The 63,838-nt window shown below is 41.2% G+C and overlaps 3 protein-coding genes across 6 annotated transcripts; all 3 read left to right on the top strand.

Annotated features, from left to right (window-relative positions):
* Window positions 1-27,306: 27,306 nt before the first annotated feature.
* LOC124114666 lies at window positions 27,307-35,507 on the top strand. The gene is made up of 5 exons (XM_046475347.2): window positions 27,307-27,443; window positions 27,761-27,991; window positions 28,718-28,930; window positions 29,673-29,831; window positions 33,675-35,507. Exons 2-5 carry the CDS (start codon window positions 27,784-27,786, stop codon window positions 34,052-34,054), a joined length of 960 nt encoding a protein of 319 aa, XP_046331303.2. The 5' UTR covers window positions 27,307-27,443; window positions 27,761-27,783; the 3' UTR covers window positions 34,055-35,507.
* Window positions 35,508-37,508: 2,001 nt separating this feature from the next.
* Window positions 37,509-43,449, top strand: LOC124114665. 3 transcript variants are annotated; one of them, XM_048388028.1, is made up of 6 exons: window positions 37,509-37,594; window positions 38,444-38,659; window positions 38,884-39,096; window positions 40,275-40,418; window positions 41,075-41,318; window positions 41,742-43,449. In XM_048388028.1, the coding sequence occupies exons 2-5, from the start codon at window positions 38,449-38,451 to the stop codon at window positions 41,290-41,292; spliced, it is 786 nt and encodes a 261-aa protein (XP_048243985.1). In that variant the 5' UTR covers window positions 37,509-37,594; window positions 38,444-38,448; the 3' UTR covers window positions 41,293-41,318; window positions 41,742-43,449. The 3 variants fall into 3 exon arrangements, with proteins under 3 accessions (XP_048243985.1, XP_048243986.1, XP_046331302.2); XM_048388029.1 differs by having other exon boundaries at window positions 41,075-41,182; window positions 41,485-43,448; XM_046475346.2 differs by having other exon boundaries at window positions 41,075-43,447.
* Window positions 43,450-46,366: 2,917 nt separating this feature from the next.
* On the top strand, window positions 46,367-50,821 carry LOC124114664. 2 transcript variants are annotated; one of them, XM_046475344.2, is made up of 5 exons: window positions 46,367-46,796; window positions 48,034-48,249; window positions 48,898-49,110; window positions 49,823-49,981; window positions 50,385-50,821. In XM_046475344.2, exons 2-5 carry the CDS (start codon window positions 48,039-48,041, stop codon window positions 50,783-50,785), a joined length of 984 nt encoding a protein of 327 aa, XP_046331300.2. In that variant the 5' UTR covers window positions 46,367-46,796; window positions 48,034-48,038; the 3' UTR covers window positions 50,786-50,821. The 2 variants fall into 2 exon arrangements, with proteins under 2 accessions (XP_046331300.2, XP_046331297.2); XM_046475341.2 differs by lacking the exon at window positions 46,367-46,796 and adding an exon at window positions 46,830-47,341.
* The last annotated feature ends 13,017 nt before the right edge of the window (window positions 50,822-63,838 follow it).

Below are 63,838 nucleotides of genomic sequence, written 5' to 3'. Positions count from 1 at the left end.
TTAATGGCCAAACTCTTCCTTAGGGCAGGGATAGAAGTTGGCAACAGGTCATACACTTACTTTTTATCCCCCGGCATATAATACGGGGGATATAGTGATCAGCCTGTCTGTCCGTCTGTCCGTCCGTAATCATTTCCTTTTCCGGGGCAGGATTCCCAAACCATTCAGTGTATTTGATCGAAACTTGGCAACTCTTATCAGGCACATACTGAAGTGGTGCCTTTTGATATTTTGGGATTTTTCTAATTTTTATTTTTTAAAATTTTTATGGAATGAAGTTGGACATAGACTCAATTGGGGATTGGATTCGTTTCCGGGGCAGAATTCGAAAACCATTCAGTGTATTTGATCGAAACTTGGCAAAGCTATCATGCACATACTGAAGTGGTGCCTTTCAAATTTTGGGATTTTTCTAATTTTTATTTTTTATTTTTTTTTAATGGAATCAAGTTGGACATAGACTCAATTGGGGATGAGGTTCATTTCTGGGGCAGAATTCGAAAAACATTCAATGTATTTGATCGAAACTTGGCATTCATATGGATGCGACCATGGTGGATCTTTTGTGGGTAAACAATGTATGCTTCTTAAAGAACATTCAACTGTTGACTCATTACATACAGAAATGCACTAGTGGTTACTTTACAGACAGCTGCCGGGGGGATATGTCATCTTTCTGATGACTCTTGTTCTCTAATGTGCCTTTTCCCGCAGAAGTCTAAATAACTCTTATACACATAGTTGTATATCATTGTCATATGTTTGTCAATATTACACTGAATGAAGCACTTTACAATTGTTTTTGAAATAGTCGCAACTGATATTGAAGGTCAAATTAGCTTTCAATGTCTTTCAGTAAAAATGTTCACAGTAACTGAGGAACAGCTCTCTGTAGTGTGATGAAATCTGGTACATGTCACCCTCAGAGTGAGGCATATTGTGTTTCAAACTTAAATGAAGCTGGTATGCTCATAACAAGTACTTGTACCTTTACAAATAATCATATTATCATCTCACTAGGACCAAAGGCCCAAGTGAGCACACAGTCGATGAGTTTATACTTTCACTCAGAATAATCTGGAAGTCTGAACATGAAATTTAAGGATATCATCATACATGTATTAGAACTGATGTTTGTTCATTAAACAGCTTACCATCTACAAAGAATTATAGATGAAATTGAAAAAAATTGTCTTCTCCAAAAGTACATGCCCATAGATCTCAACTTTAAGGGGATATTTACAACTAAAATGACACAGAATATTACTACAGCTATCTGATATGCCCAGGCTAACATTATTTACCAGAAATAAGACATCTCGAAAAATTGCATCCGGATACCTGCCGGATACCTGCCGGATACCTTCAGCAATGTTCAATTTTCATGGTTAGTTTCCAATATATATTTAGGTGTTTCACACTTAATTGAACAAAATGCACCCCCAAATTGTGACATGTTTTTGGAAACTCAGGATGAGGTATCCGGTGCCGGATTCTTGGTATCCGGTGCGGATCCTCGGACACCCAGATTGAGGTATCCGGTGAGGTATCCGGTGCCGGATACCCGGATTCCAGGTGGCATACTTTCAGGTGAGGTGTCCATGCCGGATACCACGGATCTGGTATCCGGCAAGGTATCTGCCACCGGATACCCGGACGCGTTTTGGGTAAGTGTCCGGTGGTATCCGGCAGGTATCCGGATACCGGAAACTGCATTTTTTTTGCTGTGAGGGCGATCAGCGGTGGTAACCGTTTGCTATAGACGCGTCTGTAAATCATAAACAGTCCGTCGACTACAACCCATCGTCCTTGCGACTTCAGCTACGGACATTCCCGTCTGCAACATGCCGATGGCACGTTAACGTTGCACATTTGAAAGGCGTTGCATGACAAATGGCCGTAAAGACTTTTGTTTTCTTGTGTTTTTCTTTTTTTATTAACGACTGCTAACACGTATGGCTGAAAACACGTGCGATATTCTGGCCACGTGACCAGTTGCACTTGAAAAAAACACTTTTGCCACTATAGTGCTGTTCACATGATTTTGATCGATTCACCTGCACAAAAACGGGTGTTATCTGAAGACAATACGTGGCCATTACTGTTTAAATACACAATAAGGGCCCACAATATTAATGATAACTGGTCAAAATGTTAAAATTTAGGATTGTGAAGTTTTGAATTTGGTTCAGTATATTTGTAAATACGAAAAAAACAACATGATTTAGTCTGAAATCCTTCCGGATTGAAATCGAGATGAGATAGTAACAACATGTGCCATTATAAGCTTAATTCGTTGACTGATGCTCACGTTTCTTGGAAATAGACTCGTGAAAATTGATTAGAATTGGTCTTCAGCAACCCATGCCTGCCATGAGAGGCGACTATTGAGATCGGGTGGTCAGGTTCGACGACTTGGTTGATGCATGTCATCGTATCCCAATTGAGTAGATCGATCCTTATGACCTCAATCACTGGATTGTCTGGTCCAGACTCGGTTGTTTCCAGACCACCGTCAGCTGGAATACTGCTGAGTTCAACAAACAAACGAACAAACAAACAAACAAACAAAACTGTCAGCAAATATATCTCCAACATAGTGCGCAATTCACTACTCACAAGAATTATAAGCATGACTTACTGTAAAACAAAATGTTCACATGAAAGTATGAACAATCAAACAAACAAACAAACAAACAAACAAACAATTCCATTATCTGTATTGATACCGTGACATCTATTTTAAGATTTGGCTATGGCGTTCGACAGCACGACTATGAATGAATTCTGCGCTTTGAACTCTGAGGGAAATTTGATGACCAGGAAAGTCAGAGATCCGAAGACAATTCGACCTCGCATAAAATTAAAGCCATCGGAGCAATGACAACCAAGCCAATACCGAAAAGGAATCAAACCGTTCTATTGGCATATCGTTTTAATTTTCACAAACACAAACCAGTGGAAAATGTTGGACTGGTTTTGTGCGAGAGGAAAAGTATAGCATACATTAAACTAACTATACTAGTGAGCAAATACTGCATTGGGTTTGAAATTCGGAAAAAAAATATATAAGAAGGTTCCAGTATGGATTAACAAGTGTGAAACGTTCTAACGATTGGTATAAGGTAATGTCAGCGGGGATTGTAGAAGTTTCTATTTTGGTTGATATAAAGGGAAATGTACGCATCTGTGAACAAAACAGTCACATTGAAATCGCTGTATTTCCAGGATTGGAATTTAGACAGTTATGGCCAATTGTGATTCTTCGCAAGCCCCGATATTATCAATACGTGAGAGTTGTCCCAAAGATGCTGTCAAAGACAAATGCGGTGGACCTCGCTGAAAATACGTTATGCACGAAACGCTCATCATAATCAGTCCTGTGTCGTGTTTAGTGTCATGTTGCCAAGAATTGTACAACTGACAGTTAAACATAGGACGTCAGACCTTTTCTCAAGCTTGGAGAAAGAACTGCCTGGCAAGCAATGTGCAAATGATGATGACGTCATTTCTACTGTGGAGGACGTTTATCACCACCAGGAGGAAGCCTTCAACATCAGTTGGATCCAAACACTCCAGCATCGGCGAATTATGTTGAAAACTAAATTGTAACTATCTAAACTCTGGCTTAATAAAGTTTAAATTTAAAAATGTAATCCCCATTACGGCCATGTTTATAATCTGACTGGTGTTCCCTGAAAAGTTTTAGAGAACCGGTTGCGCAGATTTGCCAAACATTTATGTGTCGCGAGTCTCAAAATTTCTATATCCCCCGTCCCTGTGTCAGAATTTATGACATAATTAAATCGAAACAAACCCTAATATTTTTTAACCGAGGTGGACCTTGTCATGGAAATTGTAAAAAAAGGAGAGTGTGGAACCTAAGTCCATCTTGTTGTCATGGAAAAGGCACCAGTTCAGCATGTACTTGGCAGACCTGCAAAGTTTCATGAAAAAATATTGAACGGTTTATGAGTTTTGCTCCGGAACGAAACGTGACGGACGGACGGACGGACGGACGGATGGAGCCCGTTTCTATATCCCCCGCCAACTTTGTTGGGCGGGGGATAATTAGCGACTTTAACATCTAGATTGAGTGATGTCTTTTTGCTATGAAAGGTTTAAATTGAATGAATTGTTGCAGTTTCAAGATACAGGGAAAATAAAATTTGCATTAATTACTAATTAAGCTAATCATCGTTTGAACAACTGGGTCTAGAAGATTCTTATACAGTTCAAATGATTACAATATCAAGGAATGTTTTTGATACGGATACTGTTAATGGAAAATTGCAAAATCTGTAACGCATTTCTAGCTGCCTTTATATCATCACAGGGGCGGTCGGGTAGCCTAGTGGTTAAAGTGTTCGCTCGTCACGCAGAAGACCCGGGTTCGATTCCCGACATGGGTACAATGTGTGAAGCCCATTTCTGGTGTCCCCCGCCGTGATATTGCTGGAATATTGCTAAAAGCGGCGTAAAACCATATTCACTCACCCACTCACTTATATCATCACAGATGACATATCATTGCAATCCCATCTAATTCAAGTCAAAACTCGACCGAATAGTATTCAGTTATAGGTTTTGTTATTAGAAGATATGGAAACCATATCAGTACGCTATGGAAGAACAACCAATATTCATGGTAAAGCTTAATATGTATTATATATCTACTTATGTATCAATACACCTTCAGTTTCTTGAAATTACTTCGCCTCTATATCACCATATATCCCTAAGTAACATCCCTAAGTGCACATAAACTAACAAAATACATGTTCTGCATCTTTATTTACTCTTATCCACAGCTTATCGGGATCCACAACTTATCAACAGTGAGTAACGAACAGATGGAATTCAAATAACAATTAAATATCAACGATTGTACCCCTTGAATATAAAGAAAACAAAATCGAAACATTTTACTTTAATTAAATCTCTACATAACACACTTCGCATGGTGGTTCACCCCTACACTTTTTTTAGAATACATGTATGTTTTTTTTTTTAGCATAGTTATTTCGCGCATGCGTGTACGGCTTTCTGGTAGGAAGCGATGAGGTTTGCTGCCTCCCGTCTGTCTGCGGCGCTGCAATTAGCTGTGCAGAGTTTCGTCCCTTGAACACCTTGTGATGGCGATCTTGCCTTCTCAGGGTTTTAGCGTACATTAAAAAAAGGCAGCGTGTTTCACTGCATGTCGGTAATCGTAAATATACTCACTCCGAGCCGCTGTAGTCATCTTCCCGAGGCAAGAGCGTTAACTGACTTTAAAAGTCCAGTTCCCACCCTTGCCGAACTAGGCTGGAATTCCTGGGCTCGATCGTAGCGCCACCAGTGGCTATTACCAGTTACGTCCCTTCTGTGCCTTTCCTATGGACCAATCCGATACCAATACGATTTCACCTCTCCTATCACTTGCATTTGCTTCAAACAAAACGGTTGCGCCCAGTCAAGACGATCTGATCGATAATCAAGATCTATATTGTGATAAAACGGATCTTACACAGCGAAGTGTATCAAATCACAGGAGCACCTTTTTTAAAAAAATGAAAAGATTTGGAATATATATATGTTGACACCGAGTTGGCGGTGCACATGCCTTGCAAATCTCGACCTAAATCTGCATGACAGTTTACGGGCCGGATTTCGATTCATTGCGCGATTTTAATTGGACTATGCATAGACTCGTTAGTCCAGCCCAAATCTAACTCCATAATACCAGCCTAGTTCGGCAAGGGTGGAAACTGAACTTTCATGGTCAGTTAACTCTCTTGCCTCGGGAAAATGGCTGTAGTGAACAAAACGAAAACGTGACAGACAGACACTAACATACACATATTTTAGTCTCTGATATTGACACAAAATCACAAGATACAGCGGACCTATTTAAGAGAGTGAAACAGTCCTTATTACTTTAAGATCATTCTCCAATATACTGTGAACGCCATGTTGACTGAGTAAACACAATTACTAATTATTACATTCAACAAGCTGTTCATGTCATCTTAGTGAATGAGTATGGTTTTACGCCGCTTTTAGCAATTTCCAGGAATATCACGGCGGGGGACACTAGAAATGGGCTTCACACATTGTACACATGTCGGGAATCGAACCCGGGTCTTCGGCGTGACGCGCGAACGCTTTAACCACTAGGCTACCCGACCCCCCTCATGATCATGTCATCTCAACACACGGGATGTGCCTGCCTAGACTTCATCCAGTCTCTGCTTGATTCCAAAGTAACCAATACAATATCATTAAGATAGAAATAGAGTGAGTGAGTGAGTGAGTGAGTTAGTATGGTTTTACGCCGCTTTTAGCAATATTCCAGCAATATCACGGCGGGGGGCACAAGAAATGGGCTTCACACATTGTACCCATGTCGGGAATCGAACCCGGGTCTTCTGCGTGACGAGCGAGCGCTTTAACCACTAGGCTACCCGACCGCCCCAGATAGAAATAGACCTCAATCAAAGAGATTTGATGTATACAGAAATAAAATTTAGTGAGGAAGATAATTTATGGACGTCAACTTCTTTATTATGAGGAACACATATTATTCTCTTCATAAAAATGAAGTGGAAATCCATAAATTCTCTTCCTTAAGTGTATCACTTCTAAATGCCTGTCAAAGACTTCATACAATTTAGTGTTTTTCAATGAACATGAAGAATTACCGCCACTTCAAACAAGCTTTGATACATATTTACTTTTTACTTGTTCAAGTCTTGTCCTGCTTCTACAAATATAAGAACAACGTATGATCGATGACGACCATGTCATATACACATGCACAAAAGTTAAGCGCCACCACATTCATAGTCTCTTAACTTCACGTGTGGGAATCAGAAATACGATGTATGATGATGTATGACTGAATAAGGCTTCCATAGTTTCATGAACCAAAATTTGTCCAGATACCACAAGGAAAGCGTGCTTTGCGTGTTGCTGCAGTTCCCCTACCCTAAAAATAGTGAAATTCAAGTTTCAGACACGTGGTTGCATTTTGCTCCTGTGTGAGATTCCCCTTCCAATAGAGGTTGAAAATTATCCATGGTGAGGAGAAAGTTAACGAACGCTGAAAGATGGCAAGTGATAGGCATGAAAAAATGCTGGCATGTCATCACAGTGTTATCACTCGTTTGATTGTCAAACATGGTCAAACCAATGATGTCAATGACAGGCATAGGTCTGGAAGGCCAAAAAGACCTCTAACAGAGAGGATAGACGTCTTTTCAGGATAGTCAGACGAACTCCATTTGCCACTTTAACAGATTTAAGACTGCAGTGGATTACCCATCAGAGTGAGTGAGTGAGTATGGTTTTACGCCGCTTTTAGCAATATTCCAGCAATATCACGGCGGGGGACACCAGAAATAGGCTTCACACATTGTACCCATGTCGGGAATCGAACCCGGGTCTTCGGCGTGACGAGCGAACGCTTTAACCACTAGGCTACCCGACCGCCCCTTACCCATCAGAGACTCTCGACGATGACCGTAAGGCGTCGCCTCAGAGCGGCTGGTTATAACGCCAGAAGACCAGTAAAACGTCCTCAACTGACTGAGAGGCACATGCGGAATCGTCTGATATGGTGTCGTGCCCGTAGTCGATGGAACTTGGCAAACTGGAGAAGGATCCATTGGTCTGACTAGTGTCGAATGCTGCTACGAACTGTTGATGGTCGAATACGTGTTTGGAGGCAACGTAACCCTCGTTTTGCACCAAGGAACATCCAGAAGACCTTAGCATGTGGCGGGGGGTCTGTCATGATATGGGGTTGTGTTTCCTTCGGCTGCAAACTTCCGCTGGTGACAATTCGTGGAAACCTGAATGGCCAACAATACCAAGATGCCGTTCTTCGTCCAGTGGTAGTCCCTCATTTTTACACCCATCCTCTTCAGACAAGGCCTGTTTACATGGACGACAATGCTAGACCACATAGATCTCGAGCAGTTTTAGCTTATTTGCGTCAAGAAGCTATTGCCACTCCTCCTTGGCCGGCCTGTAGTCCGGATCTTAATCCGATTGACCATCCCTGGGACATTCTTGGCCGGAAATTCAGACATCGTGATCCCCCAGTTCAAAATCTCGCTGGACTTGAAGCCGCACTTCATGAAGAATGGATTCGTTTGCCCCAGAGAAGCATGCGACGACTTGTAATGAGTATGAGGCGTAGGGTTGAAGCTGTGGTCAATGTCCGTGGATCATACACACGTTACTGACGTTTCTGTCTTGCAATAGACTCTGCACTCCCTAGGGTGTCTATGTGACACCTGATATCGTCTGCTGATATCATGACAGTTACATGACAAAAAAAAGTTTTTCAATGTTTTCTAATCCTTCAATTTCTGGTCTTCGGTAAAATTCCTTTCTGCTCATATTCTTTTGGAACACAAGATAAACTTGCTTTGGGACAACCTTTGCATCACATGAGGTTTACATTTACGGCTTATAACAATCGTACATCTCGTTATAATAGACTCATTAAGTGCCAAAAGTAACAGCTTACAAACATGGTGGGTGGCGCTTAACTTTTGTGCATGTGTATATTTCAGTCCTATACACAAAAGGTTTTAGCCAGAAGACGCCTTTACAAGGTATAGTCTGGAGAGGAAGAGACATGGAGAGTAATAACTGCATCGTCATCACAAATGGCGGCGATGGAGTAGCCTTGTGGTTCTCTCGTCATGCCCAAGACCCGGGTTCGATTCCCCGTATGGGTACAACAAAGCCCCCTGCCGTGATACTGATGGCATATTGCTAAAAGAGGCGTAAAACCATAGGCACTCATTCACTCATCACAAACGAATACGCAAGGTTTATAAAAAGACTCAATGGGAAACCCGAGCTTCTATAAATAGGCTAGACTAACATTTAGTCTCTGAAATCTTATATTACACAATATCCTTCTTGACTCTAAAATAAAAAAAATTCCCTTTGCTGGTGGAATAGAGCTAGCTTGAGCTGGCTAGACTTGCTTTTTGCTTTTTCTAGATTATTATTTTTTCATAAAATAAATATATTCCACGGTCATGGTGCAGGACTATAAATAGGCATGTAGTGTCAGTACACTATCATGAGGCCACAATTAATTATTATAATTATTATATGTCATCCAACTTTTCAAAAATGTGAAGCGGGGACATTTTAGTTTATATATTCTCTTTAAACAAACGGGGTGCACGGGTGGCCCAGTCGTCTAAGGCGCCGCGATTGCGTCCCTTGGGCACGCCAGAAACCTATGATTTGGGGTTCGAATCCCGGTTCGCCCCGATTATGTTTCTAGGTTTGTCAGCACTATACCCGTGCTCGTGGGTTTCATGAGTGGTAAACGACTGAGACCTGCATCACTTCGGACTTTCCTCGCACATTAAGCTGACACGCCACGATATAACTGTAATACTGTTAAAAGCGGCGTTAAACCCAACTCAATGTGTGTTTGCTTGTACTAACAGGTTGTACTAATGCCAACTGAGATATGAAGCCGCAGTTTAACATGATCGAATATCCCACTCAGACGAAGTAGACCAGTCCTTGTTTTAGCCCCTTAATGCCGAGAGTCAGGCAGGGTGAGAAAAGTGCCACCATTTACCGATCTTCCGCCCTCAAGGCAGATGTTCTATCCACTAGACCCCGGAGGCGGTATAATGTAAGGACTGAACCACATGTACACTGATTTTCTATGTCTGTTTGTAATTGAGGACATTAAATAGCCGAGTGTTTGGTAATGAGTCGGGTGGGGATGAAAACTTAATACGGTCTTCGTGAGATTTGGTTTGGTTTGTTGTTTTACGCCGCACTCAGCAATAATCGAGTCAGGACCAGACAATCCAGTGATCGATCGATGACAAGCATCCATCCACGCCTGACCGCCCGATCCCTTGTTGCCTCTTACGATTCGCATGCCATCCAGCTTCTCAACTCCCTGGGAAGTCTACAACGCAAGCTGCCTACGGGCGCTAGAGGGTTATTACATCCACCTCACATATCGGGTACCCATTTAGTGCTTGGCGAACAGAGGCAGAGTTGAACTAGGTCACTTGCCCACGGCGACACAACACGTTTTGACACATAGTAAAACATTATATGAGCAATTGGGATCCGATGGCATGTCATGACATGCATCAACCAAGTCAGCGAGCCTGAGCAACCGACACCATCAATTGCCTCTTTCTTACATCGTCACTTCTTATGAGAAACAAGGGTTGTTGATGACCTATTCTAACCCGGAATTTCACGACTCTTTTGTAATGGCTACAACTGGAATGTACATGGAATTCAGCATTATTCCAGCTCAACATTCAGTCAATATATATTCGATTTTGGTCCAAACAAACGAGTCGTTGAGAAAATGAGCAACGTCCATCATACGTAAGATTAAATGCCGCCATCTTGATTCACTCATGGTACCTCACCAGTAAGTAAAGTCTGAATAAGATCAACCTTAGCGTAAGGTTATTTCGTGAAAGACGTTGCAAACCTTAACCAAGATTTAAGGTTAAAGCTATATTGCTAACGATACATTTGTGATGAGGTTGTTTATGAAATGGACCTTTTTCAATGGGGAAATAACCCGTTAAATAATGAAATTCTGGGAAGTAGGTATTTTGGATATTGATTCGATTATTAAAATACATGCACTAATTGATTACCTTAGGTAAGAAGAAATGCTGAAGAATGATTTATTATTATGTAAATGATAAACATAAAACATGCACATTTATTTCCTAGATATTCATTTAAATAGATAAATCAGTCAAGTAGTTTATTGTATTTTAGGCCACCGATCCACATACAGTAAACTACGTTTAACACGAACTCAAAGGGGCGGCTAATTTTAGTTCGTTCTTACCGTACTTCGTTATAAGCATACATACAGAATATGTACAGCAAATGGCCGGGACAAAAAAAAAATCGTTATATCCGTCAGTTCGTTATAAGCGTGTTCGTTATAAGCATACATACAGAATATGTACAGCAAATGGCCGGGACCAAAACAAATATTCGTTATATCCGTTCGTTATAAGTTCGTTATAAGCGTGTTCGTTATAACCGTAGTTTACTTTACATGAGTGTCAAATATGTACAACATGACATTTAGCTTGCGCATACTGTTACAGTGCGCGTCCGGTAGGCATGGTGCACATACAAACGTAAGTGCAGAAGAAGAGCTTCATATTTTGCGTTGAACAGAGAGCAAAATAGTTGAAAAGAACGCCAAACAAACATACAGATAGAATGTATTGTTTTCGTAAGTCAAAACACAAGGGACAAATTAAGACAAAATACCTATATTTCCTGTTTACAGAGAGCAAAATAGTTGAATAGAACGCCAAACCAACATACAGATGGAATGTATTATTTTCGTAAGTCATTATACAAGGGACAAATTAATATTGAGAAAAAATATTCATATTCAAATCCATTGTTACATAATGGAAATATACGTAATACATAATCAACTGCACTCCTTCATTAACGTTCTGCTTCAACAGACTCAAAGAACTGATAACGGTATTTCTGTTCATCGAATATTGTATATAATTCCAAGAACGTCAATCAAACTGCAGCGTTATCTATATATGAACAAGGAAGTGTGTCGTGAAATTGATCAGGGTAACGCTTATATTAAGCTCATATGTAATCATGACTATTTTTATTCTAACGCTGAGTTCACACACCCAGCGTGCATATACGTGATTTGATTGCAACGAGGCCAGTAGAGCGGTATGTAATATATTTTTATTAGTACTTAATCAGGGTGCAAGAACACGTGTATGTAGGCAATGTGTCCTTTGAGGTCACGACGTTAATGATATGTTAAACATAAAATGATTTTCATATTCACTCAATATGATGGGATAATGTGAATTATCAATTTATATGATATTTCATCTGTATGCATACGTTGATCAAAATGAAACTGGAATATCCGCCATTCAGTTGATAACTGTTTGAATTGTATAGGAGACATTACTTACTACAGTAAACTACGGTTATAACGAACTCAAAGGGACCACTTATTTTAGTTCGTTATAAGCATATATACAGCATATATACATCAAATGGCCGGGACTAAAAAATAAGTTCGTTATATCGGTCAGTTCGTTATAAGCGTGTTCGTTATAACCGTAGTTTACTGTATTTCAGATTGGTCGGTCCAAAAATTGAGGGGCGCGCGTGGTAGAATATCCTAGATATAAAACGTTGACATAAGGTGAGAAGCCAATTTTAGGAGTCCCCCGTCGTGATATAGCTGGAATATCGCAAAAATGGCGTAAACTCATACTCACCGATTAATTCAATTTTGAATCGCTGGGAACGGTACGGTCCGGTTATCTGCGTTTCAATGAGTGAGTGAGTGAGTGAGTGAGTGAGTGAGTGAGTGAGTGAGTGAGTGAGTGAGTGAGTGAGTGAGTGAGTGAGTGAGTGAGTGAGTGAGTGAGTGAGTGAGTGAGTGAGTGAGTGAGTGAGTGAGTATGGTTTTACGCCGCTTTAGCAATATTCCAGCAATATCACGGCGGGGGACACCAGAAATGGGCTTCTCACATTGTTCCCATGTCGGGAACCGAACGCGGGTCCTCGGCGTGACGAGCGAACGCTTTAACCACTAAGCTACCCGACGTCCCCGCGTTTCAATGAGGGGTCCTTCCTTTGAATATTTGCTGACAAGTAAATATTCACATTGAGTGTTGATAGTTCTCTCGTTATTCAACATATGTTCACTCCTTAGGTCCAATCTATTGAGTGTGTCATACCAGTGACTAAAGCTTTGTTGTATATATTTGAACCTAAAATACTTTTTCAGGTGACTGGTTTCTATCTGTTGATGTTCTGCCCTAAATGTGTCACATGTCCCACAACAGCGATAGGCATGTCTACGTAACAATAAGCCCGACGTAGCGCCCACCTGTATTGTTATCCCTTATACATTTCAAACAGTTAGTTGACTGCAGGGAAGTTCATGCATGTGACGACTTCTTTTGATCAGTGAATAAGTAACGTAGGCTCGTTATTCTCGTCGTTGACGTTTTCTGTTTTGGTATGCGTACCCAATAATTTGGTAATGGTGATTTATCGTGCGTATTTTACTCAAATACGCAGCTTATGTGGAGCTCTGTGAATATTCTTTAAAATATTACATGTCTATTGACCTAAGTGTTACAGTTTTACTTGTTTAGCCTGCGCTGACGACATTGAGAAACTATGCCTCCAAAGTCACCCGCTAAAACATCTCCTCCAAGGAGCCCTCCCAAGAGGAAGAAGGAGCCGTCTCCCGGGCGAGATGCTAAAAGGAGCCGTCGGGGTTGCCAGGGATCGGAAGTTGATGCAGAGGTATCCCCTCTTTCTTCTGATGGGGCGGGCAAACAAGGTAGATCGAATTACATATCTATGTTATCCCGTGACGTTGCGAAATTAATAGTCATTGATAGAGGTCACATTCTATTGTGAGTACGCGTAAGCGATATATATATACACATATATAGCAGGGATAAGTGAGCAGTCCGGTTAACAGTTATTGAGTGGGTAAATAAAATAACGTTTGAGTAGCAATTCAATATCGATTTCATATGAAGTCTCGATAAAGGATCATTTTGGTGTTAAAACAACGCTGTCGTGATAACGAACCACATACGCGGATCTAGGGTGAAGGGGGTGGCTTTGGGTGTGGGTGTGGGTGTGGGTGTGGGTGTTGGTGTGGGTGTGGGTGTGGGTGTGGGTGTGGGTGTAGGTGGGTGGGTGGGTGGGTGTGTTGGTGTTGGTGTGGATCCTTTAGGAAGTGTTCTAATGACGTTGACGTATAGAACTATAACTATAGCGTTTGTTGTCAACAAAAATGACAAATATTGATAAGTCTGTGTAGCGAATTGTTTCCTGAATTATTGCCACTTTTTGTTAAATTAACTGCATCACACCCCACCTCTGTGCACACCCACACGTTTCCAAACAGATGTATCCGCGATCGAACCACCTTTCTAGACGGGGTTCATACATTGTACCAAAGCTTTTTTAAACACAACATTCAGGACTAATCCAGCTATATTTCGGCGGTCTGTAAATATTCGAGTCCGGGCCATGGCCAGTGAGTGACAGTATGAGCAACAGCCAACGCCACAGGGTCACCATGACGTGCAGCCAATCATCGAGAACTGCCATCCCATCCCTTTTAGATCACCTTGCAACAACCATCAGATTGATGGAGACCTAACTAGAGTCCAGGGGTCTATTCTAACCCATGTCCTCACGTTGTACCTATTTTGGAAGTCGATCTTGGGCCCCTGGCGTAACGAGCCAATTATACAACCAAAAAACCTAAACCAACCAAAGCTACTTCTAAACATGATTAAGAGACCTATGTTCTTTTGTCAATTGACTTGCACTTGCATGTGTTTGTGACGGGTGAAAAACAACCTCGGCATTGCTGTTACAGGACAGTAAATACACAACATATAAATCAACACAACAACAGACCCGTGATGATCCGGTGTAGAATAGATTTTTAGTAATCCATGCTTGCCGCGAGGCGAATATGCTTGCCGTAAGAAGCGGCTAACGGGATCGGGTGGTCAGGCTCGCTGACTTGGTTGATGCATATTGTCGTAACTGCTTCCCGGTTCTCCCCAATTATGTTTCTAGGTTTGTCAGCACCATACCCGTGCTCGTGGGTTTCACCGAAGTGGTAAACGTCTGAGACCTGCATCACTTCGGGCTTTCCTCCCACATTAAGCTGACACGCCATGATAAAACTGGAATACTGTTATAAGCGGCGTTAAACCCACCTCACTCACTCAGCTTAACTCCGTACGTCAGTCCGTCGATACCAAAATACGTGGAAATATCGTACTTGTTGTTACTTCCCTTAGTGATCTATCATCTCTGCATGCAATGTCGTTCAAGAAAGCCAGCGATGTTCCGAGTTTTCAATATTTGTTAGTGACACTTGTTCCCGCAGTACATAAGCACGCGCTGTGGTATTACACAATGTGTAATACAGCTGTATGTTTATTCAACGGGTGAACTCTTCACGGGCGAGCAATAAAATCACACATCAATGAGGGGCTCTATTGGCTAAAGCTGTTGTATTATACTAATACTCCGTAACAATGAGCCGATAGACAAGGAAGTACAGTTATATAATTGATTAAAGCGAAAACGAACAAAGTACAATATACGAGGGGCGTTCAATAGATTTTGTAACTTCCAAATAAGACCAAGTCGTAGAATATCTTTTGCACTTTATTTTTTCAATATAATCTCCATTTACCTCAATACACTTATTCCATTTGTCCTTCAAGCCTTAATACCACTTTTATGGAAATCCGCAGATTGGCCCTCTAACTACGCCTCTGTGGCAGCCTTTGTCCTCGTCATCCTGGAAGCGTCTTCCACGTAGGGCAGATTTCATTTGCCGTAACAGGAAATAGTCACTTGGGGCTAAGACTGGGCTGTAGGGTGGGTGATTTAACTGTTCGAATCCACATTCAAATAATTCACATATGGATTTCTTTTGCTTTGCATCCCTCCTTGGTAAGGAACTTTATTACAGCGCGTTGTTCATGTTTGAGAGAATCCATGATTGTGACCACCCTTAGGTGAATGAAGCCATCACCTCTGACTTATTGTTGTGTCTGTAACTTGTAATGACACGTGTCAACCTGATGCTATGACTAGTGTCACACATGCCACTAGTTGACATTGTCAGTGTAAACACAAATGCCCAAGTTGCAAAACTTATTGAACGCCCCTCGTACAATACAAATGAACCCAGGAAAAATATGAACAAAATGGCGCAAGTGTCACACTGTGAAACAGACAAACACATATCCTATGACATGGTGGCATGGTCTTTGAGATAACATTAGCATGTTACGATACACAATACTTGTATTTTAATGATTATGATCATGGTAACCACAAGGAATCAGTTTCCTCTTGTGTAACAATGCTAATATAGTTTTGTTATCTCCAGGAAGCCCCAAACAGGATATACCTCTGACCAGAGCTCGGGCCCACAAGGTCAAGCAGCCGGATTCCTTGACCAACAGTCAAGAGCGTAGTGAGAAACTGGCCAAGTAGGAACCTGTTCCAATGGACCACCTTAAGGAATACCGATGTCCATTTCAGCTCTTAATTCTTTGACAATCTAAACTTTCTACCATTTATGTGAACATATTAGAGTAAATTTCACTGACTAATTCTAACAATAAAATAACCTGCCTGGCAAAAGAAAGTACATGTGTACATTTAAAAAAATAATAAGACATTATTATTATATTATATATTATATATTATAAATATATATTATAAATTTCGAACTTTATCAAGATGTTACTAGGCTGAAAACAGTCGCCTTAACACTGCAAACTGAAGCTCGAAAACTATGATACCCGTATCAAAAGATCATCATTGAACAACCATTTCTTGTTTGTTTAAGTTTTAGCCACCATCAAACATGGCTGTATATTTCTTCTTCCAGGCAGTGTTATTAGATTTTTAACAACATTAACTTACATTTTGTAATTCATATTTAGTATTTTATTAAAAAAGTTAATGTGTTTTGAATAGTGGTTGTTTTTTATGTTATTTTTGAGTTTCGATAAAACATAAGCAAGAAGTACGCAATATCTTCATTCCATAACCTTCATGGCTTATTATGTGTACAATCAGTGTAATGTATAGAGTAATACCTGCCTGTGTTAGGATACAGCGTTGGTCAGCAGACCTCCTTTGAAAATGATGCTGCGGGCTACTGGCTACTGGCTACTACTACTACTACTACTACTACTACTACTACTACTACTACTACTACTGCTACTGGGGGCATGGGTGGCCCAGTCGTCTATTCGCTGAGCAGAGTTCCGTCCCTTGGACACCCTAGAAACCTATGATTGTGGGTTCGAATCCCGGTTCGCCCCGATTATGTTTCTAGGTTTGTCAGCACCATACCCGTGCTCGTGGGTTTCACCGAAGTGGTAAACGTCTAGATCTGAGACCTGCATCACTTCGGGCTTTCCTCCCACATTAAGCTGACATGCCGTGATATAACTGGAATACTGTTAAAAGCGGCGTTAAAACCAAACTCACTCACTCACTCACTACTACTCCTACTACTACCGACAATAACAATAAAGAACTCCGCTACTACTACTACTACTACTACTACTACTACTACTACTGCTACTACTACTACTACTGCTACAAAAATAAATGTCCGCTTAGTGCTCACCTCAGCTCAATCGAACAGCTGTTTTCTATCAATTTTGAATTTGTTTGAAGTATTTTACAATGTCATCTTAAAAGATGTCGGTAAGATAAATTCGTTCGGCTCGTGGTATATAACCAAACCTAAACCAAAACCGCGCTGATAACATCTGTTTATGGACTGGGTTTTTCTGAATCATTAAAGATGCTTGGTAGATTGGAGACAACAATTGCCATTTGCCAGAGCGAGACATAAATTTCAATTTTTCAAACCATTGAAATTTTACAATTGTTTTCTTAATACTACCCGATGATTTTGGTCAGTTCACTTTACAACTAGGATTTCCGGGTATAACACTATTGAATTAACAACCATGGTACCAGATATAAATACCGTAGCCTGTATCAACGTTTGTAATTTTCTATCTCAATCAGATGCGAAATTTAAACTTTTGAACTTGGCACGAGGCATGCAACTATTACCATTGCAACAAATCAAAGCATTGAATGCTGATATGTACATATATTTATTATAGAAAATGATAATAGATAATGAGTATATTTCTTTTGATGATATCTATAGTATATTTATACATATACAGCATACAACAATAAAACATAAAGTCAATATTGTCATGATTAATCCCCCACAATTAAAAAAAAAAAACATTCATAAATTATATCACAAAAACAGATCTCATAAAACTGATCTAAAATCACAAAAAATCGAAACATACATCCAACCAACTCCATAACTCTTATACACCAAACGCACTGAACCCAGCAAGGCCGCTATTCCAAAATTTTAAACTCCCAATTTTCCAAATTATCATTTCTTACTGTCCTTATTCCCTCCACACGCAACGCATCCCCACCCAAACATTAACACAAAAATCTATGAAAGAAAGCCATCAAACAAATTCTAAATCTGCCGCGACAACACACGTAACACTCCCAACACTAAATACATAAAGTAAACCACCTTACAGCCATTCTCCTGCCTCCAAAAACTTGTGTTTTCAACCTTTCAATATCTCTCCTCTTCACGTCATCTGGGACTTCATAATTCTTCTTGTGTGGAGCGAACCGGACCCGGAAACTAGCTATACCAGAAGAGGTCGTTAAAACTAAGAAACTGATCGCCAAGAATCGTCAGACCATGATTGGTCGTTCTGCTGCTGGGTGATCAGCAGAACTTTCTTTCGCCAGTAGGTAATTATAGGGCAGTTTTGATCTTAAAGTGTCTTACTACTGGTGTTATTGCGCTGACCTTAACGGCTATGAAACTATATTTAAATATATATCCCTCCTTATCTAGCAATCTGTGAATAACTAATTTTCTATGGATTATCTTGTACCTTTTTTATTGTTAGAAGTCAGAAACGTCAGTAGGTCAAGTACCTGTATACTCTGGAAGTCAAGTATTTCCTTTCTTAATTTTGAAGAGACTTTTTGGGATGGGTCTTCAGTGCTCATTCCTCCCCATCTAACCAAGCCTAGGTAAGTCACTCATTAGAGAGTGCAGAGTTAATGAACTCCCAGGTGTTTACTGGTCACAGCTGGTTTAATCAACTGTCTGCGTGGAAGACGAATTTCATGTATTGTTGCACTGTGTTAACCGAACCGTTGGTTGGTTGGTTTGTTGTTTAACGCCGCACTCAGCAATATTCAAGCTATATGACGGCGGTCTGTAAATAATCGAGTCTGGACCAGACAATCCCGTTATTAATATCATGAGCATCGACTGGGATCGATGACATGCATCAACCAATCAGCGAGCCTGACCACCCGATCCTGTTAGTCGCCTTTTACGACAAGCAAAGTCGCCTTTTACGGCAAGCATGGTTTGCTGAAGACCAATGTTACCCCGGATTTTCACGATATCAGAAGCATTATATTACCATGCATCTATTGCTAACATACATTTTGAGTGCATGGAACAGAAGGAAACACAACATATATTTGTCGCTGTATAAGCCACGTGAAGCTGCACACGTGTCGCAATCGCTGGCGCGTGGGAGTTCGCATTTCTCTCCCCTCCATTCATCTTGACAATCTCTGCATCTCCCATGTTGGTCACATTCATCATCTTTACAATTAATACACTTCCTGTGGCAATGCTTTCCATAGTAACCCCTTCCACAGCCGTGGCTACACGAACCATCTTCACTGGCACATAGTGATTCCTTGCACGTTGTACTGCATTGTGTCAGACAGTGTTTACCATGCCATCCAGGCCTACACCCATCTACACAGGCACCATCATGACTGTAACAGAGAGAAGAGTTGCAGGAAGAGCTGCACTGTGTGGCACAGCGATGTCCGTGCCATCCCACCTCACAACCCTCCAGACAGTTACCGTTATAACGATCACAGTGCCTGTGTCCATTACGGCCCCTTTAGCATGTTTCAGGACAGCTGGAGTCACATTGTCGTCCTCGATAACCAGGACTGCATTGTTCACATACACCTGTCTGTCTGTCACACCCAGTGGTCCAACATCGAGGACACGTTTTTTCGCACATGTTTCCATGGAAACCCGGTTTGCAACCATCGAGACAATATCCGGTCCAGCTGCATCTTGTGTTGAGACAGGCGTCACATGTTCTGTTGCAATACCCTCCTGTCCATGTTCCTTGACACCCAAAGATACACCGACCTGTTTCTTTGTTACAGACTTGATCTTTGCAGTACATGCCAGTCAATCCTCCGTCACAGGTTTCCGAACAAGCACCGGTATGGCGGTCACAGATACCAGCAACCGGTGTTATGCCATAACATGTCCTTGGGCAGGACAAATTGCAGTCTCGTCCATAATATCCTGGTTTACATCTAAAACACTCCCCAGTGGTTCTGTCACACCCGTCTGTGTAACAGTTTCCATCACATGGCGTTGTGCAGGTCGTCCCATAACAACCGATGTTGCATGACTGACATCTTAGTTCACCGTTTCCATGTCGACATCCATCAGTTGAGCACGAGGAAGAACCAGCCCTTACTGAAATGTGTTACCAAAAATGAATGAAAACATAGAATTGCACATTACAAAGATTTTGATTTAGTGCTAAATGTTAAGCTTGAATTGAGTATGCATTCAATGGTACTCATCGACCTTTTATGTAAGCAACTTTAATATCAACTTAATGTGTGATTTCTTTATGTGTTCAAGTTAACCTTTGCTTGTAAATAAAAACTGTACATCCTTAAAATGTAAAAGGAGTATGGTCCTTCCGAAAGTTCATACTTACACAAAGTTAAAGCCAATTCTTAATTCTTATTTTGTCCTTAAGTATGTTAAGTATTTTTGTTGTTTAACGCAGTACTCAGCAATATTCCAGCTATATGACGGCGGTCTGTAAATAATCGAGTCTGGCCCAGATAATCCAGAGAATGATATTATGAGCATCGATCTACGCAATTGGGTTACGATGACACGGATCAATCAAATGAGCGAGCCTGACTACCCGATCATGTTAGTTGCCTCTAACGACAAGCATGGGTTGTTGAATTCCAATTCTAACTCGGATTTTCACGGGTTTGTCCTTAAGTCATGCGTTAGAAATGTTTGTTTGTTCTTGAGCAATGCAATACAATGTGTGTTTGTTGATTTGTTTATGTTCTGTATTCATGTTAGCTTTTGCTTGTAGATCAAAACTGTACACCCTTTTTATGAAGCAGAAATTCCGATTCATATCTACAAAGAAACATACGAGATCAGCAAGAAGGGGAGCACAATTGGTGCCAATTGGGATACCTACTTCTTGCCTAAATGTGTTACCCCAAAATGTACGTACATGTGTTATCAATGAGGAAGTCTAGCATTTCACATATTGTTTTCTCAGTAATCTTAAGATGGCATTTGCTTTAATTTTTTACAAATTGTCCTGAACATCTGAATATAGATACGTAACTGAATCTGTGGTCACCACAGTTTGTATCAAAAGCCCCTTGGCTCAAGGAATGACATTTTCCCTTTAGTTTTTCATGTGGAAGAGTTGTGTACAAAGTTGAGAAAACAAATATTTTCACAGAATGAAACTTTATTCTTTTCTGAGATTGCAAAAAGTAAAAAAAATCCTTTGAGGTTTTTAGAATCCACATGTATTAATTCCACTTGTCTCAAATACTTTCATCACCGTGACGTCAGGGCAGACGGGTCATGAAATACATCCTTGCCAACAGGGCAAGCTGATCATGAAACACTACCATGTCGTCAGGGCAGGCTGATCATGAAACACTACCATGTCGTCAGGGCAGGCTGATCATGAAACACTACCTTGTCGTCACGGCAGGCTGATCATAAAACACAACCTTGTCGTCACGGCAGGCTGATCATGAAACACTACCATGCCGTCGCGGCAGATCATGAAACACTATCTTGTCAACAGGGCAGGCTAATCATAAAATACTACGTAGACCTTGCCAACAGGGAAGGCTGATCATGAATCACTTCCTTGCCGTCAGGGCAGACTGATCATGTAACACTACCTTGCTGTCAGGGCAGACTGATCATGAAACACTACCTTACTGTCAGGGCAGGCTTATCATGAAACATTACGTTACTGTCAGGGCAGGCTGATCATGAAACACTACCTTGCCGTCAGGGCAGACTGATCATGTAACACTACCATGCTGTGGGGGCAGGCTGATCATGAAACACTACCTTGCCGTCAGGGCAGACTGATCATGTAACACTACCTTGCCGTCACGGCAGACTGATCATGTGACACTACCTTGCCGTCACGGCAGACTGATCATGAAACACTACCTTGCCGTCACGGCAGACTGATCATGTAACACTACCTTGCTGTCAGGGCAGACTGATCATGTAACACTACCTTGCAAACAGGGCAGACTGATCATGAAACACTACCTTGCTGTCAGGGCAGGCTGATCATGTAACACTACCTTGCCAACAGGGCAGGCTGATCATGAAACACTACCTTGCCGTCAGGAGAGACTGATCATGAAACACTACCTTGCCAACAGGGCAGACTGATCATGAAACACTACCTTGCCGTCAGGGCAGGCTGATCATGAAACACTACCTTGCCAACAGGGCAGACTGATCATGAAACACTACCTTGCAAACAGGGCAGACTGATCATGTAACACTACCTTGCCAACAGGGCAGGCTGATCATGAAACACTACCTTGCCAACAGGGCAGACTGATCATGAAACACTACCTTGCCAACAGGGCAGACTGATCATGAAACACTACCTTGCCAACAGGGCAGGCTGATCATGTAACACTACCTTGCCAACAGGGCAGGCTGATCATGTAACACTACCTTGCCAACAGGGCAGACTGATCATGTAACACTACCTTGCCGACAGGGCAGACTGATCATGAAACACTACCTTGCCAACAGGGCAGACTGATCATGAAACACTACCTTGCCAACAGGGCAGACTGATCATGTAACACTACCTTGCCAACAGGACAGACTGACCATGTAACAATACCTTGCCAACATGGCAGACTGATCATGTAACACTACCTTGCCAACAGGGCAGACTGATCATGTAACACTACCTTGCCAACAGGGCAGACTGATCATGAAACACTACCTTGCCAACAGGGCAGACTGATCATGAAACACTACCTTGCCAACAGGGCAGGCTTGATCATGAAACACTACCTTGCCAACAGGGCAGACTGATCATGTAACACTACCTTGCTGTCAGGGCAGACTGATCATGAAACACTACCTTGTCGTCAGGGCAGGCTGATCATGTAACACTACCTTGCCAACAGGGCTTCATTACGCTCAGCAATCCCGAGCAGTATAGAGTTAAATAGTCAAGATTCTAAAATCGCTTTGTTGACAGATGGCCTTTGTCACCCTTTGTATTAACAATCTCGGTAAACCAGGGGCACTGGGGCCATGTCCCGAATCCACGCGAGGTTCCCCAGGAAAGAGCCCACTTGAGAGAGATGGTTAACAAATCAATACTCATGCCAGCTTTATTGACCTAAAGAATTTGAATTTAATACAACAGACCGTAAAGTGCTATTATCGGCTTTTGAGGTGGTAAAGTTGTCGGTATAACCACACAATAAATCCACCACGGACATAGTGACTATTTTTTTTTCAGTTATCAATTACCTTAAACCACAAACAGGGGATTACCCTTATCATTATTCACAACTTGTTGATTGTGACGGGAACGCTGCGTTTTTCAATTGTAGTAACTGTGCTATGGCAACATCGATAGTCAAAATAACGTTTTTGTTCATGTTAGGGTTAAATGCCCCAGTCATTACGGGAGCTAGCTACCGTATCACCAGTACCCCATGGTTTCGATAATGTCACAGCGCCCTGTGGAAATTCTCTTCTTATGGGGGCGATGGGTAGTAGCTTAGTGGTTAAAGCATTGTTCGTCACGTCGAAGGGTCGGGTTCGATTTCTCAATAGCCAGGGTACAATGTCTGAACACCATTTCTGGTCCCTACCGTAATATTGTTGGAATACTGCTAAAACGGCGTAAAACCACACATTAACTTTACTAAAGATAAGCTTGTCAGTTAGAACTACCAGTTAGATCTTTTTTGTAGAAAAGAATAACGTTAAAATATAACAGGATAATGGCCTCGTTTGGGAGATTAAGCAGCGCTTGAAATGAGCTTTGTTTGTTTGTTTGTTTGTTTGTTGTTTAACGCCGCACTCAGCAATATTCCAGCTGTATGACAACGGTCTGTAAATAATCGAGTCTGGACCAGTCAATCCAGTGATTGACATCATCAGCATCGATCCACACATTTGGGATATGATGACATGCATCAACCACGTCAGCATGGGCATGAACGTACTCACGACCTTCTTCAATTGCATAATATTATGAGTAAATTCATATTCATTTAGCACGCGTTACCTTGGTTCGTATAGTCTTGATATTCCTGATACATACATACCTAAGCTAAAGAGTACATAAATTAATTGATCACTAAACGGTGTTTTCTTTCAAATACTAAATGTAGAATTACTGATCACTCAGGTGCTCTACACTGGGCATACGTATGTCGCTAAACATTACCACACAGGTATGTACTACTGAGAATGATGACTTTAGAAACTTACCAGCAGCACTTGTAAAACAAAGGAGTACCAGCAACAGGGGGGTGACGCCTTCCATTACCATCATGGACTGTTGAATATAGCCTGGGGTACAAGTCGACTACACAGTGTCTCCTCAGTCAGGTGTGCAGAACGCAGTGTGACGTGACTGGCAGCGCATTCATCAGTCGTGCAAGAGGCATAATGATACTTGGAAAACACACAAAGGTTATACAAATGTGTTTACATGGTTGACAAAAAAGAAAATGTCTGCGGTCTGTTAGGTATAATCAAATGTCCTCTTCAAAGGCGAAACCGGGATTTAGATATACATGTATACACATGCACAAAAGTTAAGCCCCACCATATTTATAGTCTCTTGATGTCACGTGTGGGAATCAGAAATACGAAATATGATGATGTATGACTGAATTAGGCTTTCATAGTTTCATGAACCCAAATTTGTCCAGATACCACAAGGAAAGCGTGCTTTACGTGTTGCTGTAGTTCCCCTACCCTATAAATAGTAGAATTCAAGTTTCAGACACGTGGTTGCATTTTGCTCCTGTGTGAGATTCCCCTTCCAATAGAGGTTGAAAATCAGCCATGGTGAGGAGAAAGTTAACGAACGCTGAAAGATGGCAAGTGATAGGCATGAAAAATGCTGGCATGTCATGCAGGGCCATTGCAAGACAAATGGGTCGTCATCACAGTGTTATCACTCGTTTGAGTGTCAAACATGGTCAAACCAATGATGTCAATGACAGGCATAGGTCTGGTAGGCCAAGAAAGACCTCTAACAGAGAGGATAGACGTCTTTTCAGGATAGTCAGACGAAATCCATTTGCCACTTCAACAGATTTAAGACTGCAGTGGATTACCCATCAGAGACTCTCGACGATGACCGTAAGGCGTCGCCTCAGAGCGGCTGGTTATAACGCCAGAAGACCAGTAAAACGTCCTCAACTGACTGAGAGGCACATGCGGAATCGTCTGATATGGTGTCGTGCCCGTAGTCGATGGAACTTGGCCAACTGGAGAAGGCTCCATTGGTCTGACGAGTGTCGAATGCTGCTACGAACTGTTGATGGTCGAATACGTGTTTGGAGGCAACGTACATGTAACACTCGTTTTGCACCAAGGAACATCCAGAAGACCTTAGCATTTGGCGGGGCGTCTGTCATGATATGGGGTTGTATTTCCTTCGGCTGCAAACTTCCGCTGGTGACAATTCGTGGAAACCTGAATGGCCAACAATACCAGGATGCCGTTCTTCGTCCAGTGGTAGTCCCTCATTTTTACAACCATCCTCTTCAGACAAGACCTGTTTACATGGACGACAATGCTAGACTACACAGATCTCGGGCAGTTTTGGCTTATATGCGTGAGGAAGCTATTGCCACTCTTCCTTGGCCGGCCTGTAGTCCGGATCTTAATCCGATTGAGCATCTCTGGGACATTCTTGGCCGGAAAATCAGACATCGTGATCCCCCAGTTCAAAATCTCGCTGGACTTGAAGCCGCACTTCATGAAGAATGGATTCGTTTGCCCCAGAGAAGCATGCGACGACTTGTAATGAGTATGAGGCGTAGGGTTGAAACTGTGGTCAATGTCCGTGGATCATACACTTTACTGACGTTTCTGTCTTGCAATAGACTCTGCACTCCCTAGGGTGTCTATGTGACACCTGATATGGTCTGCTGATATGACAGTTACTTGACAAAAAAAGTTTTTCAATGTTTTCTGATCCTTCAATTTCTGGTCTTCGGTAAAATTCCATTCTGCTCATATTCGTTTGGATCACAAGATAAACTTGCTTTGGGACAACTTTTGCATCACACGAGGTTTACATATACGGCTTATAACAATCGTAGATCTCGTTATAATAGTCATCATTAAGTGCCAAATGTAACAGCTCACAAATATGGTTGGTGGCGCTTAACTTTTGTGCATGTGTATATATAGAGGTTGTATTGCTATATGAAATAGCAAATTGTAAATTATTAAAATCGTATCCTGAGTGCTTTGGTGTGCAGGTGTACATATAGGTGTTCCTAAGGTTGACAACATGACAAAATATGTTCTGTCTATTGGTTTTAAGTGAGTGACATGCTTATCACTTAGTAATAGGAGTTTTTTTATGCCTGGCTGGTGTCTCTTATCTCGACAGGTAGTACCTTAACCTTGTACCAAATACAAAGACAAATGGCTTTATTCCAGATGAAGTAGTGTGATTTTTTTCATATGGACCCTTAAAGACTGTCATGTGGAAAGGGTACACTTTCATTCAAAGTTTTGTTAGGGTTGCATCTGCACACCGAAAGACTTTTATATCAATGGCCATTCTGCCACAGCTTTTCTTAACTCCGTGTGAAACGAGGAAAGCATTTGTATCCTGTGTAATTGACATAGAAGGCTTCGCACATCAACCCATTGGCGTTGCGTGGTGTTGTGTCTGTAATCCTTTTAGACCAACTTGAGCCCCCGAATCCGTGCTTTCTTAAGTGATTCATTCGCTGTAAACCTATGCTATCTCACCACGCGTCCCTCTGCCTCCTCCCCTCGAATAATTCGAGCAGACAGTGCAGTAATGGCGCTGTTTCGTTCTTTTGTCCTTCATTTTCCAAAAATTCTCCGGAAGTAAACGTCAAGCGCGTGATAGAGCCGTTCTATCGCTGTTTTCGAAAGAGTTCGAAAGGGGGGATAATATATCAGGGGGAGATAAGAACTTATTGGAAAGGATTATAATTGCGCTGTGTTGTAGAGAATCGAAAAACGTTCAAAGCGCCTATAAAATATACAATGCGATCGTGTTCTCCTTTCAAAGTAAAAAATGTATGTTTTGAAGCAGTGACCGAGAAAGTATGTATACGTCAATCACAGCGTATGGGCTTTCCCATTCACTCAGACAATATATGACGTGATGCTAAACTTAGAATACCATAACAAAGGGGCCTTTCGTCTATAACTACTGCCACCTCAACTGTCTATTATTAAAAAAGAAAATGCCAATCTATTTTTGTCAACACGTATGCTACCCGTCACCCAATACTAGTTAAGTAAGCCATTCAAAAGAGAGAGTTGCGTTAAACAGGTGAAAAACAGCCCTATTAACGGCCGGACATGCACCCACAGAGGAGGCTCACGTAAAGCTAGGCTGATACATGTTATACAGGTATTTATATACTTTCACGCAGCTATCCTATTCTGCCTTAGGATTATGACATAGTAGCCACTGTAGCACATATTACTGGTTGAGGGCCAAACTCAACAGGAGAAAGCCTTTAGTCCCGGCCAATCATCATAATCAACATAAAAGTTGTATCAAACTTGATAAACGTTGAAAGTAGATGCAGTATGAAACGTTTTCACAACTTGAGAAGAAAATGGATACACATCTTTTAAATACTCAGCATTATCCTTTTCTTGTTATTATGACGCTGATAATGTAATAAGTCATCTTTACTATTTCTACGTTCTGCTTGAATCTAGGTCCTCGTCTTGCTTCAAGAACGATGTTGAAAGTATTTACGGTGTTGTTGTGTGCCAGCACAGCTTTCTGCACAGCCGTCAACCACGACTACTTCCGGTGCCACATTGACCTCTGTAAACGAACAGAACAATACTGTGTGGAGGAGAGACAAAAATGTTACCACTGCGCAGACGTGGCTCATTTGTGTAATACCACGGAACTCTCGCGAGACTGTGACAGCTATTGCTACCGTAAGTACACACATTTATCAATGGATAACTTAAAACCCGTCACAGTCACGAATTCCACGGCATTATGTAAGGACATATCGTTGTGTTCCAAATGAATTACAAGTATGCGTGGATCGATGCTCATCTTATCAATCACTGGATTGTCTGGTTCAGACTCGATTATTTACAGACCGCCGTCATATAGCTGGAATATTGCTAAGTGGGGCGTCACAAAACAACAACAACAACAACAAAAATGATCGTTTTTAAATCGTTAGTAGATCGTTCGATTCCTTTCATAACGGCATTTTAAAAAGATCAATCTCTAGTTCTAACAACTTATTATGTACGACAGCTGTCTAACGAGAGGCAATTCGCTGTGAAGAGACGCCTCACTTAGTCGTGCCCTGTTTGTCAGCAACATGACTGCGAGTTCCATCACTTGAAGTGACAAACGTTTACACTTCACTTTCGCAACCCCATCCCCTACCCCCGTCCACACACAAATGATAAGCTTACCCGCCGTGATATAACTGACATAACGTTTAAAGCGAGGTAACACCCAACTCATTGCTAAACAGTTATAGTCTGTAATTCAATTATTACGAGGCATGTCAACCTTACAGATCCTCACCTGAGACCTGAACTAGACACTGTCTCCTGGAAATGTGCATCCACCCATGAAGCAAAGGTTCTCTTTAAATGTTAACGGTATTCCGGACATACAACTGTATGGTCTTATTGCAGGGGTTCAGCTACAGAATGTGATGGAACTTGAAGCCAATAGAAGCGCGCAGTTGGCAGACACGCAGATAGACCTTCAGCAGGAACAACAGAGAAACAACGACCTGGAACTTACAGTCAGACAGCTGGAGAGTAACGTCAGCAGACTTACAACAGTAAAGGAACACCTAGCTGTTAAAGTAACCGAAACTGAAAAACAGAAGACCGAATTTAAACGTGAGTTGGCATATTGCGATTAATTAGTATAAGTAATATTGGTATATATTATTCGTTTTATATTTCACTCTACTTAGATGAGATATTCTGGTCATCTGCGCCTGAGGAAATAACGTTTAACATCAATACTCGAGCCTATGGAAGCGTATTAGTGCCACAGTCTAAAAACGATTTACCATCAACGTAGATAATACTTTCGTCTCCGTAGATGATACCTTCATCTACGTAGATAATGCTTGCATCTACGTTAATGATACTTTCATCTACGTAGATGATACTTTAATCCCCGTAGATGATACTTTCATCTACGTAGATGATACTTTAATCCCCGTATATGATACTTTCATCTACGTAGATGATACTTTAATCCCCGTATATGATATTATAATCGTACGTATAATGTCGATTCCTCGAGAAAATATTGATACCTAGATGAAAGAATCATCTACGTAGATTTAAGTATCTATCATCTACGTGTCATCTACGTAGATGATATATTTGTTTAGACTGTGACACTAATACGCGTCTATACGAGTCTAACTGGTTAACCAAAGGTTCAAATCTCAATAACTCTCTATGATTACAACAATTGATTTGAACAATTCAAATTTCATTCAATTAAGCGTGGTTGCATCTACAGGTAAACAAGCATAATACATAATATGATATGGTATTATAAATTCTAAACGTACATCTTTGATGCACACGTTCTTGACATTCATCTGATACCTGCTTGTTACAGAGGTTGTGAAGCAACTGTGGCAGATGAAGATCAACTTCTTCATTGCATGCATAGTGGGCGTAGTTCTCATGTTCACCGTCATCCTTCTGGCTGGAGCTCTTTCTTGTCTCTATTGTCGGGGGAAACGCCATTCACACTCAGTCCGTTTATCTCAATCTGGTAGGACTTCTGACCTTGTTTGGAATTTTGTTTAATGAAATGATATTGAAAGTTTGATTTTAAAGAATATAAAAAATACTAATCTATAAATACCCAGAACTGATCTCTTGTCTGCATTTTTACTTAAAGAAATGTTTGCCACAGATGTGAATAATTGGCTTCTATTGTTGTTTCTAGTATAATTATTATAATAATATGCAGTCTCTGACATCCCATAACCTTTAACATCCACACAGAAAAAATGCATAAAAAAGAAAAATGTGGAACATCGTTTCCAAAACGTCTGAATGCACTCGGAACACATCAGTGACAAGGAAAACAATGCTTCAAATTATTTTACTTTATTTCAATCTAAAATGTAAATTCGAAGCAGGGGCTGTTTCTAGTCTACTTGTTATATATAATATTTTATTTATTTATTTTATTTTATATATATTTATTTAAAAAGAGGGTTTTATATGATTAGATAAAGACAAACGGGATAATGAGAACAAAATTATTTCGACATGAGCAGAGCCGAAGGTGTGTTATGAAACACGGAATATTCCAGAAGTAAAACATCATGCTCAGTGGGTCATAAAACGTGACTACAATAAAAAAGTATATATTTTAAATTTCATAAAAAACACCTACATATTGTGTCAAATCTTGTAAGCATGATGTGTAGCTGGACATGTGACTATATACAGACATGTGACTATATACAGACATGTGACTATATAAAGACATGTGACTATATACAGACATGTGACTATATAAAGACATGTGACTATATAAAGACATGTGACTATATACAGACATGTGACTATATACAGACATGTGACTATATAAAGACATGTGACTATATACAGACATGTGACTATATAAAGACATGTGACTATATACAGACATGTGACTATATACAGACATGTGACTATATACAGACATGTGACTATATAAAGACATGTGACTATATACAGACATGTGACTATATAAAGACATGTGACTATATACAGACATGTGACTATATACAGACATGTGACTATATACAGACATGTGACTATATACAGACATGTGACTATATAAAGACATGTGACTATATACAGACATGTGACTATATACAGACATGTGACTATATAAAGACATGTGACTATATACAGACATGTGACTATATACAGACATGTGACTATATAAAGACATGTGACTATATACAGACATGTGACTATATACAGACATGTGACTATATAAAGACATGTGACTATATAAAGACATGTGACTATATAAAGACATGTGACTATATACAGACATGTGACTATATACAGACATGTGACTATATAAAGACATGTGACTATATACAGACATGTGACTATATACAGACATGTGACTATATAAAGACATGTGACTATATACAGACATGTGACTATATAAAGACATGTGACTATATACAGACATGTGACTATATAAAGACATGTGACTATATACAGACATGTGACTATATACAGACATGTGACTATATACAGACATGTGACTATATAAAGACATGTGACTATATACAGACATGTGACTATATACAGACATGTGACTATATACAGACATGTGACTATATAAAGACATGTGACTATATAAAGACATGTGACTATATAAAGACATGTGACTATATACAGACATGTGACTATATACAGACATGTGACTATATAAAGACATGTGACTATATACAGACATGTGACTATATACAGACATGTGACTATATACAGACATGTGACTATATAAAGACATGTGACTATATAAAGACATGTGACTATATACAGACATGTGACTATATAAAGACATGTGACTATATACAGACATGTGACTATATACAGACATGTGACTATATAAAGACATGTGACTATATAAAGACATGTGACTATATAAAGACATGTGACTATATACAGACATGTGACTATATACAGACATGTGACTATATACAGACATGTGACTATATAAAGACATGTGACTATATAAAGACATGTGACTATATACAGACATGTGACTATATAAAGACATGTGACTATATACAGACATGTGACTATATAAAGACATGTGACTATATAAAGACATGTGACTATATAAAGACATGTGACTATATAAAGACATGTGACTATATACAGACATGTGACTATATACAGACATGTGACTATATACAGACATGTGACTATATAAAGACATGTGACTATATACAGACATGTGACTATATAAAGACATGTGACTATATACAGACATGTGACTATATACAGACATGTGACTATATACAGACATGTGACTATATACAGACATGTGACTATATAAAGACATGTGACTATATACAGACATGTGACTATATACAGACATGTGACTATATAAAGACATGTGACTATATACAGACATGTGACTATATACAGACATGTGACTATATAAAGACATGTGACTATATACAGACATGTGACTATATACAGACATGTGACTATATAAAGACATGTGACTATATAAAGACATGTGACTATATAAAGACATGTGACTATATACAGACATGTGACTATATACAGACATGTGACTATATAAAGACATGTGACTATATACAGACATGTGACTATATACAGACATGTGACTATATAAAGACATGTGACTATATACAGACATGTGACTATATAAAGACATGTGACTATATACAGACATGTGACTATATAAAGACATGTGACTATATACAGACATGTGACTATATACAGACATGTGACTATATACAGACATGTGACTATATAAAGACATGTGACTATATACAGACATGTGACTATATACAGACATGTGACTATATACAGACATGTGACTATATAAAGACATGTGACTATATAAAGACATGTGACTATATAAAGACATGTGACTATATACAGACATGTGACTATATACAGACATGTGACTATATAAAGACATGTGACTATATACAGACATGTGACTATATACAGACATGTGACTATATACAGACATGTGACTATATAAAGACATGTGACTATATAAAGACATGTGACTATATACAGACATGTGACTATATAAAGACATGTGACTATATACAGACATGTGACTATATACAGACATGTGACTATATAAAGACATGTGACTATATAAAGACATGTGACTATATAAAGACATGTGACTATATACAGACATGTGACTATATACAGACATGTGACTATATACAGACATGTGACTATATAAAGACATGTGACTATATAAAGACATGTGACTATATACAGACATGTGACTATATAAAGACATGTGACTATATACAGACATGTGACTATATAAAGACATGTGACTATATACAGACATGTGACTATATAAAGACATGTGACTATAGCTTGGACCGCCTCCGTAGTATAGTGGATAGAGCGTCTGCCTGGAGAGCAGAAGGTCGATACTCATGATGTCAATAACTGGATTGTCTGGTCCAGACACAGTATGTACAGACCGCCGTCATATAGCTGGAATATTGCTGCGTGTCGCGCCAGACCAAAAGACATAAAGACATGGTACTTGTTGTTATACTGCCTGGCGCTCGGCATTAAGGGGCTAAAACAAGGGCTGGAGGGCTCGGAATTAGTATAATGTGTCTGAGTCGGGTATGCATGTTAAACTGTGGCACAAGCAGCCACACACAAAGGGACACATAGTCACACACACACACACACACACACACACACACACACACACACACACACACACACACACACACACACACACACACACACACACACACACACGATCATGCACGTCGTCACGAAGTGCCAAAATTATACGTTTTTCACCTCCCATACATGTACACATAAAAATAACATGTCCTCATATTTACAGAGGAATGTCCAGGTGTTAGCAGTTCCGATCAACTCCCTCTGTTGAACAGATGCACAAACTTCCCCACAGCCTCTCCTGGTCTTACCATCAATGGTGATGTCACTGTTTCAAGACTAGAGGTTCAGTCTCCTGATGACAAAAACATCATCAGCGACATGAACAGCACTCTACCACCGGCATACCAATCCCGCCTGGAAGAGAAGAAAAACAGTACGGACATAATTGTCCCAGATCCCTGCGAGAAATACGATATCAATAAATGTGAAACTGAAAGAACACCCTCAGTTCTGAAAAATATTCAACCCACAGATAGCTATGAAAGTATCAAAGACACTGAGCCAAAGAATATTCAGATCATCGATAGCACTGATCCTAAATGAGGGCATTTGTATTCTGTATCAGAGGTCTTAGAGTGTTTCTTGAAATTGTGAATTTGTTAACACCATGGGGATGTCATTGCCAATTGTTTGAAGGTGAGAGAGATGAGAGATTTACACTGAGGATGTTTGATTATTGAACAGACATTTCTTGAGTTTGGATTAATGGTGCTTTGAACACAATGTCCACCATACCGCGTCAAATGTGGGTAGAAAGTCAATAGTTAAGCCGTTCTTGGACGTGTTCCGTTGAAAAGTAGGACGAACACGGGCATGATGCCGAGAGACCTTTGAGAGCTCTTGGGTTAACAGTGTTTCAGATATTTACGATGTTTCAGATTATTGTGAGAGGACGAAGACCACTTTGGTCGAACCCGTGAGCACGGGTATGGTACCAACAAACCAGGCACCAAATCTTGGTGAATCTGGGATTCGTACCCCAACAACGCCGGTACCTCGTAGGTGCAAACACAAAATACGGTGTACTCATGTTGGCCTGGTCTTTTGTGCGCCGAGTGATTCATTTATTTATGTATTTTCTTGTACCGTGGCTATTATTTGTGAAAAATAATGGCAACCAATTCCATATCTTTTGTATGAATATATAAATGGGAATGTGTGTATGCTATTTATGATATAATGTACATGTACATATGTAGCAATTGTTTTATATTTGTATGTTTATTTGTTGTGATTTCCGGAGCCAAAGTAACAATTTGCGGATATTTGGATTTTCAATGTCAATTAGAAGATGTCATGATGCTTATCACAGTGTTTTGATTGTGTCGAGGTGACCCATTCCGTACAATCATGCAAAATCTTATATATCTTATATAAAATATAACTATGTACGACTACACACACGAACTTGGGCACTTGACCAATCAGAGACCTGCATGGGGTGTGATGCACAATGCCGTACGTTCCTGCAGTGCTTGTGACGTTCGTGTTCATCTTCTTCATCTCCTCTGCACCTTCTGGAACCTGTGGCTATTGTTACTTTCGTTATCACCCAATAGCTTGTCGATAATCCCTTAAATCCAGCAACACGTTGTTGCCTTGGACAGTCATTTCCTATGGGTCTCGGACAATTGTCACCCGGACAGTTGCCGCCCAGACAATTGCCACCGGACAATTGCCACCTAGTGAATTTTCTACAACCAGTTGGACTATTCCCACCCAAATATATTTTTTTTATTAAATGGAAGGTCTTGCTGATGTTCACAGTGAGATGAACAACCACATGTTCTTGAAAGTAAGATGTAAACAGTTTTCATGTTTTCTTTGTAAAACCTTTGTGTTTTGTTCGTTACATATTACTTGGTACTGTTTTCTTCTGTGCTTATCAGTTTAATAATGCTCAGTCATTATAATAATAGTTAGATTAACGCCGCTTCCACGTTATGCTTCGACTCAAGGCTTCTGCATTTTTTGGAAAATAAAATGATAAAAATAGGTTCTTGGCTCTATGTAATATTGTTTCTAGACATAAACTATTGTTCTTGTGAAAAGAAGAGCCGATCCATTTTTTATACATCTGATTCAGGACAACCGTATTTTCTATAAGAAAACCTTTTTGCGACAAAGGTCCAAGACTGATTGACTCTTTAACTTCGACCATAAATATTTAGTTCACAAAGGAGAACCAGACGCTAAAATTGAATAACATCCAATATTATCACTAACATCCAATATTATATATTACGGATCTCATCTGCAATGTAAGTACAGGTTCGAGGGGAAATACAGCAGTGGAACATTAGTGACGTCGTATGAGCCGTATGATGACTTTCGTCATACGATGGTGATCTGTAAGATGAGTGACGTCATACGATGGTGATCTGTAAGATGAGTGACGTCATACGATGGTGAGCTGTTTCATGAGTGACGTCATATGATGGTGATCTGTAAGATGAGTGCGTCATATGATGGTGATCTGTAAGATGAGTGACGTCATATGATGGTGATCTGTAAGATGAGTGACGTCATATGATGGTGATCTGTATCATGAGTGACGTCATATGATGGTGATCTGTATGACGAGTGACGTCATATGATAGTGATCTGTATGATGACTTTCGTCATACGATGGTGATCTGTAAGATGAGTGCCGTCATATGATGGCGATCTGTATGACGAGTGACGTCATATGATAGTGATCTGTAGGATGACTTTCGTCATACGATGGTGATCTGTAAGATGAGTGACGTCATATGATGGCGATCTGTATGACGAGTGACGTCATATGATAGTGATCTGTAGGATGACTTTCGTCATACGATGGTGATCTGTAAGGTGAGTGACGTCATATGATGGTGATCTGTATCATGAGTGATGTCATATGATGTTATCTGTATGATGACTAACGTCATATGACGAAGACCTGTATGATCATTATCATATATTTTATCTGTATGTGCAAGTTGGAAATAATAAAACGCTGACGCCAAGGAATACTCAATTATCCTCCGAAAAAGACCCCCTTGGGTCTAAAAGGCAAAATAGGGGTGAAAATTATATGAATTGAATACTGAAAATCCGTGGTGACATGAATGGTAAGCATGTCCTGACCCAGTGGGAGCATGATTTTTATAAAAGGTAAGTGTTTTTGTTGCCCACGCCGTAAACAATCGCGTCAGGACCAGACAGTCAAAAATAGAACCAGACAATCGAGTGACACGGTCACACATGTAGTGAACTTGTTGAACCTAAAATCGATATGTTAACTTTGAATTCCGTCTCCAGTGAACAAGTGCAGCAATTCAGCTGCTTATACGTAAAGAAAATGTTTAAAAAATTGTTTGAACTTTTGAAAGTTATCGTGAAAGCTGATCAAGGGTTTATAAATCTAATATTTACAGAAGGCTAATTTGTACTTTGTAAATTTAACATATTTTGTCAATGTTACCTATCCTGTAGATGCTCCATATACTAGCATGGGGAATTTACTGTAACTGTATACAAGTTGAAGCAATTATACATGTATTAATGTAAATGTCAAAGGTCACACGTGTATGTATTTTGACATATTTGGAATGGCAATAATCAGTAATGCCTTAATTTGCGAATGAAATTATCTTGTGATATTATTTACAAATAATATATCTGTAACCTACTTACACTTCACTTAAAAGTCCAAATTGTGTCACATACGCACGAGACTCAACATGAATTCTAAATATAGCTGGGAAAACCAGTGACGTCACCAGGCTGAGTTGTGAATATCGTTCATGTCAATACTAAAGCCGATCCTCGTGCTTTTACGGGATAAAATAATTAGAACCTTTATTATCAGCTCTGATTAAACTATCGATTAGATTACTGAAGAGCTATATAAAATGGTAAACCACTGTTTTCGCTGGAACAGCTATTAATACATCCTTAGTTATTGCACACATGTTCGTTAGCTGGCAGCATTTAGGTTTAGGCATTTCTATATTTAGAGACATACAAAATATCCACGATTTGCCTTCAGTGAAATATAAAATAGAAGGGCGGTATTCCACAGTTCAGTTTGTGTCTTTGGGTGGACTTTGCTACCAGGTTAGTTTAAGCATCATATCTCAGTGTGCAGACAATATATCTTTTCTGTTTGTTCAGGTAGTTTAGAATTAGTAGGATGCACGGGTAGCCCAGTCGTCTAAGGCGCCGTAATTCGCTTTGCAGAGTTTCGTCCCTTGGACAAGCCTGAAACCTATGATTGTGGGTTCGAATCTCGGTTCGCCCCAATTATGTTTCTAGGTTTGTCAGCACCATACCAGTGCACGTGGTTTCAACAAAGTAGTAAAACGTTTAGGACCTGCATCACTTTGGGCTTGGCGCTCATACTTATCTGTGATACAACTGAAATTCTGCTCCAGGCATGGTGCACCAAACTCATCTAATCCCTCGGATTATGTATGATGCAATAATATGCTTTCGGGTATTGGCATGCATTTAAATAATGTGTTTGCAACAGCAAGGAATACGAAGGAGTCTGAAGCAACGGTTATACTTTCATGTTCATCAACTCTCACAGTACAAAGGAGTGCATAATTGAGCAATGGGTTAGTTAAAAATTCAACGTTATAACATTTATATGATCTACTATTTGACAATGTAGCGTCATGGACACGTTAGTTACATTACAGTGAAAACTCGTTTTTCCGGACAACGTCAATACGGACTACAATCGTCTGGACGACTACTGTTTGAAACTTTGACATGTTTACAAAGTTGTCATTACTTAATCCGGAAACTTTGTAATCAGAACAATTGCAGTGGGAAGGTGACCGTCCAGATTAACGGGGGCAGCTGTACACAGAAACTACTTAGTAAACGTTTCATTGTAAAATTTAGGATCTTGTTTTCAATATAGAGATTTCGCATCATGTCTATGGTTATTGATTATAGAGACAATGTTGACCAAGGCTACAGTTATCTGGGCCATCATAACCCTAGACGTGGGTGCTGCTGTCGACACCGACTACTTCAAGTGTCACCGGGACCTCTGTCGTCGTGGAGAACAGTACTGTGTGGAGGAGAGGCAAAGATGTTACCACTGCGCTGACGTAGCTCACCTGTGTAATACGTCCGAGATCTCGCGAGAATGCGACAGTTATTGCAACCGTAAGTACTGACATAATTATCGTCATTGTTTCTGTAGATTTGCTAGGAAAATTCTAACTGCAGATGCTTTCATAATGTTTAAGTTACAAGTATCGATGAGTGTGATCATGAGGACTTTGGGATTAAATACTTAGTCAGTTAAATATTCAAATCATATTTTACATATGTCTTACAGTTTTGATTGGCGAAAATTATTTATCAAGAACATATATTTGTTTCACAAGGAGTTACACTGGAAGAAATGACAAAGAAGAAAGACAAGACGTTTTCCGAAATGACAGACGTAAAAACAAAACTACACAGTGAACAAAATACAACAACAAAGATGAAGATGAGGATCACAAAGTTGAACACGATGCTGTCCCAGCTGAATGAATCACGGAATGCCTTGTTGGTTGACAACAGGGAATATAAAAGACGCACAACTGAGCATGAAGGTAAGGTATCTTTTTCACAATATTCTAACCATTTTACTTTTTGTATGTATTAATGCAAATAATACAAATAGTTATATTCTATGGGTCGGTATCGTAGCCGTGGGGATAAAGTGAGTAAGTGAGTATTGTTTTACGCCGCTTTTAGCAATATTCCAGCAATATCACGGCGGGGGAAACTAGAAATGGGCTTCACACATTGTACCCACGTCGGGAATCGAACCCGGGTCTTCGGCGTGACGAGCGAATGCTTTAACGCTAGGCTACCTGACCGCCCATTGGGGATAAAGCATTCAACACACTGAATATATATATATGGGTTTGTTTGTGTCACTGTGTTCTACTGCAGTATAGTTTCAATCACTCTGAGATAATTCTCGCTCGAATGGGTTTCATTTAACCTGCAGACTGAACACTAAGTGCCATCGTTCTCGGATAACGTCATCATGGTGACGTTTGTACAGCATTGTGTTAGCAGCGTTGTGACATTGCTGAAGAAATTTGGTTTGTTTAGTTTGTTTATCACCGCACTAAGCAATATTCCAAAAATATGACGTCCCTTGTGGTATAGACAATTTATTGATTGATATTACGAGCAACGTCCCAACGTTGATACACAATCAACCAATTCAGTAAGCCAGACCAACATTGTATTAACGTTATATCGATGTGGCAACGGTTGTACAATATCGCCACAAGGTTTCATGTTTGCAACATTATGACAACGTTTAGGAACGTTATATGGTTACAGGGTCGCTTTTACAACGCCAGTCTTGTGGTAGCAGCGTTGTGACAACGTTTAAGGAAGACTATTTCGTTGTGAAACAGACTTTACAACATCGTGACAACGATTTATGTTTGCAACCTTGTAACAACGTTTAAGTAACACTAAATCGATGATGAACCACGTAAAACGACATTGTCACCAGGTTTGATGTTTGATGGGTTGTGAATACGTTTAAGGAACGTTACATAATCGTTACAACGTTTCATGTTTGCAGCGTTGTGACAACGTTAAATGACGGTATACCATTATGAAAACCTTTTCGCAACATTGCCAGAATATTTTGTACTTGACCATAATGAATCATTGTGATAACGCAGCTGTGGCGTTCATGGACTACTATGTATTGTGATAATGATTGGATGACATGCAGAGAAAAATTTATGGAATGTTACAGATGTTGTCAAGCAGAATGAACGGTTGAGGGCCACCCTCATCGGCGTGTGTACAGCGTCTGGTGTGTTGGGGGTAGTGGTGATCATCCTCACTGGGATCCTTTGCTCACAAAAGCAGGATAAAAGCAAATCTCCACACACACCTGGTAGGTAGAACTTGATTTACTGAACAGTTGCAGAATCATGAACGTAATAATATTTCAGAAATTATTGTCCATTGACAATTTGACACTTTCAGCAGCAAAGCTAAGTTTGGATTAATTTGCAAACAGAGAAAAGGGTTTTCTAGTTTATTGGGAAGCATTTGAGCTTACCTACCATCCGAAATACCACATTTCCTCTATTTACCACCGGGCCAATATTTACCGGGCCTTTTTTTAACTACCTGGCCTAAATTGACTGCCGGGTCTCCATTCATCACCGTGCTCCTGTACGCCTCCGGGTACCTATTAACCACCCTGTCTCATTTCGCCCAAGCAACCTCCATGTATCACCTGGTATTGGGGGTTTAAAAAGAATATGCGCCCAGGATAGAGGAAAAAAGATGCATTGTTTTGAAAGAAACATTGTCAGTGTTCAGTGATAATCCAATATTATCTTCGAAAAAACACCCATTTGACAAAAAACAAAACATGCTAGCATACGATACATGAATGGAACTATAAGTAGCATAGTATTTACTAATTGAAGTAAGGTTGAAATGAAGGTAGGGTGTATATTTGAAAAGACATATACGTGAAGAAATATCAACAGGACAAAATAATATAATGTAATGTGTAATTCCAAATTTCGATATTCACAGCGCCAGAGAAGGAGAAACTGATCTTATACCAACTGCCCGATCAACTTCCTGCCCTGCTTCCAGGTGTAGGAGATTATGTGACGATAGACACGAAGTCTCACACAGTCGGTCCTGACGGTGCCATCATCTCCCATGCATCGAGTCCGAAGATGCAGTTTTCCTGCATCAGCGACATGAACTGCAACAACGGCAGTGCACCACCGGCATATAAGACATAAATCGAGTTTGATCAAATACACAACAGGCCATACAGTCTCTTAAAGTATGGCATTATCATCGCACTATACGTCAATGCATCTTAAACCGGAACCAGCGCAGTACGTCAGCTAAGTCAGGCTGTGGGCCGTTACAGAAGCCCATCCGCACTTCTCGAGAATAGGCATTGTGTTCACTGCAGCTATAAAGTGAAGATGCTGAAGGTGCCATCATCTCCCGTGCATCGAGACCGAAGATAGTCTTCCTGCATCAACGACATGAACTGCAACAACGGCAGTGCACCCCCGGCATATAAGACATAAATCGAGTTTGATGAAATACACATCTATACTCCAGATGTATCCAAAAACATCTTTGCACTAATCAAACAAAAGTTCGTCGCCACAGATATGAAGACTTGATCAACTGACCGATGGAATAACCGGGGACAACGTAGCGGAAATAAACTGAGGCCATACAGTCTCTTAAAGTATGGCATTATTATCGCACTATACGTCACTACACCATAAACCGGAATCAGCGCAGTACGTCAGCTAAGTCACGCTGTGGGCCGTTTCAGACGCCCACCCGCACTTCTCGAGAATAGGCATTGTGTTTACTGCAGCTATAAAGTGAAGATGAAGTTGAATTTTCATTCCACTCTGATATAAGAAAATACTCATGAAAGGAGTCTACCTTTCTGGAACCGTTATTTCGACAGGTCCTAAAAGTCGACACGTTGGTATTTCTGATGCAGTGCGAACCTCCACATTAATCTATGGCCGCTGTTGTGTCTGCCTTGTTTAACGCAGAAATAATGCAACTTTCACGTACATATATCTACTATCTAATGTATAAATGGGTTATAATGTAAATGGCTGTCTGGGAGCGTTGTGTGTCTCGTGTGCTATATCTTGCATAATTATATTATGTGAATTTGGTTGTTATGTGTGCTGTATGCTATATTGTATTGCTGTACATCACTTTCTTCACAACGGTGTTAGTATCTACACCGAACACTTTATTGTAATAAAGAATCCATATAACTTCCTTGTTTATATTGTATATAGCCAGCTACCTTCGCAGGTTGCTGTGATTGGCTATGGCTGCAGTATGCTATAGTATGCTGTGTCTCTGTGTTAAGCAGGCCATATAATGCATAAATGGTTGTGTGTGCAGTATTGTAATTTTGTTGTAATAAGTTATGTGAAATATGTTAAATTGTGTACAACTGACAGTGTACAGAATGTTATATTTTGTATGGTTGGATATGTGTATAATGCTATATTCTGTAAACTGAGCTGTATGCTATATTCTGTACAACCGTCTGTGGGCTGTATGCAATATTCTGTGCAACTAGCTGTGTGCTGTATGCAATATTCTGTACAACTGACTGTGACCTGTGTGCAATATCATGTACAACAAGCTGTGAGCTGTATGCTATATTCTGTGTTACTAGCTGTGTGTTGTATGCTATATTCTGTACAACTGCCTGTTAGCCGTATGCAATATTCTGTACAACTGACTGTGACCTGTATGAAATATTATGTGCAAGTAGCTGTGTGATGTTTGCTATATTCTGTGCAACAAGCTGTGTGTTGTATGTTATATTCTGTACAACTGACTGTGACCTGTATGCAATAATATGTACAACTGTCTGTGAGCTGTATGGAATATTCTGTACAACTGTCTGTGAGCTGTATGCTATATTCTGTGCAACAAGCTGTGTGTTGTAAGTTATATTCTGTACAACTGACTGTGACCTGTATGCAATAATATGTACAACTGTCTGTGAGCTGAAGGCAATATTGTGTACAACTAACTGTGAGCTGTATGCTATATTCTGTGCAACTAGTTGTGAGCTGTTTGCTATATTCTGTGCAACTAGCTGTGTGCTGTATGCTATATTCTGTACAACTGACTGTAAGCCGTATGCAATATTCTGTACAACTGACTGTGACCTGTATGCAATATTCTGTGCAACTAGCTGTGTGCTGTATGCAATATTCTGTACAACTGACTGTGACCTGTATGCAATATTCTGTACAACCGACTGTGACCTATATCCAATATTATGTACAACTGACTGTGACCTGTATGCAATAATATGTACAACTGTCTGTGAGCTGAAGGCAATATTGTGTACAACTAACTGTGAGCTGTATGCTATATTCTGTGCAACTAGTTGTGAGCTGTTTGCTATATTCTGTGCAACTAGCTGTGTGCTGTATGCTATATTCTGTACAGCTGACTGTAAGCCGTATGCAATATTCTGTACAACTGACTGTGACCTGTATGCAATATTCTGTGCAACTAGCTGTGTGCTGTATGCAATATTCTGTACAACTGACTGTGACCTGTATGCAATATTCTGTACAACCGACTGTGACCTATATCCAATATTATGTACAACTGACTGTGACCTGTATGCAATATTGTGTACAAATATCTGTGACCTGTATGCAATATTCTGTACAACTAACTGTGAGCTGTATGCTATATTCTGTGCAACTAGCTGTGTGTTTTATGCTGTATTCTGTACAACTGACTGTGAAATTATGCTATATTATCTACAACTGACCGTGAGCTGTATGCTATATTATCTACAACTGACTGTGAGCTGTATGTTACATGTTGTATAGTGTGTTATATTGACTGTATGCTGTATGCTATACTTTGAGTACCATTGGATGTGCGCGTTATGTTTATATACTATATCATTAGGTGTGTGTGTATAATATGTATAACTGGTGTATGGTACAGTTTGTTTGCCTGGACCGTATGAAGTACTTTATATACAACTGATGGTGTGCATATTGTGTTACAAGATGTACAATTTGCTGTGTGTGCAGAATGGTATGCAGTGGGCTAGTTTTATGGGTACTCTACTGATTAACATATATTTTATAATTTAATGATTTAGTGTCTCATGGGCCTGAAGTTCGGATGCATTTTGACTGTGTACAGCAATATATGACATGTGAATTCGATAATCATCTTCTATCAAATGGTCGGCGGAAGCTGACGATAATGATTAAGACGATGATGTATGCATACATGTCGTATATTGTACTTTAAATGGCTTGTGTTGTATTTGTCACGAACACCTGGTATCATCACAGTTTGATACGATTCGTTCAAACATGTCTACAACCATGATCGGAATTGTACAACAGCCTCTTGGATATTTCTGGGGCACGGGTGGCCCAGTCGTCTAAGGCGCTGCGATTCGCTGTGCAGAGTTGTGTCCCTTGGGCACGCCAGAAACCTATGATTGTGGGTTCGAATCCCTGGTTCGCCCCGATTATGTTTCTAGGTTTGTCAGCACCACACTCGTGCTCGTGGGTTTCACCGAAGTGGTAAACGTCTGAGACCTGCATCACTTCGGGCTTTCCTCCCACATTAAGCTGACACGCCGTGATATAACTGGAATACTGTTATAAGCGGCGTTAAACTCAACTCACTCACTCACTCATTTGGATATTTCTCCTCCAGCGTTAATGTTTAATATAGACTGTGAGTGAGGAAAGGTTTTGTCGTAATATTTGCATTATTATTCATTTGTTTCGAACACTGTCGTACAGTGATTGTGATACTTTAAGGATAGCGCACAGCTAACTGGATATTTGTTACAAATAATGTACAAAGCATGAAGCCGGCAAAAGTTGGAAGTTAAATTAATCAATACATAAATGATACAACTAAAACATGCTGCATGGGAATGTCATTCAGTATATTCGTAATACCTGAGAATATTTAACTTCGTGCTTCAAAATCCGTGTTGCATTTGAAGTATCCCGTGTGTTCGTTCTGTACGTGTATTTTGTACGATTTGATCGTTGTAGCCGTAATATTCGCAATGCACGTGCTTAGAACTTCTGCATGAGATTTAGGGAGATAGCTGATCTGATGAAGTTTATATCATACTTTCATGTTGTATGTGTATGTAGAGAAGTGTTAGAACTAGTACTGTAAGTCCAGAGTGTTTATTCTTCTTGATAAATTATTTCTTCCTTAAAGATGAGACATTCGACTCTTTTTTTTAACCATTGAAACCACGTTAGCTCGACTTTCTAAACTCTAAAACTAACTATAACTATAAAGTTATGATCTTAGCACAGTCGTTATTGACATCCTGGCCCTACAGCGGCACTACCGACATATCTCCAAATATTATATTTCATTATGTATTTTTGACGGGTTTATAGTGCTAGCTATTGCCCATTGAGATACCATGCAGCAGCTTAACCCAATCATGCACAGTATACCTCAAATCCGAGCCGGCCAGTCCTTATCTTATCCCTTTAATGCCGAGCGCCAAGCAGGGTAACAACAAGAACCAATCTTTTAACGTTTTTTTGGTAGGGCGCGGCCGGGGGTCGAACCGTGCCCTATCAATTAAGGTTGCAGTCCATAAACTCGAACTTCATTAAGTCGCTATATAATTATTAAAGACACTATTGTGACTCGAAAAATGGATACCTTGGAAATGAATGGTTTAAAGGTATTTTATTCAATGATGAAATAATGAGTTATCACAAATTAGTAGGCCCTCTTCGAAATATTTAAAAAAAGTATATAACGATTTGGAAAATGGTTTATAATCAGCAAAAGCTTAAATGTTATTGTTTGACAATGACTAAGCAACATGGTGTTGGTACAGTTCCATTTAAAAGGGACGTATGCTAGTATTACCGCTGCATTGTATGTCCTCTGTTTCAAGAGCTATGTCAGAACCCCTCAGGACGATCTAGTGTGTCAGTATAAAATACAACTAGACTATGAATGTCAATTGTAATCACGTCCGGTGTCACCGTGACCTCTGTCGGCAGGGAGTTCAGGGCTCCGAGGAGGAATGGCACAGGTGTGCATACCTGATTCCCACCATAGAAATGAACCCGCGAAGCTCCGGGGTAGAATAGGTCTTCGGCAGCCAATTGGTTAGTTAAAAGGCGACTATGCTTGTGGTAAGAGGCGACTAACGGGGTCGGGTGATCAGGCTCGCTGATTTAGTTGACGGAAGTCATCGTATCCCAATTGCGTGGATCGATGCTCAAAAAGTCAATCACTGGATTGTCTGGTGGAGACTCGATTATTTACAGACCGCCGTCATATACCTGGAATATTGCTGAGCGCGGCGTTAAACAACAAACAAACAAAGGAACCTACGATCATCAGAAACTGCATTGTGAATTACAACCTGTTTCCCTGGGTATGCTGCTTATAATGTCAATCATTTGATTGTCTGGTCCAGACTCGATTATTTACAGACCGCCGTCATATAGCTGGAATATTGCTGAGTGCGGTGTTAAACAACAAACCAACCAACCAACCATACCCAGGGAACCAGGCTGTGTGAATTATTGCTCTTTAGACTTTTACTTAGTTTTAAGAACCTTTAGCCATCAGGAAAATGACGATGTAGTTTTTAAGCAGCGGCACCAGGGGCAGGTATACAAAGTTTCCTCCAGAAACTTACGGGCTGATCATCAAAGGCGATGTGATTACTTGCAGAAAAGGAAGTGAGGTGAGTTGTAATGGGTTTCTACATCTGATAAAAGATTATTGCATGTATATAGCGACGATATATATGTGGCTCCTTGTACTACTTCAGAATACAGCTAACCCACTGATATACCATGCCGCAGCTTAAACCTGGATATCCCACACAGTATATCGACTCCGAACCGACCAGTCCTTGTTTTATCCCCTAAATGACGAGCCCCTAGGCAAGTAAACAATTATAAGAAACACCCTTTAACGTATTGTGGTACGACGCGACCCCGACCTCCAGGCAGACGCTCTATTTACTATAACACGGACGCGGTATATGAAGCCAAGAGGTAGTCAACAGTAACAAGCATATTGCTATCGATATACATAGAGACATGTCTCACTTGTGTAAGTGTGTTGGCAATGCTGGCATTATCTGTGATACATTTCTATTTTTAGACACACCCATCCTTTTTCAATGTCTATGTTTAATGCCACGTGGGCGAGGAAATATATACATTGTGCGGATTTGAACGATATCCGGATATTGTGTCATTGTAAGATACGAGTCCCTTTCGGGTAAGTTGTTCATATTCTTTCTTGTAATTAATGTTACAGTTTTTAAAATGATATCAATGTTGATCACATTTTGAGAAGTAATGACATTTCAGTGACACGACCAATGGTACTGCCGTGTGCCACTGTACTCTTTGATGCGGCGTCAGGCATATGACAAACTCGTGAGAGTGGCGGGTGCTACCGTAAGGTCCAGACTGACTATTGCCGGGCGTTGACATTTTGCATGTACTTGTTTGTTTGTTTGTTTGTTGTTAAACGCCGCACTCAGCAATATTCCAGCTATATGACGGAATATATCAAGTCTGGACCAGATAATCCAGTGATTGACATCATGACCAACGATCCACGAAATTGGGATACAATGACATGCATCAACCAAGTCAGCAAAATCTGACCTTCCGATCCCGTTAGTCGCCTCTTACCACAAGCATAGGCGCGACTATGGGATGCTGAAGACCTATTCTACCCCGGATCTTCACGGGTCGCATGCACTTATGTGATGACTATGAGTGATACTTCATATTTACATGAAATTGTCTTGTAATACAGATAAAACTGATCCACTTGACCTCCAAAGTATCAATAGATCGTTTCAATAGATGTAACTTCTTGGTGGATGTCGCATCCTGCTACAGATTAGGTTATTCATATCAGATATATGTAATTATCGAAGGTACATGTTTTGGTTTCAGATAAAATGTTGAGAAAGTGTGCCGCCCTCTTGGTTTTTATTGCCGTACACGTCACTGCTGCTCTAGATCAAAACATGTTTCCGTGTCACCGTGACCTCTGCCGGCGTGGGGAACAGTACTGCGTGGACGATACTCAGAAATGTTATCACTGCGCAGATGTGGTACACCTGTGTAATACCACAGAACTCTCGCGAGACTGCGATGGCTACTGTTATCGTATGTACTCCAATCATTCATCTTACAACCATTTCCTGTCAACATCAGAAATATAGTAATAGTCATATTGATGACTGACGTAGTTCACCATGCTGGTTTAATGGTTCGCTTCTATTTCGGATCCATTCTTTATTTTTTTTCTTATTTACATGGAACTACACAAATTTACAACCATACATGTAATACCTATTTGTACGGCGGTAAAGCCCGTTTGATGAAGTGTTGGCTTATGTAGGCGACGTTCTGGGTTCGAATCTTTACATGGGTACAGACCCGTGAAGATCCGGGGTAGAATAGGCCTTCAGCAACCCATGCTTGCCGTAAAAGGCGACTACGCTTGTGGTAAGAAGCGACTAACGGGATCGGGTGGTCAGGCTCGCTGACTTGGTTGATGCATGTCACCGTGTCCCAATTGCGTGGATCGATGGTCATGATGTCAATCACTGGATTGTCTGGTCCAGACTTGATTATTTACAGACCGCCGTCATGTAGCTGGAATATTGCTAAGTGCGGCGTTAAACAACAAACAAACATGGGTACAATATGGTAAACTAATTCTTGTTGTCTCCTGCTGTGGTAAGGCTGGAATATCTCTTGGTGCCAACTTACCATACAACATAACTTATCATATAACAATATTGATTGCAGGGGTTCAGTTACAGACTGTGACGAAACTGGAAGCTGACACAAGCCGGCATCTGGCTGAAATGTCTACAGATTTGGCCAAAGAACAACGAAGACACGTCAACATGACGCAAACAGTCCAACAGCTGACGCGTGACGTCAGCACACTTACAACAATAAATATCAACTTTACAGCTATAGTCAACAAATCTAAAACACTGGAATCTAAATATGAAGGTAGGGAGCTTTACTCATACCCCACTGCTGTGTTAACGTCGTGTGAGTGAGTGATTAAGTGAATATTTTACATCACATCCGCAATATTTCAGCAATATCATGACGACAGGTCATCGTTGTGTGATGGTGCGGTGGTAGCCCAGTGGTTGACGTGTTAGTTCACGCCGACGAGTCCTTGCATAGGAAAATATATATCTTACCATTCTTAATGTCCATTGGAAATTTTGATAAAGGCGGCATAAATCTATACTCACTAACTAATATGGTATACAGAACATGCATTACTCTCCAAATAGAGTGAGTATGGTTTTACGCCGCTTTAGGAAATATTCCAGCAAGTTCTCGGTAGGAACACCAGAAATGGGTTTCAGACATTGTGCCAATGACGAACGCCGGTTTTCGGCGTGACGAGCGAACGCTTTAACCACCAGGCTTCCCAACCGCCCCTCTTTAAATAGATGTGACACAACCATGACTCCCGAAATGCAGTAAACTACAGGTATAACGAACTTGGTTCAACCAAAACACCAATGACTGTCGAAATACAATAAACTACGGAAATACCGAACTAGGTTCAACCCAGCACTTGGTTCAACCAAGATACCCCTAACTACATTAATATATGAATTGCAGTTGACTTGACTTGACTCAGTATTTATCTACTATCTGATAAAGTCTAACCGATAAGCCTAAAGCGTCATGTTTGTTTCAGATACCATTCAACAAAAGCGGCAGCTTGAGACTATCGTATTTAGTGCATGCGCTGCGTGTGGTGTCCTAGTGTTGGTGGTCATCACATTATCTGGGATTATTTGTGTTACACGCGCACAGATACATCGTTGTTCACAAAGCACTACATCCGGTCATCTCGGTATGTTTGTATATAAGTGGTAGATTATTTGAGAAAAATGAATATACGTCTAGCACGGTGTTACTTTCAAATGGCCCCCGTGTCTAGTGACCTATGCTGACCTAGATCGTTCGAGTGGACAGGCTCGGTGATTGGGTGTCGACGGCGTGAACGTTGCTCCTAATATCAATCACTGGCTTGTAAGTTCCAGAATCGATTATTGCCAGGCAGCTTTAATATTGCGAAGATATTTCAAACTGCAAACTGTCGGATAATAAACAAACAAAACAATGATGGTCGTGTGTTTCATCGGCCTAATCGCCACCCCCCTTGGTGTTCAGGGCCTTTTGAGGTGTTCATATATTCATAGTATTTACAAAACTTTCAGTTTACAATTCATAACAAGCACGTCATTTATTTACAGGATCACATGAAGATGAAGGTCACGATGACCTTCCTCTCCTAGGTACAGACTCCCAAAGGACACATCAGCATAAAACACAATGTCCGACCAAAGTTCCTTGCTTCACAATAAACGGCGATGTCACCGTTTCAAGACTGGAGGTTCAGTCCCCTAACATTGAAAGCGTCAGCAACAACACTCCACCGTCTGTACTTCAGAAGCGGGTTGATAACAAGGATTGCACTGTGGACATGAATGTTGCGTCGATTGGCGGAAGCTACACAGATGTTGTTGATAAGGGTAAACGAGAAAGAACTCCTTCAATTCTGAAAAATATACAACCAACTGACGAAGGTTTAGAAGGTATTAAACATTATACTCTTGAGAATAACGGTACTTTCTTCACTGATGTACCAGGGTGAGACGAATGGCGCGCGTGTGTCTGTGAGTGTGCAGGGGTTGGGGTGGGGGGTGGGGGGTGGGGGGGGTGGGGGGGGGGGGGGGCTGTGGGAGGAGGGGGGGGGGGGCGGCTGTGGGAGGAAGGTGTGGTAATATTTGTAAGGGGTGAATGAGGGTATCAGTTTGAACGCTAGGTGATTACGTGGATGTGAGTGTCTTTGTGTGTGTTGGTGTGAACGTGGATTTTGATGTGGATGTGGGTGTTGGTTTGAAAGACGTGTCAAGCTGATGTTCGATCTTTCAAGCTTCATGTATAATTTAACCTTGTTTATACTGTACGTTGTATCGTCAACTTTTAGGTTCCATGGACAAGTTGGTTTAACGTTAGTTGTTCTTGTGCTGATACATTACGCTGCTGCCTTTTATTCCGTAAACCAGGTTCTCAGAACTGCTGCACAATAAACGTTTACTTTTCGGTCTCTGATATAGACAAAGAATATGCTGCATGTATATTGCTATATTTGATGAGTAATAAAAAGTATATTTTTATGAGTGCATATGTCAAATAGTTCTCCATGATTCATATTCTTACAATTATTTCAATAAACTACATTATCATTTCTCGCCATCTTGTCTTTGATTGAAGTATAATCGACTGCAACCCAGAATTAACCAACACCAACATTGTTATTTCACACACAACACGGGCTACAAGTTTGACCTCAAAATGTTTCCCTGTTTAATTGAACAGGTGAGGTGAGCTCGAGGTGAGGTGAGGTGAGGTGAGGTGAGGTGAAATGGGGTTTAACGTCGCGTCCAAGATTATTACACTTATATAGCGACGTGCATGTACGTGTGTGTGTGTTTGTGTGGCTGCTTGTGCTGGTCCGGACTTATGCCGATTTATAGTGCTAGCTCACGGAGATACCATGCCGTTTCACATGAACAACCCACTCAGACACTGTATACTGACTCCAAGCCGACCAGTGCTTGTTTTAGCCCCTTAATGCCGAGCGTCAGACAGGGTAACAACAAGTACCATCTTTTAACGTCTTTTGGTATGACGCGGCCGGGCATCGGACCTCGGACCTTCCGCTCTCCGGGCGGACGCTCTACCACTAGACCACGGAGGCGGTCGTTAAATTGAACAAATGTAACGTCACACATCTTCATGGGAAGATCTTAAATGGGCGAAGCAAGGCAAAATGATTTTTTTATGTAAGATGATGGCCAAAGAATTAGTCCCCTGATATTTAGTCATCAGCTCGCCACTACCTCGGGAAACAATATCCAGATAATCATGTCCACACTGGCGTCATCTCTTCAAACAATGGGCAACTGTGGGTTCAGTCGTCCTAGGTGTGACAGAAACCTACGATGGTGGGTTTGAATCTCAGATATTCAATGCTTATATTTCCAGGTTTGTCAGCATCATATTCGTGCTTAAGAACTGAATCATACGGGCTTTCCCCCCAAATCAAGCTGTCACGCCGTGATATAACTAAAATGTAACTGTTTAATACACATAACATTGTTCTACATACACCTCTTAATAAACAAATGCTATAAGACACTGCTGATCTGGCTATTTTTAAGTGATAATATCGTTATAATACATTCCCACCGTTTCAGGGTTTATTTTATGATAATATCGTTTTGCTTTAGGGGTAGTCTTAGCGGGTGTTATATGAAAACAACCGTTTGTATCTCTTAATGTCATCTCAACAATAACACAGCCTTCGTTTGCTGGAACCAATTTTTGTGCTCAAGGAGAGGGAACATATACATTGGTATTGGACAGATACCACTGCATTAGTGTGAGTGAGTTGGGTTTAACGCCGCTTTTAAGAGTATTCCAGTCATATCACGGCGTGTCAGCTTAATGTGGGAGGAAAGCCAGAAGTGATGCAGGTCTCAGACGTTTACCACTTCGGTGAAACCCACGAGCACGGGTATGGTGCTGACAAACCTAGAAACATAATCGGGGCGTACCGGGATTCGAACCCACAATCATATAACACTGCATTTAAGTAGGACATGTGCAAGTATTACTAGATCCTGGATTTAGTCATGTGTACTGTTTTACGCCTGTCCTGTAGAATGCCACCTCTACATATGGACGCCATCACACACATACCGTAGTGTACAGACATCAGTGAGTGAGTATTGTTTTACTCCTGAATGCCACCTCTACATATGGACGCCATCACACACATACCGTAGTGTACAGACATCAGTGAGTGAGTATTGTTTTACTCCTGAATGCCACCTCTACATGTGGACGCCATCACACACATACCGTAGTGTACAGACATCAGTGAGTGAGTATTGTTTTACTCCTGAATGCCACCTCTACATATGGACGCCATCACACACATACCGTAGTGTACAGACATCAGTGAGTGAGTATTGTTTTACTCCTGAATGCCACCTCTACATATGGACGCCATCACACACATACCGTAGTGTACAGACATCAATGAGTGAGTATTGTTTTACGCCTGAATGCCACCTCTACATATTGACGCCATCACACACATACCGTAGTGTACAGACATCAGTGAGTGAGTATTGTTTTACTCCTGAATGCCACCTCTACATATGGACGCCATCACACACATACCGTAGTGTACAGACATCAGTCAGTGAGTATTGTTTTACTCCTGAATGCCACCTCTACATATGGACGCCATCACACACATACCGTAGTGTACAGACATCAGTGAGTGAGTATTGTTTTACTCCTGAATTGCACCTCTACATATGGACGCCATCACACACATACCGTAGTGTACAGACATCAGTGAGTGAGTATTGTTTTACTCCTGAATTGCACCTCTACATATGGACGCCATCACACACATACCGTAGTGTACAGACATCAGTGAGTGAGTATTGTTTTACTCCTGTCCTGTAGAATGCCACCTCTACATATGGACGCCATCACACACATACCGTAGTGTACAGACATCAGTGAGTGAGTATTGTTTTGCTCCTGTCCTGTAGAATGCCACCTCTACATATGGACGCCATCACACACATACCGTAGTGTACAGACATCAGTGAGTGAGTATTGTTTTACTCCTGTCCTGTAGAATGCCACCTCTACATATGGACGCCATCACACACATACCGTAGTGTACAGACATCAGTGAGTGAGTATTGTTTTACTCCTGAATTGCACCTCTACATATGGACGCCATCACACACACACCGTAGTGTACAGACATCAGTGAGTGAGTATTGTTTTACTCCTGAATGCCACCTCTACATATGGACGCCATCACACACATACCGTAGTGTACAGACATCAGTAAGTGAGTATTGTTTTACTCCTGAATGCCACCTCTACATGTGGACGCCGCCACACACATACCGTAGTGTACAGACATCAGTGAGTGAGTATTGTTTTACTCCTGAATGCCACCTCTACATATGGACGCCATCACACACATACCGTAGTGTACAGACATCAGTAAGTGAGTATTGTTTTACTCCTGAATTGCACCTCTACATATGGACGCCATCACACACACACCGTAGTGTCCAGACATCAGTAAGTGAGTATTGTTTTACTCCTGAATTGCACCTCTACATATGGACGCCATCACACACACACCGTAGTGTACAGACATCAGTGAGTGAGTATTGTTTTACTCCTGAATGCCACCTCTACATATGGACGCCATCACACACATACCGTAGTGTACAGACATCAGTGAGTGAGTATTGTTTTACTCCTGAATGCCACCTCTACATATGGACGCCATCACACACACACCGTAGTGTACAGACATCAGTAAGTGAGTATTGTTTTACTCCTGAATTGCACCTCTACATATGGACGCCATCACACACACACCGTAGTGTACAGACATCAGTGAGTGAGTATTGTTTTACTCCTGAATGCCACCTCTACATATGGACGCCATCACACACATACCGTAGTGTACAGACATCAGTGAGTGAGTATTGTTTTACTCCTGAATGCCACCTCTACATATGGACGCCATCACACACACACCGAGTGTACAGACATCAGTGAGTGAGTATTGTTTTACTCCTGAATGCCACCTCTACATATGGACGCCATCACACACATACCGCAGTGTACAGACATCAGTGAGTGAGTATTGTTTTACTCCTGAATGCCACCTCTACATATGGACGCCATCACACACACACCGAGTGTACAGACATCAGTGAGTGAGTATTGTTTTACTCCTGAATGCCACCTCTACATATGGACGCCATCACACACATACCGCAGTGTACAGACATCAGTGAGTGAGTATTGTTTTACTCCTGAATGCCACCTCTACATGTGGACGCCATCACACACATACCGTAGTGTACAGACATCAGTGAGTGAGTATTGTTTTACGCCTGAATGCCACCTCTACATATGGACGCCATCACATACATACCGTAGTGTACAGACATCAGTGAGTGAGTATTGTTTTACTCCTGAATGCCACCTCTACATATGGACGCCATCACACACATACCGAGTGTACAGACATCAGTGAGTGAGTATTGTTTTACTCCTGAATGCCACCTCTACATATGGACGCCATCACACACATACCGTAGTGTACAGACATCAGTGAGTGAGTATTGTTTTACTCCTGAATTGCACCTCTACATATGGACGCCATCACACACACACCGTAGTGTACAGACATCAGTGAGTGAGTATTGTTTTACGCCTGAATGCCACCTCTACATATGGACGCCATCACACACATACCGTAGTGTACAGACATCAGTGAGTGAGTATTGTTTTACTCCTGAATGCCACCTCTACATATGGACGCCGCCACACACATACCGTAGTGTACAGACATCAGTAAGTGAGTATTGTTTTACTCCTGAATTGCACCTCTACATATGGACGCCATAACACACACACCGTAGTGTACAGACATCAGTGAGTGAGTATTGTTTTACTCCTGAATGCCACCTCTACATATGGACGCCATCACACACATACCGTAGTGTACAGACATCAGTGAGTGAGTATTGTTTTACGCCTGAATGCCACCTCTACATATGGACGCCATCACATACATACCGTAGTGTACAGACATCAGTGAGTGAGTATTGTTTTACTCCTGAATGCCACCTCTACATATGGACGCCATCACACACATACCGTAGTGTACAGACATCAGTGAGTGAGTATTGTTTTACGCCTGTCCTGTAGAATGCCACCTCTACATATGGACGCCATCACACACATACCGTAGTGTACAGACATCAGTGAGTGAGTATTGTTTTACTCCTGAATGCCACCTCTACATATGGACGCCATCACACACATACCGTAGTGTACAGACATCAGTGAGTGAGTATTGTTTTACGCCTGTCCTGTAGAATGCCACCTCTACATGTGGACGCCATCACACACATACCTAGTGTACAGACATCAGTGAGTGAGTATTGTTTTACTCCTGAATGCCACCTCTATATATGGACGCCATCACACACATACCGTAGTGTACAGACATCAGTGAGTGAGTATTGTTTTACTCCTGAATGCCACCTCTACATATGGACGCCATCACACATATACCGTAGTGTACAGACATCAGTGAGTGAGTATTGTTTTACTCCTGAATGCCACCTCTACATATGGACGCCATCACACACATACCGTAGTGTACAGACATCAGTAAGTGAGTATTGTTTTACTCCTGAATGCCACCTCTACATATGGACGCCATCACACACATACCGTAGTGTACAGACATCAGTGAGTGAGTATTGTTTTACTCCTGAATGCCACCTCTACATATGGACGCCATCACACACATACCGTAGTATACAGACTTCAGTGAGTAAGTATTGTTTTACTCCTGAATGCCACCTCTACATATGGACGCCATCACACACATACCGTAGTGTACAGACATCAGTGAGTGAGTATTGTTTTACGCCTGTCCTGTAGAATGCCACCTCTACATATGGACGCCATCACACACATACCTTAGTGTACAGACATCAGTGAGTGAGTATTGTTTTACTCCTGAATGCCACCTCTACATGTGGACGCCATCACACACATACCGTAGTGTACAGACATCAGTGAGTGAGTATTGTTTTACTCCTGAATGCCACCTTTACATATGGACGCCATCACACACATACCGTAGTGTACAGACATCAGTGAGTAAGTATTGTTTTACTCCTGAATGCCACCTCTACATGTGGACGCCATCACACACATACCGTAGTATACAGACATCAGTAAGTGAGTATTGTTTTACTCCTGAATGCCACCTCTACATATGGACGCCATCACACACATACCGTAGTGTACAGACATCAGTGAGTGAGTATTGTTTTACTCCTGAATGCCACCTCTACATATGGACGCCATCACACACATACCGTAGTGTACAGACATCAGTGAGTGAGTATTGTTTTACTCCTGAATGCCACCTCTACATATGGACGCCATCACACACACACCGTAGTGTACAGACATCAGTGAGTGAGTATTGTTTTACGCCTGAATGCCACCTCTACATATGGACGCCATCACACACACACCGTAGTGTACAGACATCAGTGAGTGAGTATTGTTTTACTCCTGAATGCCACCTCTACATATGGACGCCATCACACACACACCGTAGTGTACAGACATCAGTGAGTGAGTATTATTTTACTCCTGAATGCCACCTCTACATATGGACGCCATCACACACATACCGAGTGTACAGACATCAGTGAGTGAGTATTGTTTTACTCCTGAATGCCACCTCTACATATGGACGCCATCACACACATACCGTAGTGTACAGACATCAGTGAGTGAGTATTGTTTTACTCCTGAATGCCACCTCTACATATGGACGCCATCACACACATACCGTAGTGTACAGACATCAGTGAGTGAGTATTGTTTTACTCCTGAATGCCACCTCTACATATGGACGCCATCACACACATACCGTAGTGTACAGACATCAGTGTGTGAGTATTGTTTTACTCCTGAATGCCACCTCTACATATGGACGCCATCACACACATACCGTAGTGTACAGACATCAGTGAGTGAGTATTGTTTTACTCCTGAATGCCACCTCTACATATGGACGCCATCACACACATACCGTAGTGTACAGACATCAGTGAGTGAGTATTGTTTTACGCCTGTCCTGTAGAATGCCACCTCTACATATGGACGCCGTCACACACACATACCGTAGTGTACAGACATCAGTGAGTGAGTATTGTTTTACTCCTGAATGCCACCTCTACATATGGACGCCATCACACACATACCGTAGTGTACAGACATCAGTAAGTGAGTATTGTTTTACGCCTGTCCTGTAGAATGCCACCTCTACATATGGACGCCATCACACACATACCGTAGTGTACAGACATCAGTGAGTGAGTATTGTTTTACTCCTGAATGCCACCTCTACATATGGACGCCATCACACACATACCGTAGTGTACAGACATCAGTGAGTGAGTATTGTTTTACTCCTGAATGCCACCTCTACATATGGACGCCATCACACACATACCGTAGTGTACAGACATCAGTGAGTGAGTATTGTTTTACTCCTGAATTGCACCTCTACATATGGACGCCATCACATACATACCGTAGTGTACAGACATCAGTGAGTGAGTATTGTTTTACGCCTGTCCTGTAGAATGCCACCTCTACATATGGACGCCATCACACACACATACCGTAGTGTACAGACATCAGTGAGTGAGTATTGTTTTACTCCTGAATGCCACCTCTACATATGGACGCCATCACACACATACCGTAGTGTACAGACATCAGTGTGTGAGTATTGTTTTACTCCTGAATGCCACCTCTACATATGGACGCCATCACACACATACCGTAGTGTACAGACATCAGTGAGTGAGTATTGTTTTACTCCTGAATGCCACCTCTACATATGGACGCCATCACACACATACCGTAGTGTACAGACATCAGTGAGTGAGTATTGTTTTACGCCTGTCCTGTAGAATGCCACCTCTACATATGGACGCCATCACACACACATACCGTAGTGTACAGACATCAGTGAGTGAGTATTGTTTTACTCCTGAATGCCACCTCTACATATGGACGCCATCACACACATACCGTAGTGTACAGACATCAGTAAGTGAGTATTGTTTTACGCCTGTCCTGTAGAATGCCACCTCTACATATGGACGCCATCACACACATACCGTAGTGTACAGACATCAGTGAGTGAGTATTGTTTTACTCCTGAATGCCACCTCTACATATGGACGCCATCACACACATACCGTAGTGTACAGACATCAGTGAGTGAGTATTGTTTTACTCCTGAATGCCACCTCTACATATGGACGCCATCACACACATACCGTAGTGTACAGACATCAGTGAGTGAGTATTGTTTTACTCCTGAATTGCACCTCTACATATGGACGCCATCACATACATACCGTAGTGTACAGACATCAGTAAGTGAGTATTGTTTTACTCCTGAATGCCACCTCTACATATGGAGGCCATCACACACATACCGTAGTGTACAGACATCAGTAAGTGAGTATTGTTTTACTCCTGAATGCCACCTCTACATATGGACGCCATCACACACATACCGTAGTGTACAGACATCAGTAAGTGAGTATTGTTTTACGCCTGTCCTGTAGAATGCCACCTCTACATATGGACGCCATCACACACATACCGTAGTGTACAGACATCAGTGAGTGAGTATTGTTTTACTCCTGAATGCCACCTCTACATGTGGACGCCATCACACACATACCGTAGTATACAGACATCAGTAAGTGAGTATTGTTTTACTCCTGAATGCCACCTCTACATATGGACGCCATCACACATATACCGTAGTGTACAGACATCAGTGAGTGAGTATTGTTTTACTCCTGAATGCCACCTTTACATATGGACGCCATCACACACATACCGTAGTGTACAGACATCAGTGAGTAAGTATTGTTTTACTCCTGAATGCCACCTCTACATGTGGACGCCATCACACACATACCGTAGTATACAGACATCAGTAAGTGAGTATTGTTTTACTCCTGAATGCCACCTCTACATATGGACGCCATCACACACATACCGTAGTGTACAGACATCAGTGAGTGAGTATTGTTTTACTCCTGAATGCCACCTCTACATATGGACGCCATCACACACATACCGTAGTGTACAGACATCAGTGAGTGAGTATTGTTTTACTCCTGAATGCCACCTCTACATATGGACGCCATCACACACACACCGTAGTGTACAGACATCAGTGAGTGAGTATTGTTTTACGCCTGAATGCCACCTCTACATATGGACGCCATCACACACACACCGTAGTGTACAGACATCAGTGAGTGAGTATTGTTTTACTCCTGAATGCCACCTCTACATATGGACGCCATCACACACACACCGTAGTGTACAGACATCAGTGAGTGAGTATTGTTTTACTCCTGAATGCCACCTCTACATATGGACGCCATCACACACATACCGAGTGTACAGACATCAGTGAGTGAGTATTGTTTTACTCCTGAATGCCACCTCTACATATGGACGCCATCACACACATACCGTAGTGTACAGACATCAGTGAGTGAGTATTGTTTTACTCCTGAATGCCACCTCTACATATGGACGCCATCACACACATACCGTAGTGTACAGACATCAGTGAGTGAGTATTGTTTTACTCCTGAATGCCACCTCTACATATGGACGCCATCACACACATACCGTAGTGTACAGACATCAGTGAGTGAGTATTGTTTTACTCCTGAATGCCACCTCTACATATGGACGCCATCACACACATACCGTAGTGTACAGACATCAGTGAGTGAGTATTGTTTTACTCCTGAATGCCACCTCTACATATGGACGCCATCACACACATACCGTAGTGTACAGACATCAGTGAGTGAGTATTGTTTTACGCCTGTCCTGTAGAATGCCACCTCTACATATGGACGCCATCACACACACATACCGTAGTGTACAGACATCAGTGAGTGAGTATTGTTTTAATCCTGAATGCCACCTCTACATGTGGACGCCGCCACACACATACCGTAGTGTACAGACATCAGTGAGTGAGTATTGTTTTACGCCTGTCCTGTAGAATGCCACCTCTACATATGGACGCCATCACACACACATACCGTAGTGTACAGACATCAGTGAGTGAGTATTGTTTTACTCCTGAATGCCACCTCTACATATGGACGCCATCACACACATACCGTAGTGTACAGACATCAGTAAGTGAGTATTGTTTTACGCCTGTCCTGTAGAATGCCACCTCTACATATGGACGCCATCACACACATACCGTAGTGTACAGACATCAGTGAGTGAGTATTGTTTTACTCCTGAATGCCACCTCTACATATGGACGCCATCACACACATACCGTAGTGTACAGACATCAGTGAGTGAGTATTGTTTTACTCCTGAATGCCACCTCTACATATGGACGCCATCACACACACACCGTAGTGTACAGACATCAGTGAGTGAGTATTGTTTTACTCCTGAATGCCACCTCTACATATGGACGCCATCACACACATACCGAGTGTACAGACATCAGTGAGTGAGTATTGTTTTACTCCTGAATGCCACCTCTACATATGGACGCCATCACACACATACCGTAGTGTACAGACATCAGTGAGTGAGTATTGTTTTACTCCTGAATGCCACCTCTACATATGGACGCCATCACACACATACCGTAGTGTACAGACATCAGTGAGTGAGTATTGTTTTACTCCTGAATGCCACCTCTACATATGGACGCCATCACACACATACCGTAGTGTACAGACATCAGTGAGTGAGTATTGTTTTACTCCTGAATGCCACCTCTACATATGGACGCCATCACACACATACCGTAGTGTACAGACATCAGTGAGTGAGTATTGTTTTACTCCTGAATGCCACCTCTACATATGGACGCCATCACACACATACCGTAGTGTACAGACATCAGTGAGTGAGTATTGTTTTACGCCTGTCCTGTAGAATGCCACCTCTACATATGGACGCCATCACACACACATACCGTAGTGTACAGACATCAGTGAGTGAGTATTGTTTTAATCCTGAATGCCACCTCTACATGTGGACGCCGCCACACACATACCGTAGTGTACAGACATCAGTGAGTGAGTATTGTTTTACGCCTGTCCTGTAGAATGCCACCTCTACATATGGACGCCATCACACACACATACCGTAGTGTACAGACATCAGTGAGTGAGTATTGTTTTACTCCTGAATGCCACCTCTACATATGGACGCCATCACACACATACCGTAGTGTACAGACATCAGTAAGTGAGTATTGTTTTACGCCTGTCCTGTAGAATGCCACCTCTACATATGGACGCCATCACACACATACCGTAGTGTACAGACATCAGTGAGTGAGTATTGTTTTACTCCTGAATGCCACCTCTACATATGGACGCCATCACACACATACCGTAGTGTACAGACATCAGTGAGTGAGTATTGTTTTACTCCTGAATGCCACCTCTACATATGGACGCCATCACACACATACCGTAGTGTACAGACATCAGTGAGTGAGTATTGTTTTACTCCTGAATTGCACCTCTACATATGGACGCCATCACATACATACCGTAGTGTACAGACATCAGTAAGTGAGTATTGTTTTACTCCTGAATGCCACCTCTACATATGGAGGCCATCACACACATACCGTAGTGTACAGACATCAGTAAGTGAGTATTGTTTTACTCCTGAATGCCACCTCTACATATGGACGCCATCACACACATACCGTAGTGTACAGACATCAGTAAGTGAGTATTGTTTTACGCCTGTCCTGTAGAATGCCACCTCTACATATGGACGCCATCACACACATACCGTAGTGTACAGACATCAGTGAGTGAGTATTGTTTTACTCCTGAATGCCACCTCTACATATGGACGCCATCACACACATACCGTAGTGTACAGACATCAGTGAGTGAGTATTGTTTTACTCCTGAATGCCACCTCTACATATGGACGCCATCACACACATACCGTAGTGTACAGACATCAGTGAGTGAGTATTGTTTTACTCCTGAATTGCACCTCTACATATGGACGCCATCACATACATACCGTAGTGTACAGACATCAGTAAGTGAGTATTGTTTTACTCCTGAATGCCACCTCTCCATATGGACGCCATCACACACATACCGTAGTGTACAGACATCAGTGAGTGAGTATTGTTTTACTCCTGTCCTGTAGAATGCCACCTCTACATATGGACGCCATCACACACATACCGTAGTGTACAGACATCAGTGAGTGAGTATTGTTTTACTCCTGAATGCCACCTCTACATGTGGACGCCATCACACACATACCGTAGTGTACAGACATCAGTGAGTGAGTATTGTTTTACTCCTGAATGCCACCTCTACATATGGACGCCATCACACACATACCGTAGTGTACAGACATCAGTGAGTGAGTATTGTTTTACTCCTGAATGCCACCTCTACATATGGACGCCATCACACACATACCGTAGTGTACAGACATCAGTGAGTGAGTATTGTTTTACTCCTGAATGCCACCTCTACATATGGACGCCATCACACACACATACCGAGTGTAGAGACATCAGTGAGTAAGTATTGTTTTACTCCTGAATGCCACCTCTACATATGGACGCCATCACACACATACCGTAGTGTACAGACATCAGTGAGTGAGTATTGTTTTACTCCTGAATGCCACCTCTACATATGGACGCCATCACACACACACCGTAGTGTACAGACATCAGTGAGTGAGTATTGTTTTACGCCTGTCCTGTAGAATGCCACCTCTACATATGGACGCCATCACACACATACCGTAGTGTACAGACATCAGTGAGTGAGTATTGTTTTACTCCTGAATGCCACCTCTACATGTGGACGCCATCACACACATACCGTAGTGTACAGACATCAGTGAGTGAGTATTGTTTTACTCCTGAATTGCACCTCTACATATGGACGCCATC

Source organism: Haliotis rufescens, unplaced genomic scaffold, assembly GCF_023055435.1.
Source record: "Haliotis rufescens isolate VD_foot unplaced genomic scaffold, xgHalRufe1.0.p SCAF_7, whole genome shotgun sequence".
NCBI lineage: Eukaryota > Metazoa > Mollusca > Gastropoda > Lepetellida > Haliotidae > Haliotis > Haliotis rufescens.
The sequence above is the reverse complement of the archived record's forward strand: the minus strand, read 5'-3'. Positions and strand labels throughout refer to the sequence as shown.

Excerpts from the sequence above, each read along its gene's own strand:
- LOC124114664 (XM_046475344.2), top strand. The coding sequence starts at position 48,039 with ATGTTGAGAAAGTGTGCCGCCCTCTTGGTTTTTATTGCCGTACACGTC. Across the intron at positions 48,250-48,897 it reads CTGCGATGGCTACTGTTATC|GGGTTCAGTTACAGACTGTG; the intron begins GTATGTACTCCA and ends TATTGATTGCAG. Across the intron at positions 49,982-50,384 it reads CACTACATCCGGTCATCTCG|GATCACATGAAGATGAAGGT; the intron begins GTATGTTTGTAT and ends ATTTATTTACAG.
- LOC124114666 (XM_046475347.2), top strand. The coding sequence starts at position 27,784 with ATGTTGAAAGTATTTACGGTGTTGTTGTGTGCCAGCACAGCTTTCTGC. Across the intron at positions 28,931-29,672 it reads ACAGAAGACCGAATTTAAAC|AGGTTGTGAAGCAACTGTGG; the intron begins GTGAGTTGGCAT and ends TGCTTGTTACAG. Across the intron at positions 29,832-33,674 it reads AGTCCGTTTATCTCAATCTG|AGGAATGTCCAGGTGTTAGC; the intron begins GTAGGACTTCTG and ends TCATATTTACAG.
- LOC124114665 (XM_048388028.1), top strand. The coding sequence starts at position 38,449 with ATGTTGACCAAGGCTACAGTTATCTGGGCCATCATAACCCTAGACGTG. Across the intron at positions 38,660-38,883 it reads ATGCGACAGTTATTGCAACC|GAGTTACACTGGAAGAAATG; the intron begins GTAAGTACTGAC and ends TTGTTTCACAAG. Across the intron at positions 39,097-40,274 it reads ACGCACAACTGAGCATGAAG|ATGTTGTCAAGCAGAATGAA; the intron begins GTAAGGTATCTT and ends GGAATGTTACAG.